The 70,792-nt window shown below is 43.4% G+C and overlaps 5 protein-coding genes across 6 annotated transcripts in view; 1 reads left to right on the forward strand and 4 right to left on the reverse strand.

Moving 5' to 3' along the window:
- Positions 1-16,800: 16,800 nt before the first annotated feature.
- On the reverse strand, positions 16,801-33,742 carry asmt (acetylserotonin O-methyltransferase). Its single transcript, XM_070976142.1, has 8 exons — positions 33,410-33,742; positions 31,639-31,813; positions 31,248-31,377; positions 30,337-30,405; positions 27,164-27,282; positions 20,499-20,639; positions 18,232-18,354; positions 16,801-17,096 (listed from the first exon to the last, which is right to left on the reverse strand). The coding sequence occupies exons 1-8, from the start codon at positions 33,503-33,505 to the stop codon at positions 16,870-16,872; spliced, it is 1,080 nt and encodes a 359-aa protein (XP_070832243.1). The 5' UTR covers positions 33,506-33,742; the 3' UTR covers positions 16,801-16,869.
- Positions 33,743-36,448: 2,706 nt separating this feature from the next.
- akap17a (A kinase (PRKA) anchor protein 17A) lies at positions 36,449-43,017 on the reverse strand. Its single transcript, XM_070976493.1, has 7 exons — positions 42,861-43,017; positions 41,651-41,998; positions 41,322-41,540; positions 40,579-40,791; positions 38,712-38,860; positions 38,039-38,279; positions 36,449-37,828 (listed from the first exon to the last, which is right to left on the reverse strand). The coding sequence occupies exons 2-7, from the start codon at positions 41,975-41,977 to the stop codon at positions 36,926-36,928; spliced, it is 2,052 nt and encodes a 683-aa protein (XP_070832594.1). The 5' UTR covers positions 41,978-41,998; positions 42,861-43,017; the 3' UTR covers positions 36,449-36,925.
- A 2,136-nt stretch (positions 43,018-45,153) lies between these two features.
- Positions 45,154-50,428, reverse strand: sowahca (sosondowah ankyrin repeat domain family Ca). Its single transcript, XM_070976628.1, has 4 exons — positions 49,861-50,428; positions 49,073-49,461; positions 48,041-48,430; positions 45,154-47,349 (listed from the first exon to the last, which is right to left on the reverse strand). Exons 1-4 carry the CDS (start codon positions 50,213-50,215, stop codon positions 46,891-46,893), a joined length of 1,593 nt encoding a protein of 530 aa, XP_070832729.1. The 5' UTR covers positions 50,216-50,428; the 3' UTR covers positions 45,154-46,890.
- Positions 50,429-51,163: 735 nt separating this feature from the next.
- Positions 51,164-59,063, forward strand: septin10 (septin 10). Its single transcript, XM_070976359.1, has 10 exons — positions 51,164-51,304; positions 52,560-52,674; positions 53,199-53,394; positions 53,572-53,758; positions 55,941-56,102; positions 56,187-56,283; positions 56,716-56,884; positions 56,981-57,113; positions 57,234-57,412; positions 57,797-59,063. The coding sequence occupies exons 1-10, from the start codon at positions 51,275-51,277 to the stop codon at positions 57,810-57,812; spliced, it is 1,284 nt and encodes a 427-aa protein (XP_070832460.1). The 5' UTR covers positions 51,164-51,274; the 3' UTR covers positions 57,813-59,063.
- A 3,693-nt stretch (positions 59,064-62,756) lies between these two features.
- The window catches only part of LOC139340574 (E3 ubiquitin-protein ligase SH3RF3-like), an 88,581-nt gene continuing 80,545 nt past the window's right edge, over positions 62,757-70,792 (reverse strand). Inside the window, exons 9-10 of one of the 2 annotated variants that reach the window (XM_070976484.1) lie at positions 66,856-67,226; positions 62,757-66,732 (exon numbers count right to left, since the gene is read on the reverse strand). In XM_070976484.1, the coding sequence (XP_070832585.1) occupies positions 66,564-66,732; positions 66,856-67,226 (540 nt within the window). In that variant the 3' untranslated portion in view covers positions 62,757-66,563. Of the gene's footprint in view, positions 66,733-66,855; positions 67,230-70,792 lie in introns of both variants that reach the window. The other variant, XM_070976483.1, reaches the window with a different exon arrangement.

Consider the following 70,792-nt stretch of genomic DNA (forward strand, 5'->3'; position numbering starts at 1 on the left):
TACCAGGTCGAGAGATGTGACAAAAAACTAAACGAACGTTGCTGAACATGCAGAGTCTGTCCTCTGCACCACCGGAGACCGTGTAAGGCCTTGGCTACATAACATAATATAAACTGTGAACAACCCTCCAGGCTATGTGAGAGCAATCTGACCAAGAAGGAGGGTGACGGAGTGCTGCATCAGCTGCCATCAGCAGCCAACAAGTGCTCAGCATATATGGAACTCCTTCGAGACTGTTGGAAAAGGATTCCAGGTGATGACCTCATGAACCTGGTTAAGATTATGTCAGTAGTGTGCAAAGCTGTTATCTAGGAAAAAGGTGGCTACTTGGTGGTGCTTATGGGGTGTCGCTCCAGGACGGATGTATCTAAGGTTGGCAAGAGTGATGGAGCCAATCAATTGTTCTGTGCAATCCAGTTGTTAAAGGACTCAGTGTGTAGGATTTAGTGGCATCTACTGGTGAGATTGCAGACTGCAACAAACTGAATACCCCTTGCCTAACTCTCATGTAGGAGACTCTATGGTGGCTGCTAAAAATGGGAAAGGCGCTCTTAAGCCAGAGTTTAGTTTGTCCATTCTGGCCTATTGCTGCGTGGCAGAGGACCCACTCCCTCTGTAGAAATAAAGAGCTCATGTTAAGGTAAAAAAAACACAGCAATTCTTATTTTCAGGTGATTATGCACTAATAAAAACATCTTTATGAATATTATATTCCATTGCTGCCAATAGATCCTCCTAAATCTTACTCACTGGACCTTTAAAGGGGTGATTAACTTAATTTAGCATAAATTACACCCAAAAACACCTTGAGAGCTCACTAATTAACGTGATGACTCTGGCTTATTTAATTAGTACATAAACACAAATGATAAAACAACAATTTGTGACTTTAGAGGGAGTTACGAGTAACCTGGCAAACATGACATGACACTGCACAACACATACAACTGCCTTTTAGATGCAAAGCTAATGAAAAACGACATTAAAAAAAAAAGTGTTTTTCCAGATGAGGATTTGACTGGGATTTAAACATTGTCCATTAACATAAATTTGCTGTTTTGCAGAGTCGGTGTGCAGGCATTGCTCGTTTCACCACTATTAAGATTTTCCGCATCGGAAATCGGGAGGTAATTCTCTAAGAAGGCGAGGTTTTTCCAGCACGTGATTATTCAACATGCTTCTCAGTGGCATAGAAATACATTAAAAATAAGACATTAAGAAAACATTAAAATTCCATTTAAAAGACTATAAAAACAAAAGCAAGCAGATAAACAGCGACAGAGTCATCATCAATCTAGCTCTTCAGGCTAAACAGGAACTCCTGTCAAATGAATTTGTGAAAGCGAAGCACAGAGTCCTTGCTCCCCCTCTGCTCCATGTTCGCATGCCATGATCAAATTGTTCAGCCTGCATCCTCCAACCCTGAAGTCGACAATGCTCTTGTAATGATCTGATAATGTTTGAATAATATTTGAGGACATGGGCTGTTCTGTCAGGCACAGATGGAAAATGGCAATTCTGCATTTGCACCATGTCCTCAGCAACAGCTTCTGAAATGTTCCGTCTCACTCACTGATTAAACTTCACATTTGTCATGGTTTATTTGGCCTCTCCGTTGATGTGCTGTATCAGCCGTTGAGCACAGGAACAAAGAGCTGGATTGGACGGCTGATACCCGGGAGGATTTCCGGCGCATGAGGGAGAAGGCTGTGTTGTTGGTTTGATCTAAACCTTCTATCCACATCCTGAACTAAACTACACCTTTTTATTTAAACTTTGGCCATCCTTTTCATGTGAGTCAACACATGCACATGCTTCAAAACAGAGTCCAATATTTTATCATTTATTATTATTTTCTGCAGCTCTTTGCCGGAAATTCTAACTTCTACTTTTTAAATTTTTTCGCCACTCTGACATCTGAACTCGCTCATCTTGCACCACGGTATCAATGCAGGAGGTCATTATCGAACACTTGATGGACATCATGATTTTCATGAGCTGACACCTGTGCTCAGAATAGAACAGCAGTAATGTGGTTTCACTGTGGTAATCACAACAACACTGACAGAAACCTCTGCACAACAAAATCTAAATCTAATGTCATCAGAGCAATTTTCTGTCATTAAACTCCACCTAAGTTGCACTGGATATGCATCAGTGTCACATCACATCCTCTAACTGATTGATTAAGATGAACATACCAGCAAACAATGAAAAGAAGAACAAGAAATGCAAAGAAGCAGCATGCAAAATACTGATTTTCATGTGCTAGAGTGTGTCACATTGTGTCTCGCATCCCTCTGACCTAAATTGTTATCATTCCTGAGTCTTGACAAATTAAAATCACGTTCAACAAGTGAATGTCCTTCTCACAAAGGCCACCGCTCACCGCATTACGGCAAAAAAAACGAAAAGAAAAGCCGCTCCCTTTCACTCTGCTGCTGCAGTGTGCTATCCGCCTCATTGTTTTCTCTCCACATCCCATTGTTGACAGATCCCTCTCTTTGCTTTCTTGAAGCTGCTGTGATGATGAGCCGCACCGCCTCCCCCCGTGTGCTTTTTCTGGAGTGTCTGGGATGAATGTGTTTTCACAAGATGAGGGTAAAAAATAAACTCTTTCATAGAAATAAAATCCTTCACCTTGTTTTGTGTATTTATATGTGTATTTTTAATATTATGTGAGTATATTATACAACATGCTCTGTTGGCTTTCCTATGATTACCACAAACAGCGTGCTACTGTTGGACTCTGTGTGTTTTTGTGCGTATACATTCTCCATTCGGAATTTAATGTCTAGGGTGTTGGTAGTTATTCACATCCTTAATACAGTTGCACAGCAGTTTAACCTTAAATGGTACCTTGTTACTGTTTGTATGTGTGTATAGGGGTGTGTAAAATACTGGGTTGTCTTCATCAGATTTTACATTGCAAATTTAAAGGTTTATGATGCAGAATTTTAATAAAAATCATCACTTACCACTAGTAGAGGTGTGTGACCCTTCCATCTGCCTCTATTTGCATCTTATTTTGCTGTGTTTGGGACGTTTCTGGGCTGCAACCTTTGGCCAGTGGGTGTGTAGCCCCCCAGCCATTCGTTTGATCAGGACTTTATAAAAAGATATTGACCAGGGCAGCATGCATCCAAGAGGAAGCTATGAAAATGACAGACGGAGTGGTGAAAAATGCAAATATTGTGAGACAAAACGCCAAGTGGACAAAGCTTCTGCCAAAACAGGAGTGAGTGTGGAGTTGGCGAGCACTGAATGTTGTTTGTGTTTGCAAGCAGTAAGTGCTGTCTGTCTACAAACCATTACAAAGACACATATTAGCATGACGCAATACAATAAAATTATAGTAACAGTGGGTGGCTAACTAACTTGGGGTATTGGATTCTTTTTCCAATCAGAAGTGTCAGTTTTTAAAACACATGTAACCCGAACATACATGATTAACTCGTTATATGGAAGCCAAGAGGGGCCATGGCAGCAGATTTTTTTTTCTGATCCCATTATCTTGAAATGTCAAGTTAATTATCTCCAAAAACAAAAAGCTTTTTATATATATAGATAGATAACAAGATAATTTTCTCCTTATTTCAACAAAACAAATAGATATCAAGATGTTTTATCATGTCAGCGTGCTAATGTAGCATCTGATCTGGTGATAATTTCAGAACCAGAGGATCCCATTATTCATCACTGCATGAGAATATACATTAACAAAGGCAGCTAATGCTTCGTTTTATTCTGGTAGAGAGAACATTCAAGTGAGTCAAGGCGAGCCAAGTTACTCGAGGAATGCAGTCAGTGATCCTGTGGATTATGAACTTCATTGATCAGTATATCATGCAGGTATTTTGTGGCTGCCGAATTGCTCCAGATCTTATACAAAAACAGGGTGGTATTAGGGTTTCCTGTAACTCAAACACCCAATATTTTCTAGAAAAGAACATATTGTTCCGACCTCTGCAGAATTGTTCAAGCATACGCAGCTTAGAGGTTTGCATTTCAATGTCTGCATTTATTTGAACAGCGGTGCAGTAGTGGAGTTTGTGTCATTCTGAGGTGGGCAAGAACTTTACAGGTAAAACTGAACCTATAAATTGATATGTACACTTTTTTGGATGAAGTTGAAAGATACTTCTTAATATTAATTGGACATTTATAACTATATTCATATCTGTTTTTTGGCCTTGCCATATACTGTAAACGAAGATGGTTTAGCACTGAATAGTGATTGATAGAGAATCTGGGGCTCATCAATTCTAATATTTTATTTTAATTTATTATATCACAGGATGCAATGACATGTCTGAGGGGTTGGCAGGGCGTTTGATAATTCCTTTTTCATCAGGGTCGACAGAAGTACACAAACACAAAAGGTTTGAGCTGAATAAGATTGATTTCATACATTATTGTGTTCTGGAGCGTGTCGCCCAAATGCAACGCAAGCACAACCTGCAGTCTGAGTTTTGTGGCTAACTGTAGATCAGTAAAGCTCTAGCTGAATATGTGCATATCCTGGAGGTACTGAGGAGAATCATATGCATAGGTATTTTTATGACACTTTGTCACCTCTTCATTCAGACTGGAATGCAATAGAAAATGTATATACTATGATCATGGAAATAGCTCTATATCGCCCCCATGAGGAGGTTTGTCACCTCCAACCTTGCGTAGGAGTGCAGGTTCAGTGTGTTCACTGGCGCTTGTGTTGCCATGTGTCAGTAGACACACTGCAACACACTGTCACTGCAACATTGGAAAATATGCTCACAGGAGATTATAATCAGAAGTACTGAGACAATGAAATGCATTTTAACATCTATCTAGAAGTCCAAGCAGCGGGGAAGTGCAGAGTAATGTATAGATGGAAAGAGGTTATGCATAAATCGACAGGAAGGTGTAGATATATATACACTAAGATATGCAGTATGAACAGTTACAGTAGGCAGTGTAGGTGAAGGGTAATAGTAAGACATTACAGAATAAACAGGTGGAGGTCTATAGTGTAAAAACCCCATATGTACAGTACAGACAGCAAAGATATGTATTGTACATTTTCTCTGAGAGCACTCATAGTGGGTTTAAAACGTCAAATGAATCTTTATGTCTGTATTTTTCCATATTAAATTTGATTTGCATGTCTCTCTTTTTGCCTCGATGACTGTTGCTTTGCTCATATCTTTATTCCTACCTGTTGGTTCTTCACATGTTGACACTGTCCCTTTAAATCTCCCATCTGTTCTATTATTATTAAATGCTTTAGTTTGTGCTGAATCCTGTTAACGTCTCCTGCTGCAATGACCCAATTTCTCCACGGAGATCAGTGAATTTTCATCTAATGTTTGATGTCCTTGTGTACATCCTGCTATATTCATTCCTTTGCACGTCTGTGACAGAGAGCGCTTGGTGAATTTGTGGGATGCGAAATGTCTTTCGACAACCCTGAACTGAGTCTTGCATGGGGAGGCTGAGTTGCCCCGGTTTCATAACCAAGTAATGACAAACTCACCAGAGCGCCTGCAACGCATGACTCATAAAGATATGATTTTTGAAATGCTAATGAGGTGAAGATTATACAGAGTGGAAGAGCAAGATAGAGCACGGAAGAGTGAGATAGAGACAGTAAGACAGAGGGAGAGATTCTCCGTATCGCTGGGTCTTGCCGAAGCTGACATTCACGGTTTCCTGCTGAATGTATAAGATAGTTTTTAAATAATCTCTCTTTACCAGCTTTAGTATTTCATGACTTTGCGATGAGTCAGAGAGGCAAAGAGAGAAAGAGAGAGAGTCAGAGTTTAGGCGGTAAAGCCTGCAGCACTGTGAGAATGCTCTTCTTACTTTTTTCTCCATCTCTCCCTCTCTCACTTCATCATTTAGCGCAGTGAAACAGGACTAAACAAGGTTAAAGAGAAGGTCAAACGCACATGCACACAGTTAATCTTCCACCTGTCATTCCAGCCACATGAGACAGGGCTCCTCCAAGAAAGACTCAATTATCTTTGTTTGTAGAAAATACTGTGTGCATCACTGGCTGATATCCACTTGCATGTGGACGGAGGAGCTTTCACTTAAAATGCTTTGCCGGGGTGAAATCGGGGTGACGCTATCTGATTGAAGCCAGATCAACAATGCTGTCTTGCCCCTCAGTACATGTGCAGAAGGATTTATTTTGGTAAGTGTGCCATCGTTCCTATCTCACTCATCTTTTTCCCATTATTCATCCCACTGTGCCTCTGTTTCTTCCCCATCTCTCCTGTTTTTGTGTACCCCTGCTTTCACTCTTGCTCTCATATAATTTCCCTCCTTCTTCTCTCTCATCATCCTCCTGCACATCCATCCTCCTTCTCTGTCTTCTTTGCCCGCCGCTTCACCACATCTCCACCCTCCCGTCTTCTCATCCCTTTTCTCTCCATACCACTCTGCCTCTGTCTTTCCCATCTTCCGGCACGTTGAGCTTGTGAAGGTCATTTTAGTGTTAGAGACAGGGGGAGGGGATGATGCAGCTATATGTAACTGCTGCTCTGGATAACTGCGGGAGGACGGATGGATGGATGATAAGAGCGGGAACGTGAAAGCAGAGAAAAGGAAAAGACAGAGGGTGGGGGAGACTGAATTTCCTGCGACCTTTGTCTGCATCCTGATGAGGACACACACTGCTAGTGTTTGCATGCCTGCTGCCCACGTAAAACCCTGAATTTCTGTGTGCACCAATGCGTGCTGCCGCCATTTGTTTTCATTAGTAGTCCATCACGATGGTCACCCCTTCAAATGACTTCAGTGTCCAATGACAGTGTCATTATTTGCATTTTGCAGTTAGCATGAAAAACTGTGTCCTTATAACCCCAAGCTGACCGTTTGCTAACCCTCAGAGACCATGGCTCAGAAATTTCTCTTCATACTTAAGATGGAGCTCTATTACAAGTAATTGTCAGTACACAGAAAGTTTGGAGTGTGCTGTCTTGTCTTTCAACATTTCAAAAAACAAGAGTAAAATGTAAAAGTGTAATGAATGGCTATAGTGTCTGCTCTAACATGCTGCAAGCATTAGCATATCTGGCTACTAGCCTAACTCATGTTGCTACATCCAAGACCAAGGAGTACATGATTAGCTAAAGGGTGACAGGTTACATTGGAAAATGTCCCATTCAGCACTGGTACATCCACTTTGTAGCCCACTTTTCCTTCACTGCATGGCATTGAGCCTGAGCGCTAATATGTCAGCCTGACTAATGTTAGCAACTTCTCCGCATTGGATTTGGGGAAGTCCGCACTTACAAGCCAAATTCCAGCGTTTGCCAAACCCATCAGTTAGTCTTAATCCTCAAATCCTATTATTATTTCTTGTGAAGAGAAATACTGTTTAAAATAGAACCAAATAAATCAGAAATCTGACCTCTGTTGCCTATCCAAGTAGGCCAGGATATGTTATTCTATATTACTCATACAGGGATTATGGTAGAATAAAATCACAGTCTAATCTTATTGTGGTAATATGATTTACTAGCTCTATCCTCTAGCTCCAAGAAGTGTGTCTATTACATAAATCATCAAGTGATGAGGATGCTGATATTTTTCCTGGTATATGTAGCTTTAGCTTCAGTCTTGTTGCCAAAAAATTACATATCTAATGCTTTTTTACAGAGTTCTCCATGAGCCATAGATAGTGTTTTCACCCAACTAACAGACTTAATGCTAACTATCTAGCTAGCAAAAGTCGTTAAAATGCAGTTGTAGTTTTGATTTCAATCACTGGTTTCAGGTTAGCAATGAGAGGCCTGATTCTGTCTACCTGTGCTGTGTGAATCAGACTCACAGTGTCAAAAACTACTATAAATGTGGGTGGTAAATCCACTTGTATTATCACTACAGACACCTTAGAAAGCCTAATAGCAACACTATGGAGGGCAGAGCTTAGCAAAGAGCAATTTTTTTTTGGTAGTGTTAGCCTCAAGAACCAGGGAGGAAATACTAAGTGCTAAAAGCTTTGTCTTTTGCCCTTGACAATAAGCATGGGCATGCTTTATGCCATATAACCCTAAATTTCCTCTTTCTGACCCTGTTATGGTTAAAATATGAAGCTACTGCAGGGGTACAATATGTGGTAGAGAACCACACATTTAAAGGGAATGCAAAATATAGCCATCAGGTCAAAGGAGGCCAACAGGCTGTTGCAGGAAGTAACATTCAGACTTTCATTTAGGCTTGCATGAGACTGCTCTATGAATAAATTTTCAGTATCATAGCATGTTGACAGGCGCTTGTGAGATTGCACGCAAGAAAGGTTTTTCACTCTCAGATGAACAGTAGCAAAAAGCCCACAGTGTTGTTTGGGTTTTGCCAAAAATGTCAGGCCGCCTGCTGTGTCATTGTCAAACATACAGCTTGCTGCTATCTCCCCTTTTGCCCACAGCCAGTAAGAGCTCTGCTGTTACTGGGTTTAAACTGGCTCGCTATTTTGCAAAACCTGAACCATTCCTCGCCTTCATGGAAAGCGTGTGGGGAGAGAAGGAGTTGAAAGAGCGTTGTAAAAGAGCCGAGCCTATAACCTCAATCCCCGCTGCTCAAACTGACACACTGAATCAGCGCGAGTGGAGGCGGCTAATAATCCGTGGAATTAAACGAAAGGGAGTCATTTCCCTTGCTGATGTTCTGACTTGAAAGTGCAATACATATTAGTGGCCCGCTGTAGTGAGATAACATGTCGAAGAGTAGGTGCATGTTTTTGCATGTGGGATTAGGTTTACAGATATACCTATGTCTTATGAATATTACTTAGCTTCCCCGTCAAACAGGCAGTGTGCTGTGCCTGTTCTGATTCCCTCGGGGACAGGAACTGGGGCGACCCTGGCATTTACACACTAATGAAAACAATCATGGGAAATATGTTAATCTGCCCTGCTGTGGTTGGCTGAGACAAACTGTGCTCTTTCAAAAAGGCCAGATGCTCCTGTGAGTAATCACCTATGGCAACTGAATCCATTTAACCATAACCATTATGGCTCTGTGTCTGACCCATGCATGTGATGCACTTTGCACACTCTGCAGCATTAGAGTGATTGATATCTGTCTTTTTTGCCATTGGGTCACAGAGCTGAGATTATCCATTAGAGTCTCCAAAACAGCATTTTTTTTTAATCACCTGGGTAACATTTACAGGTAACAGCCACATGGGAAATGTATCAGAGGTCACGAAGCTTGTGAGGACATCATTATCAAGTGGTAATGATTTTGTTCAACGGTGCAAAATGCTGAAAATGATCAGTTATACTCGGTGGACTAATCCTGGTAAACCAGAACAAATGGTAAAATGAGCTGAACTCTTCTACAGAGCAGTGTATCCAGCATGGCGGCTGGAACTGGGCTGATAATGGCTGCAGGGGAAGGAATTACTCAGGCTGGTACAGACGTAATGTGACAAATCATAGAAGAATATATAGCAAGGTGCAAGAATGCATGCAGCGTCAATGCCATGCTTATGAACATGAGAATAATATGTTTATGCTCTTAAAATCTTGTGCAGCCTGTAGAAAATGAAGATGATTCCTTCAAGAATGCAAATGTATAAAAGCAGCTAATGATGCAGCACTTAATAAAAAGGCAAAGTGAATGATACAATACTGGATGGAATGTGCTCCTGTTTTTGCTTTTTAAGTTAAAATGTTAAATGAAATCAAAATGCAATACAAGAAAACAAACGAATGCCAACAAGCGAATAAATCTGTGGACATTAGGTCGACTTCTTTACGCAGTGAAGGCAGCTATCAGATTTGGGATGACGAGATCCTTTGCTTGTACAATATGTCTGCATGATAGCAAGTTTGGCCTGCTGTATTTGCTCTGTCCAAGACAATAAATGTCTCAGGTCAATTCTGTGAGGTGTTAGATTTAAAGACAAAAATCAAGTTGTTCCATTCAGTTCTAAACAACAAGACTTTAATGGTCCAAAACCAACCAACCAACCAAAGGTCAACGGGTCTCCACCCTGAAATAGAATTTATTTGTGTGTTCATGTAAGCACAGAAGAGCATTTGGTTTATGTAAATTGTCCTTACAAGATGCAATTAGATCTTAAGCTGGCAATTATTGTAATGAGGTTGGACAATTAACTAATGACAGACTCAGAGTATGAGACCTGAACAGAGCAGAAGATTTGGTTGTAGAGAGTGGAAGCAGGAAAAGTCTACCATTATAATCTGACATCAAGTGCAGCGTGTGACCCTTACAGCGGCTGACTCCTTCTATACAATGCTATGAATTAGCATTAGCGTATAAGTGTGCTGGAAAGAAAGAATCAGGACCTCAGTGTGGAGTGGAACATCAAAAGACAAACACTTGTGATTTATTTGTTTGAACTGAAAACCTCCATACAAGATCTACTCCTGACAAGCAGAGGAATATAATAGTTCATCTGCTTGTCATGGGATTTTTAAACCACCTCTGCTGTGCGTGGGAAGATAATAACGCTCTAAGTGGAACCTGTGATGAACTCTTACTGTTGTTTTACTCTTTCTGATGGAAATCACCCGGGATCCACTTCAAAGACTCCCTGCAGCCCTTTTTTTGGCAATCACACACGGCAGGGTTGACATTTACACCTACTACAGTTAATTAATAGTCAATCTGAAAATAAACATGTAAATTGCAGCTCATGACATTTCAACTGTCACCTTGTTTGCGGAGGTCCTAAAGTTATAAAAACAAAATGTTCTGTTGTCCTCTTGTCATTTCAGAAGTCATTTCAACAAATTTAGATGCCACCTTCTGTGCCAGTGACACGTGTCATGCCTTCCGCTTTCATTCTCGACTCAATGATGGGAAAAGGCGCTTGAATAAAAAACATTTGGCTGGGTGTGTGTGTGTGTTCCTCAGCTTGGCCAAGAGGAGCAAATGACGTCAAAACCAGGATGTGGATGTATTTCTGTCCCTTTTTTTCTCGGGTGGATGGGGGGTTTGGGGGTCGGGGGGCATGTGGGTGGTTGACATGTTGCCAGGAGCAGATGAGACAACCCTGTGTCTGAAATATGTCTGCCAGTCTTTGTGTGTATGCGTGTGTGTGTGTGTGTATGCGTGTGTGTGTGCATGTGTGTGAGACGGACTGTATTTAGTCATGCTAAGGGGCAGGACAAAGATACAAAAAACAGAAGCAACAATAAGTGACAGAGAGGAGGAAGGGCAAAATTGGAGGGATTAGTCATTATCAAGTGGAGAAGTGTAACATGCACACATGCACACACACACACATACATGAACTACCCAGCAGAGCTTCATCACCTCTCCGAAGGTCTCCACGAACATACATTCTCTGTTTCTCTGTATTTGTAACTCATGAAAATCTATCACCACCTTTGTGTGTGTGTGTGCATGCGTGTGTGTGCGGGCGTAGCCTACAGGGCAGACATCTTTGTCCTCAATTCAATACTGCTGTCACCGGCCCATGAATTATGGAAGTGTTTGGAAGTGACAAAGCACAGCTTACAGCCAAGAGACACTTTTATTGAGTTGTGAGACGAGATGGGCGCGTACGTGTGCGTGCACGCGTGTGTGTCTCTGTGTGTGTGCGTGCTTGTGTTTTGATCCCGTGGCCATGGCTCTGATGAAAAGACAGATCAGCTCTCTCTCTCTGCTCATACCCACTTCTCCTCCCCGCGTGTCTGTTGAGGTAACACTGCCATCACAACCTCTCCTGCTTCACCCTTTTCCTCACATGTGCCGCAACAGAGCAAATAGCAGTTTGAATGAGGTTTCCTCAATGACAGCAGGTGTCTTTGTCTCTATCGCAGCCACATTGCAGCCCAGTTTATTCTCCTCCAAACTGGTTTCATACTGTGTGTGTTTTTCTCTGCCAAGCAGACAGTATAGAGTCTGTACGGCGCATATCTGGGTCTTGGTTCTCGTTCAAGACCGTGTGACTCAAATACTAAATAAATAGGTCATGTCACATAAGGTAAGCTGCAGATGGCATTTTTGAGGCAGTTTGTTCCTTTTCTACAGCACGACTGTGCCGCATCAGGTTAGCAACACAGCTGGATGAAATTCACAGAAGAAACTCTGCAAACCTGACTTGGAAACAAATTCTGTGTAGATTATATTCCTCCATTATTAAAAAAAAAAAAAAAAAAAAATGCATGACACGTGCAGCACATGAAAAGGTTAATTTAAAGGTTTCAGTCAGTGTTACCTTGAGGTGAGGAAACGCTGCAGATGTTCTGTGTTAGGCATTCTTTCGCACACACAAACTGCATTGTCAATAATTGGGAACTGAGCCAGAGGTGATCAAATTAATTAACTTTTCATGGGGCCATTTTAACCTCGACGCTAAGTGCTGTGAATTACCATTAAGGAATCTGCAGGTTAAATACTAATTGGTCAAGTGGTTTGTTCAACACAACATACACTGTGCATTGTTTTTAATTCTGAAAAATAGATGAGAGATTAATTTAGAGATTTTGAGAGCATAAGATGCAAGAACTGTATCACAGATTAATTGCTTTAGATACTCCCTGTTAAGGAAAAATGGTTTTTACATATTCATTAATAAAACATGAGCGCAAATAAAATCCCAAAGCGGAAGACGGCTCATCCCTGTCGTGTATTTCAGCGACTCTTCTTACTTCGTTGAGTTTTTCCAGGAGATGTGAAGCTCTGCTCCGACTGCTGCTCCAAAAAGGAAAACAGGTCTTAACTTTCAGTTTTGTGTGAAAACTTTGGAATGAAAACATAACTACATCACAAAGAGAGCCAGGAGCCCTAATAAGCACCGCGCACACACAGACACACACACACAGTCTCTGGGCATAAACTGAGTGTGTTCCCTGAAATACCCTGAAGTTGTTATCTTAAAGTGGCATCCTGGAGCTTGAGGGTGGAAGGGTGCGTGACTTGCGGAGCAGATTTAGAGTGTCCCCAAAGAGTGTAGTGCACACACGCACACACACACATAAGTGAATAGACACACACACACACACACACACACACACACACACACACACACACACACACACACACACACACACACACACACACACACACACACACACACACACACACACACACACACACACACACACACAGGTGAACGCACATGACTTCCTAAATGCCAGTTCCACGCTCACACAGCATAAAACACACACTGGCATACACACATGGCCGTAAGTCATAATTTTTTACTGACTGTGCCATAATTAAAAGATTCTCAGGAGACTTCTTGTTTTTATCTTTCTTAACTTTTCATCTGTTTCCTGGAGCAGTATGTGTTTCCATATGTGATGGTAAACGTGCAGGAATCAATCACACAAAGCTGTTTTTTTTATTTATTATATGGAATATTTTGCATGGTTGCCTTTATTAGACGGTTGACTGGATGCATGGTTTTTCAGCTGGAATCAAACCTGGGACGCTGTGGCTGCATGACATGCATCATAAAACCACTATGTAACCAGGACACCCCCCATTTTTGCTTTATTTTGGGAGTCTGTGTTTTCTCTGGTCACACTCGCGTCACGTGTCCAGCGCAGGGAGAGCTGAAGAGCCTGCTCGTCCTCAGCTCACCTATCTACCCTCCTCTCCATCACAGCTCCCTATTTTTACAGCTCTAACTTTCCAGAACCATCCGTAAGACCCACTCAGGTTGAACCTGAGGCCGACACAATAATAGCCTCATGAGATGGAGCAGTAAATGGAACCGAAAAGCAGAGAGGAGAAATATATATGCACCTTTCTCTGTTGAAGTGGAAAACATTGACCTGAGTCTAAATCATTGACGAAAAGCGAGGGAAAAGTACTCGAAGAGATACTCTCACAGAATTACAGCTGATTTTCTGCGGCAGCGGGAGAAAGAAAAAAAATCAGTGAAGTCTGTTTAAATGCAGACTGCAACCAAACTGTTGTTCATCCTGACTGAACAGCAGTTCCCCCTCACTGAATAGCTCTAAATGATACTCCCTGCTGTAATTCTTCACACACCTTTTTGAATTGTTTTTCACTTTCGTGTCCTCAGCTGCCTTTTTTCTGCAAATCAAGAAAACTTTTTTTTTATTCTCTCACTATGAATGATCAGAAAACTTGAACAGCCTTGATTTCCGGTGGTTCCCTTTGCTGAAAGATACAAAGCAGTACTACACTTTCATCCAGAGAAAGTTAACTTTTCTCTCACCTTTTTCATTAAAAACATAGAAAATCTTCATTCTTATCTCCTGCGGTTTTAGTATGAAGGGAGGATTAGTAATCAGGTTCATCAGGTTAGAGGTTTATAGATTGCAGACTTGGTTTAATTGAAATATTTAAAGGGAGTGCTAAGAGGAGTGAAGCTTATTTTTCCCTTTGTGTTTGCTATTTTAACCGAAATAAGGTTTTATCCTGAAGAGCAGATACATTTCTCAAGCGCATCAACACCGACCGGCAGACAGCACTAGTTAACCGCCATGACATTGGTAATATACTGCACCGTGTCACTGGGTATGATCGCTGTCTCTGCACAGGTCAAGCTGTCTCCAGCCTCAGCACTTCATTTCCCTTCATTAGGCCGCCTCGCTGTAAAGTCGTCCACAAGGATTTGACATCAATTCTAATTTGTTGCACTTTGAAGTCTGATTAATTCACAATTACCGAAGAAGAAAAGGAAGAGACGAGGACCAGCGAGAATGAGTGGGTGTGTAGGAAAGCGACAGTCTTCTGGTGCTGCCGTCTTCTGAATGCACAGCAGGGTTAAGACAATATTGCTGTCTAAAGGCTGATTATGATCGCTTTGAGCCAAAGAGTCAGACAGCTGATATTTTGTGCAGTCATCTTTTGGCAGGCCCATTTTTATGCCTAAATAGATGACAATTACTATTAATGTAGCTGAATGTAAATCAGACTCAATTTACTTTCTCACTGACAACCAGTGTGGCGTTGATCAGTTCAGTGTTGGAGGATAATGACAATGAGAGTTTCAATGAAAGGCAGACATGAGCGTTTTGAATACTTCCTGTGAAGGGTGAGAGAGGAGAGGGGTCGAGCCATTTGTTGAGTCACGTCCATCATTATAAAGAACGCGGGACATAGACATCTTTACCAGGCTGTTAAGAGCAGGAAGGAGCGAGGGTTTCAGACACGGGGCTTAGGATTTAGTGATGAGAACAGATATTCAAGGAAGTTCATCTTCTTAGAAATGAGACTGGAAGCTTACACTGCACACTGTCTCTAATAGGGGTTGACCCTCACAGGTTATGGCTAATCATTTACAGCGGAATCAGACTCCGCTGGGCTTAGTTTCTTACTTGATTGTCTAGATTTGGAACAGGCTTGGGTACAAAATCACTGTGGAAAATATGCATTTTATTGTTAGCAGCAGGTCTTACAGGGTGTTTATATGGAACCCTGATTCCAAAAAAAGTTGGACATACACTCAATTTGAACAGTACAAAGACAACATAATGTAATATTTAATGTTTCACCCCATCAGCTTCATTGATTTTTGTAAATTTATGCTTATTCTGAATTTGATGCAGTAACACATGTCAAACAAGTTGGGACAGGAGCAACAAAAGACCATAAAAGTTGCTCCAAAACCACCTGTTTGGACATTTTCAAACAGATATAATCTTAGATGCCACAACAAACATAATGTGAACACAGTCTTTAGGTATTTGCATCATGCACAAGCCTCTCCAATCAGTCCCTGCTGTCCACAGACAGGCTGTACTGCTCTGCGCTCTGTCCATCCAGAGACAGAGGAACCAACAAATATCATTCTGAACTACACAAAAACAAACATTTTCTTTTCATATGTTCGCTTGCTCCGCATTGCTTTTTGTTTTTCTCAGATCTTGATGTCAGGAAGCTTCGACAGAGCGTGGTCTGTGAGTTAAAACACGCACATAAACAAAACAAAGCATTAGTTCAGAAAGGAGGAACTGCGTGGCTCTTGTTTTTTGGGTTTTTTGCTGGCTGGTCTTCCTCCGGCCTGCTTTATCCTCCACTCGTTCTCCCCACACCTGACCTGCATCAGCCTCGTTAGCCCTGCCCTGGTCTGGTCTGAGCTCCTCCGTTCATCTCGCCACCTGCTCCTCATCCCCTCATTAGTTTGTATTTTAATCTGTGGTTCTTTTGTTTGCAGTATTATGAGATTTTTTTCATTCCACATTCACAAATGTTATGCTACACTATGTGCATGTACAAGTTCACTATATATGAAGACCAGGTTCAGGTCCATCCAAAGCTGACTTCAGTTAGTTTTATACGATAGTATGTAAAATATATGCTGGAGACCTCCACCTCCACTCAGGAAACGTAACTATTATGAAGTATTTTTAGTACGTCTTCAAACCAAACTCATTCATGTCTCTGCCTATTCAACACTAACAGAATTGTGTTGTTGCTGGTTTAACATTTCTACATCAATCCAATGATTTGTGAAGGCGGTGGACGAGAAGATGATTTGGGACAGAAGCCTGCAAGTTTAACAATGTAGATAGTGGATTAGACTGTGATCCACAATTATGGTTTTATTTAATTTTCCCGTGATTCTGGCAATAAACAACTGACTTCTGGCTCTCAGAGCAGACGAGAAGTGAAATGAGTTATTTAGAGTGGTTTGGCACTTCTTCCTGTTTCTGTTACGATGCCATGACTAACAAAAAGCCGACTGAGCAGCTCTTCTTCTGTTAACCTTAGGTTTCCATTACAAACAGATGAATTGAGGAGCCATAAAAATGGGCCTGTTTTGAATATTTGAGCAATCAATGGATTTAAAGAAAAGTCAAATCTGGAACACCGATGTGTGAAATATTTTTTATTTGAAGACACAAGGTGAAATTTAAAAAGAAGTACAGAAATATTCGTGGTAGTTCTCAGTTTTCAGTCCCAGTGCACGAGTACCTTTATCTACTGGTCTCCTGCTGCTTTGCGTCCCAGCACAGCATCGTAGATCTTTCCAGTGAGGCGGTGCTGGTTGTTGGTGAAGCCGGCTGCAGCCAGCAGGGCGGCGTACTGAGCAGCTGTCCTCTCTCTGCCCTCTGTCTGTACAAGCATGTTCAGGGAGTAGAGCTGCACCGTCAGTGGGCCAGAGCCGTCCTCATAGAGCAATGCCTCCACCAGCAGCACAGCGCCTCCTGCAGGACGGCCCAAAGGGTCAGCTTTGTTTGTTTGTTTGCTTCCTTCTTTCCTCTTCTGATTTAGCGAGTGTGCTGGCAAAACCTAGCTAGCTAGTTACAGCGTTAACTGCAGTAAGTCTGTTCACAGTGTCACAGTTAACTCATGAATTGAATGTTGGATAACCACAGTATGTATCAAAACAACATGGCAAATGATCATCAACTAAATGATCTATTCTGTTTTGTGGAAAGTTGGATCATATTGTGTCTGAAGCTATGCTTTCGTCCAAATGCATCACAAAGTTTTACCGAAAAAGCATCGATGTGAAACTCTTTAATTAAGATAAACTGTAGGTGGCGCCACTTCTTCTTTCAGCAGCCATTAAAACCACAGCAGAAGAAGGGGTCGATAAGATGATGTAACTAAAGGCTGCAAAACTCAGTTTGAGTATGCACAGTATGTAAACGGCAGGTTATTTTTTATTCCCAACTAGTTGCCAACTATTAAACATCCATATTTTAGGCTATCATTCACTTAGTTATTGTGAAAAATGAATGCACTCGATAAACAGAACTGATAAAGATCCTTACAGACCGTGCTCATGGCGACATCTTGACTTCTCAGACACCGGTGTAACTAATACCACTGTTAATTGCTGCACTACATTGGCCGAATGGCTGGAAAGAGACATCGTTAATGTTGTGAGTAAGACCTGTGCTTTAACTGTGACAACAGGTCAAAATGTCTGCCTTTGGAAAGGCGGCTCCGCTGAGAAGCGGCGTCATAATACGGCAGGTTGTGTCCTCTGTCCATAAAAACTAGACCTTCCTACTGACTTTATTTCTTTGTTTTTCTGCGCGCACACACACACACACACACACACACACACACACACACACACACACACACACACAGGCAAAAACACATGAGAGGGTTTTCTGCCTCCTGATAGCGCTGGCTGCTTTCATGTGTGTGTGTGTGTGTGTGCGCGCGCGCTTGTCTTTGATCAAAGTCAGAAGGACAGATTTTTCTGGGATCAGCTGCATTGTGGGATACAATCTGCCATCTCATTTCAAGCAGGGGAAAAAAGTACTCATCCCCGTCACACACACACACGCACACGCACACACGCACACACGCACACACACAGACCTGGTTTGCAGGCTTTGTAGACTCTTCTGAGTAGCTCTACGCAGCGTTCGTCTGTCCAGTCGTGGAGGATTCTGGCGAGGATGTAGAGGTCAACCTCTGGCAGGGGGTCTTTGAAGAAGTCCCCTAAAGAAACACACACACACAAACACACACGCACACTCAACACAGTCTAAATTTAACTCCTATGTCACTGCTATGTTTGATTTAATTACGTAATTGTTGACAAACCTCCCAGTAATAAGACAATGGTTCTATAAGTGGTTTCCGTACTCACATGTAATTAATACACAGGAGTGATGTCCTTTGTAATCATATCATGTCAAACGTATATGACCTAACAGCATATTTCCAACCGCTGCCCACCATGGGAAGGGTCACCTTCACGAGACTTGACTCCCACCACAACACTCCTGGTGTTCATTAACCCCGTATAAACAGTGGCAGAATGAGTGTATGTAAGTTAATGTGATTTTTTTTCCACGTTTCAGCTCCCGTTGTGTCCGGCACCATCACGGCTGGGAGACAGCAGGAGAGGCAGGGAATGATTTTGACTCTGGGTTTTCAAGATCACAGGCTGCTGAGAACTTTTTTCTTCCACATTCGCCGCTGCGCTGGGACAGCCCGCACAACAAAGCGTGAGAAATAAATTGACAGATTTGCGCATACTGCTCTCAGTCCAGCTGCAGCAGCTCAGCAGGAGCATGAAGGCAGCATCAGCAGTGTCTTATTCCGCTTTTCAGATCGTTGTTGCACCTGATTGTTTATTAACTGAATACTGTTGACATATCGAACTGAACTGCGGGCGACCTACATACACCCTGTTATTTCTTATTCTGAATATGGAGTTTGGTTTTCAAAAACAATGTTGGGATATTCTGAACTGACTCAAATTCTTTGGCATCACATCATAACTGAAAGAAAAGATCTTCAAAAGATGTTTTCTGTTCTTTCTTCACGCTTTTAGAAGGAAACAAGATTGATTGTGGCAGACAGACTGAAACAACACCCAAACCGTATGTTAAATTATTTACTCGCAGAATTTAAATGGGATTCGAACATGACAGATCCTGAGACACACAACACCTTTTATCACAGTGAGAAATCATAAACTTACAAATCCTACAGGTCTTTTACCTGCTGCTGACCTTCTGTTATTGCGTTGGAAATATTGTGTAATGCATGGCAGCAGTGTTTGGCCCCATTTCCACCTGGTGCTAACATTCAATACATATCTGAAGGTCTTCTCTGGATAAGAAAAAACATTGCTGAAAATGCACAAAGGACGCATCACTGTCTGTGATCAGCCAGACCACGTCCAGAGACTCACATTGTATGGCACTCAGGAATAAGCTATATAAGCTTTGGCGATACAGTCAAAACTTATTTACAGAACAATTCACTCTTGGTTTTGGTCCTTTCATGCAATTTGTTGACAAAAGAATAATGTCATCACCATCTCTGGAGTGAAGGCCCAAAAGACTGCACCGTCTCACGTTGCCTGAAATCCCACAATGCTTTGTGAGGCGATTTGTTCATGTTCTGCAGAAAACTATCGTTGAGTTGAAGTTGAAAAGTGCCATAACTCTGCATACGTCTTGCCATTTTAGGCAATCCTGGCAAAACCTTGCAGACAACTAGCAAAAAGCTCAAAGCAAAAATAAGTAGAGCCCATTCAGCCGTATTGCTTCCCTCCACCTGATGTTGTCCCACTTCTGTTGACAAGCCCACCAGCTGTTTATGTCACGATGTCACAATGTGGGCAGAATTCAGAGCAGAAGAACACTTATTACGCCAGGGGTAAAAGTACGAGTCCAGATACAGACTGCCTGTTACTACCAAAGCTAAATGGGGTTATGGATAAACACAGGCACACGTTCGATATTACTTAATCCTTTGAGGATTCACTCTATTTTCTTTTTAATGTCCATTTTGACATGGTTCCACTTTATAAAGCTTATTCCAAACTTTTTCCTGGGAAGATAAAGTTATTCTATTTTTGTATGATGATGATGAAGTGTGTGCATGCCTTCACGTTTCTGACTTCGACTGTTTTCTGGGACAAGTTTCAGGCTAAAGACGAGTTAATTGGGGACGGTTTGTCTCTTGATTTATATCCCGAATTGAAAGGAGATCATTTTTGGGTTGGGGTTGGGGTTAGGGTAAGTCTCCAGGACATTCATTTCCTGTGTGTGTGTGTGTGTGTGTGTGTGTGTGTGTGTGTGTGATTATAAATGTCAAGTGATCTTGCCAAGTTGTCATGACGTTACCTTCGTGGAAGCTTATCCTCTGGTCAGCCTCCGTGACAAAGTGTTCCCTCGACATATGCACCACCTTGGGGAGGTCAAAGATCGTAACGGTGCATTCTGGGTAGGCTGACGTGCACTGCTTGGCTAATGCTCCGCTGCAGCCTGGAGAGAGAAAGTGAATTACATTTAGTTACAGCGTAATGAATGCACACAACTTTCATTAACAAGGTAGCGCGTCTCACACACACACACACACACACACACACACACACACACACACACACACACACACACACACACACACACACACACACAATGCAGAGCGACACAAGTGGAACAGATGCTTTCAGGTATACACCCATTATGTATTTGCATGATTTGTATTCAGTTGTATGTGGCAGCTTTGGGAATATGGTTCATCTAACATTCATGCCAATAAAGCAAACTGAAGCGAACTGAATTTAGAGTGACTAAGAGGGAGGGAGAGAGAGAGATAGATAGATAGAGAGAGAGAGAGAGAGAGAGACTTTGTACAGAGCAGCAGAAACAGGGCTGAGCTTGCTGTCTAGGAATCCTACTGAGGAATCTAATCTAAGGAAGCGCAAACACAAGCACACACAATGTGATTGTTATCTGGCTGCAGCTGATTTCACATGCTTTTTTTATATGAACCTTTCCTGTTTTTAGCCATGCTAGCAGCATGGCTCCGGTGATGGCAATGCTGGTCCGTTGATTGGTCAATTGCTCCACTACTTTGGTCCCGACTGAAATACCTCGACACATATTGGAGGGATTGCCGTGAAAAGGGAATAAATTTTCACTGCCTTTGGTGATCCCCTGGCTTTTTGTCCAGTGCCACCATGATGAACCATTGACTGAAATAACTCAACAACTATTGGTTTGATTGCAGCGTGGTTGCAGGGTGGACATTCATGACCCCCGCAGGATGAACTTGTGAGCCTTATCAGTATGCATATGTTAGCATGCTGATGTCAGCATTTAGATCGGCTTCACAGAGCTGCTTGCATGCCCTGCTCACTGTCCTCATAGAGAAATGTAACTCATTGTAGGACACAGGTCAGACCTGATGATTAAAGTGGAAAATAAGGAAATTAAATACGAGCACACACATACACGCACAAACACACAGGGGCGGAAACAAGGATTTAATGTGAAAATATGAATATGTCAACTTGATGCTCTGGCAGCATTATTATCAGGGTTCATGCTTCATCAAGCAATCTGAATATAAAACAGAGAGTGAGACAGACGGTGTGTGAGACGGAGAGAGAGAAAGAGATAGATGAAGAATGTGCAAATGGGATAGAGTGATGGAAAGGCAGTCGGGTGGAATACAGGATCAAAGGATCTCACTTTGACAAACCCAAAAAGCCAGCCACACATAGGTTTGTGTGCGTGTGTGTGTGTGTGTGTGTGTGTGTGTGTGTGTGTGTGTGTACGTGTGTGTGTGTGTGTTTGTGTATACAGGGCAAACTGTCAAGCTCAGTGCTGCCTTCCTCCTAACATGACCTGCTGCCTCTGTATCAGTCTGTATTCTCTCTTGCAATGCGTTATCTTTTTACACACACACATGCACGCACACATGCACGCACACACACATGCACGCACACACACATACACACACACACAGGTACTCTTTGGCTCTCACATCAAACAGGGGTCAGCAGAGGAGAAAAATCAAAGTACAGCAAGGGGGAGCAAAACCAAACACAACACGCCATACAAGACCCCGAGCTATCCTGGCTGCTTCACTTTGTTAATGACGTCCTTTGATGGGCCTTTACAGTGTGTTATGTTTGTTGTATACTATTGTTGTGTTTGTTTACTTTATCTGCACGTTATCTGACATGCATTTATTTGTGCATATGTGTGAGCATTAAACGTCGAGCCAAATGCAGCACTGCTAGTCAGTAGCTTTACTTGTATATTGGTATGTCGTGGCTTGGATGAACCTCTGCTTGTGTCAGGCTCTCCATCTGCAATGTGTCAGCAACTGGACACTGTTGACTGCATGCAACTTTTTCAGCAGTGTGCAGGAAGCAGTGAAGGGGAACTCCACTTATCTTAGACACTGAGATCAGTTTATTTACAATGGGGAGTATTCCTCAGCCTGTGAAAACAGTTGTATAATGTACTTCTGTGGCTCTCGAGGAGCTTTGTCAGTGCTCAGAAGATAAAATCAGCGTTATCTCAGCTCGGGCTTGAGATTTTGAATTTTAACAGTTTGCGTTACAAAGTGGGGAGATGGCGTTTGAAAGATGTGGGCGTTTAGCACAGGGAGGGTCTAATGAAAAATGCAAATAAGCTGCTTTGTGGGAAGTGTAGTCAGGGTGTGTGTACATAATGGCTCTATGTTTAGTTTGGCTTGTGTGTCTATACATTGAGAGCAACAGTGAGTGCAGCTTGAGCGATACTGGGGACTAAACTCTAAACCTCTTCCTCATGCTGTGTATATTTCTTTTTCGGCCCCACACAAGTTCCCATGTTTATTTAAGAGCGATCGCTCAAATACACCTTTAGAGCAGTAACTGCTTCAAACGTTGGACAATGTTTTAAAACTAGACAGCAAATAAAGCCTCATCCTAGTTTTCTGATGCTTTTAAGCAACGTGTTTACATCAGTGATCAAGGCAGATTGATAGACTACAAGTTACTTCGAAGGTCAAGATTTCACCTGCAAAACAAATGCTAACGATTGCTACATTGCTAATGACTGCTAACAGCTGCCATAGATTAAACGGTCCGATGAACCCTGCGAACGTCAAAACATTAAAGTTCTGTGTTAACATGTTAAGTGGTTAACATTTTAGCAAACAGACTCTTCTATCATCCTTACTTTCTGTGCTTTAAATGCACATAAGTACATGTGTGTTGTATGTGTTTACATGCATCTAGTTGATTTTATTTCGTATCTTTTTATTGTCTATCTGTTCTGTTTTTTTACCTCTCCTTTTTATTCTTGCTGTTGCTCCAGGTAAATTTCCCCAGCGTAGGAGTCTTATCTTATCTTATCTATCTTATTTTCCGAGTGCATTTTACCAATGCTTGTTTACTCTTACTGTGACAAAAGTTTGAGTGCCTCCTCCCTCATTGCGGTATGAAGAAGAAGAAGAATTTCCTTTATTCGTCACATTTTACACACAACATCCATCCATCTATACCGCCTATCCCTTTCGGGGTTGCGGGGGGCTGGAGCCTATCCCAGCTACAATGGGCGAGAGGCGGGGTACACCCTGAACGGGTCGCCAGCCGATTGCAGGGCCACATGTAAGGACAAACAAACATTCACACTCACACCTACGGACAATTTAGAGTCATCAATTAACCTAATGAGCATGTTTTTGGTCTGTGGAAGGAAGCCGGAGTACCCGGAGAGAACCCACGCATGCACGGGAAGAACATGCAAACTTCACACAGAAAGGCCCCGCCTGACCCGGGGATCGAACCGGCAACCTTCTTGCTGTGGGGCACGCGCACTACCTGCTGCTCCACCGTGCAGCCCTACACACAACATGCATATTTGAAATTCCATCCCGCTATTTGACCCATCCATGGTCAGTCCTTCCTGGAGCGGAGCGGGGGCTGCCAGTCGACCGGCGCCCGGGGACCAGTTCCCTTTCGTCACCATTGGTCAGGTGGTGATCTTCTTGCATGTTTTTAGTGGGGGTATTTTTAGGGAGGATACCCCAGGTGAACACGGGGAGAACATGCAAACTCCACACAGAAAGGCCCCTTATTTTTCCTCAAGCAGCAGGCACCAAAGGCATGGTGGAGGACACGCCCAGCACCCACAGTGAGACTCGAACCGGGGACCTTCTAGCTGTGAGGCGACAGTGTTACCACCGAGCCACCGTGCCACATCATGGTGTTTTCCGATGTAAATTTTTTTCCCCATAACTGACTTTGTTACATGTAGCAGCATGAAGCAGATGGCTATTTACATAAAAACATTACACTTCAGAACCATGAATATAATTTCCTTAGAGCTGCAGTAACCTTTAAGTTGATTATTCATTTTTAAACAAAACATACAGCTGAAGTGTGTGTTAAATGTCACATTAAAATAAATCAAGGCGGAGGTCTTCACACAGAGCGCCAGTATAGAACAAAGCAGCTTCGTCGTATAAACGATGGAGACTTTGGATGCGGACTGTGATACCTGATTTGGATTTTAAGTCAGCTAGTTGGCAGAAAGTGAGACGGACGGACAGACAGAGCACCTGAGCAGCAGGTGTGTGCAGACACAACAGATGCTGTGTGAGAGACAAAGTCTTAAAGGGACACTGCAGTCGCTCCCTTCACGCGCCTGCTGTCCACACACAGTTTTTGGTGATGCACCTTAATGCATAAACATGAACACGCAACCCCATGCCGAGAGAGGAAAGACAGGAAGGCTGTCCTTGGTGTGTGCGCGTGTGTTTTGTGTGCTTTTCAGTGGCTTCACAGCTCCCCTGTGTGGTCAGCTGAGGTGTCACACACAGGAGGCGGCCACCCAAGGGTTTCAGCCAGTGTTTGTACACTGAGCCGCTTGCTGCTTCTTCACCAGGCTGAACCCAACGGTTTTAGGTTTTAAATGGCTAAAACAGAGAAAAATAAAGACTCTTCTTTTTCTTGATAATCGTGGAGGCTCTTTTACTCATTTTGTTGTTAAACTAAGAGGCATTCAGTCTGGGTTAGTACCTCTAACCTGATTTATCCAAGTGGGCATCCTGAGAAAATACATACGGGGTTTTCAGGGATAGCGCATTGGATCATGAGTATAATCTTGAATGTGGACAGACACACTAAACATTTATTCTTGGAAATGGCATTATTTTTAAATTCTCCATTACTGCTCTATTATTATCCATCATCTACTATTTCTGATTGAGGAGTAACGTTCAGCTCTCAGTTCAGCTAAAAAGACAGGAGGAGAAATGAAAAAGAACCGGCAACATCGACACGACAAAAGCTTTTTTTCCTGTTATTATTCATATCATTATGTTTTCGGCAGGAGGTGGAAACTCTTGTGACAGCAGAAGATTCATTTTTCCTTTTTTTATTATTTTTCTCTCCATCCTTTGTTTTTGAGCCTGCTCTGTTCTCGGCTCGTTTCTCTGCCTTTCGTTGGAGGTCCCGGCCTCACATCGCAGAGTTCATGTTGCGTTTGTTCAGTCTTATTTTTGCTCACTTTTTCTTTTATTCCTGCGCCCGTCGCTCTCTGCGTAAACCATTTCGCAAGAAACCCGCTGTACAAAAGCAGTTTATGAATAAATCTGATTTGACAAAGAAGATTACACAGCAGAGAAGGAAGCCCCCTTTTTATACCGTAATGGGGGCCTATCCAAAGCAACATCCGGCTTCAAATTCGAGCATTTCGCATCCAGCTTCTTCTGTTGAGCAATAGAAAGAAGCTAAATTAGTCTGCAGCTAATTGAAGCTACATGTTTTCATGCATGCTTTAGAAAAAATAATGACAATAAAACCATTTAGAATCCATATCGTACACCAAATGAGTGCAGATTTTTGACGGAAAGCTGTTTTCAGACTGACTGAAAACTGCAGCTCTGCAACAACTGTTAAATTTCCTGACTGTCTAGGTTGTCAGACAACAAAATCAGGTATTCCAGCCATTACCTGGAAAGAAGTCGGGTGGAATAGACTGTTGTGACAGACATGGCTGGATACTTCACTTGGTCTCAGCAGGTTAAACCTCTGCTCAGCAGCCTCTCTGTGAACACTTCTTTTGTTTTCAGCGCAGAGGAGCACACAGCTCAATAGGTTTTTATTGGAAACTCTCTAAGTCTATCCACCCAGAGCATTTTTAATGTGAAAGGAAGCCACAAATGGAGAGAAAGAGATGCGTTTTTAAGTTGATCCGCATTAGCGGGGACATGGTCAGGGGTTAAAACAACACAAAAGCCAAAGCGGTCAAGTGTTTTTTCCTGCAACTTATTTCTTATTATGCTGGACGAGACCCTGAAATAGCATTTAAAAAAGTCATGGCATTAACAGAACTCCCCTGAAACCCAGACATCTTAACTGCTTTAGGTGCATTAACAGCTTTTCATACAGGAGCAGGTGACCCGCAACACTCACACTGAGGGAGTGGTGGCGGATGTTTCGTATTCATCTAATCTAGCATCAGCCCCATGTGTTTGCACTCTGTATTCGTTGTTTGTGCGGCTCTGAAGGGAAAAAAAGACATGATTTTAACATCATGAAGATGTTTTTCTGTTGGATACACAATGATGTCAGCACTGAAGGGAAACTCCAGGTGGAGGTGACTTTGACTTGTGTGTTAAGAAGGCTGACTGATTTACTAAGAGTCATTAACTCAGTGAGGCTGGGGGGGGGGGTATAATAAAGGTCACAGTTGACTGTGTGTGTTGTGTGTTTCTGTGCTCACTCACACACACACACACACACACATTGTACTGTATAAATATGTGTGTGCGGCTGAGCCAGCTGTCTCACTTAACACATGACACCAACAATTTTAAATGTTAATGATTGTGAACCCATGACCTTATGGAAATTAGATATGGTGACTTGATAAACACACACACACACACACACACACACACACACACACACACACACACACACACACACACACACACACACACACACACACACACACACACACACACACACACACACACACACACACACACACACACTTACCTCCAACGTCACATATGACCTTGAAAGGCGAAAGATCGAAGGCTGTGATCACGTCTTTACCACAGATGTTCCAAATGGAGTTCATTAACTGCATAAACTTCACCATTTCTTCATCAGACCTGCAAACACACACACACACACACACACACACACACAGAGAGAGAGACAAAGACAAAAGAGTCTGTAAGTCAGCAGTCAGGACTGCCTCTCTTTCATTTAAGTCTTGTTGTATGGAGGCAAGACCATCTTTGTCATTTTTTGTATGCTGTCACTGATGGGGCTACTTTCTTTATGGCCACAATAAATAGACAAACACACACACACATGCACACACACACATACAGTGCCTCTCCTCTTCTACAAAGTTCTTCCCCGTGGCGACACAGTGTGTGTGTGTGTGTGTGTGTGTGTGTGTGTGTGTGTGTGTGTGTGTGTGTGAGAATGAGAGAGAGACATGGTGCAGCAGAAAAGAAGAGCCTGTGGTGACTGCTGCTGCTCTGAGGAATCTCCACCTCATCACCCAGCACTCTGCCATGGAGCCACACACACACAGACACACACACAGACACACACACACACACACACACACACACACACACACACACACACACACACACACACACACACACACACACACAGAGCATCCTCTGTTCCGTAACACTAGAATTTTATTTATCCAAACTTGCGATCAGCCATCCGATACGTGAGCCAACTTCGGACGACGCTGTGACCTCCGGAGGAACTTTGAAAGTGACTCATTGTCGCGGCTCCAGCCTCTGATTACATCGGATGTGAAAAGACGAAATGACTGTGAGGCCAAACAGCAGCACTGTCAGCTTTAATTTGAGAACATTTTGGACAAAAGTTATTGAATGCCCCCCAACGATAACATCTGCAGCGCTCTTTGTCCCCGACTGAGTACAACTATGTGCACACTAGCCCATCTCCAGTCACACTGAGGAAAAGATGCTTAGCCTGGTTATCGCTCGTCCTTGTAAAGACAGCATCGTGACCTCATCATGGTTTTGATCTGTATCTGTCTGCTCTCCGCACACACACACGTCTCACACTCCTCAACATCCCCGCAGGTCTCTGTCATATCTGTACACTGTCAGAGTTCTGGTTCGTGGCTGCCTGATCGCTGTTGTGTGTTTTACTGCTGTCTGGTTGCTTTACCAGCAATATAAGACAGACAAAGAATGGTCCACCTTGATTAGTGTCCTCCACCAAAATGGAGACAGCCGCATCAATTTTCAGTGTAATATCGCATTTAATATCATTAGCTATGTTGCATTTGTCGGTCAATTCAGCATCAAACTGCTCACTCTGAGATGGAGAAAAATGCATTTAAGATGAATCACCGCCTCGATTTGGATAAAAAAGTACTTCTCGCTCTGCACTGTTTTGAAATCTCAAAACCCTGCGCTCTCTTGCCATTGTCCCCCCCCGCCCACAAATCTTTTCCGCTTTCTCGACTATGAGAATTCAAGCTGCGGACAGGACTTGGCTGTAAATTATTCAGGTGCAGTACACGGCTGGTTAAATGGCGATGAGTAAACAGGAGCCTGAGTCATCCAGCCAGCTTTGAATCATCCTGCTCCTTCGACAGCCCTCCAAGAATGCAGTGAATGACTTCAGCGGTTGTTTCCTCTCGCTAATTTACCCACAGCATTCACAGGGGAAATCAGCAGGGACAAACAACTGCTACTCCACATTAAATCAATTATGCGCAGGTGTTGAAATTTTTTCTTGTCGGGTATTTTCATTTTCAACCAATTAAAGCTGAATTGCAAATTCATCCGCACAAAGGCGTATTAAGCTGTGTGTGCAAGGTTCATATGTTGAATATTCCCATTTTGCATACATCTTTTTTTAACGAGGCGGTTTCTGTGAGATCTTCAGCTGCTTCTTAAAAGTGTGAGAACAAAAAGGGCAAATACAGAGATGATGCAACTTATGCACAAGTCCCAACAACCACCTACATATAAACCAAAAACTGCAGGACGTCTACAAATGAACAAGATAACAAAATGCACTGAATAATTTCAGATTTCATAATTTCTTTCTTCCTCTGTTGAAGCAAACACTGAAAAATCGCAAATTCATACATCTGCACATGTGGCGCTACACTTAATTTGATTTATTCAGATGTGAAATAATAATGGGAAAGTGCATTTTAACATCTGTTTCATCTCGCATTTGTGCGCATCAGATCCCCTTCCATCAAAGTGGTTTTGCAAATCACGCCATAATGGGGACAAGATGGAGGATGTTTCAGTAATTTTATTCCACTGTGTTTCCGTTTTAGCGGTCTCTGTTCCTTCGGGACTGGCAGTGTTTTAGAGTACAGGTCCTCAGGCAGGCCGATCAAAATCTATTAGCGAACAAAGTGTTAAACTTTTAGCGTGTGACCCTTGAAAACTGCTGACCAGCAGATCAGTGAAGCGTTAAAACTGTGGGCGCTAGATACTATAAACACACGAGACCTCAAGGACAATGGCAGATATATTCTGTCTCTGTGCTCCGAGCTTCCACACATCACTGCCCACATCCTCACGCACACACACACGCACAGACACACACGCACGCACGCATGCACGCACACCGAATAAATCCCATGAGTCTGTTTTTTAGGAGGAAGAGAGAAGAGAGTGACAGACAGGCTTAAGATGGAGAGACAGGGACAGAATGTAAATGAGTAAGAATGTGTGTTTGTGTTTGTGTGTGTGTGTGTGTGTGTGTGTGTGTGTGTGTGTGTGCCCATGTATTCCTCACATTGTGGGGACATATATCTGATTCCACAGTCACATTATGAGAACTTGCCGTCCTTTCTGGGACAAAAATGCAGGTCCCCATAATGAAAATCATTTGGGTTAAGGTAAGTTTAAGTTTAAGTTTAGGTTAAGGTTTAGGGTTTGGCAAGTTGTGGCTATGGTTATGGTAAGTCTCAAGGAAATGAATGTAAGTTTATGTAATGTCCTCAAAAGTGACAAAAACCTAAAATGTGTATGCGTTTGTATGTGTGGACATAAATCTACCTAACAAATCATTGATTTTAGGGTGAAGAATTAGGTTTAGGATAGTACTGGGGGAAGCATTCGTATGTGTGTGTGTGTGTGTGTGTGTGTGTGTGTGTGTGTGTGTGTGTGTGTGTGTGTGTGTGTGTTTCTTACCTGTAGAGAGCTTGAAACAGGTCTTTTGAATTGACTCCAAAAGCCTTTTCATACTGGTTTCTTCCCTCTCTAGAACAAAACAAAGACAGAAATATAGGAATAAGACGACCACATTATATGTGTACTGAGTATGTGACGTATTTGATGAAGGGAGGCTCTGGGTATTGATTGTCTCACTGCTTAAATTCTGCTTCAGCTTCATCTCACAGTTGAAGCAGATGAAATCAATAAGCTCCAGTGCGTTGACATGAATTCACAATCGCCTCCTGCCTATTTTAGGTTAATTCACATGTTTCTGTTGCACACTCCCACACAAGCGAATGAGTCATTTAGATCAAGATGCCTTTATCCTCGAGGAATCATCTCTACTTGTATGTGTTTTCAGTGTTTCTCACAGATGGACTTGACTTGTCAGCCACAGTGAATCTGCCTGAGAGCTGCTGGCTGTCTTCCCTCAGACATTATAATGAGACTAAAATCCATCTTGAGACGCTGTTCAAACAGAAACGGAGGATGGGAAACCACATCCTCAGGCTGCAAAGCAAAACCGTAGTTCTCACAGCCCCTCGCTGCCCACCTGTGTATGCTCGCCTAATTGAATAACATCCTACTTGTGCATCATTTACATTTTCTTACCCTTGATCTATGTGTTTCAAAGCAGTTTGCATTTTGCTGGACTTTACAATTAATAAAAAAAGTTGACAATGAATTTTCTGTTGATTGCTAATTGGTTAGCAGTTCAGAAAGAAAAGGTAATGGTGCCATGATACACAGTGAACATGAAAAAAAATGTCATTTGTCGCAGCTTGCCATGGATGGTGACCCCGAACATGAATGTGGCATAAACTCTTTCAACTGTGAAATTGTGTGCAAACGGCAGGCAGGGACGTGACTGCGCTCAGTGTGCTGACCTGACAGCGTCGGTCAGGTAGTGCCAGCACAGGTAGATGGTCCTGGAGCTGTACTGGATGGACTGGTAGAGGGATGAAGGACTGGAGCGGGTCAGGTAGACACTGGCCTGCTCTGTGTTACTGTAAAGCACTGAACATGGGTGGTGGGAAAGGTGGAGGAGGAGATGAATGAAGGAGGTGCAGGACAGAAAGACAGGATAGAGACAAGGAGAGACGTGCGTGAAGGTGGTGCAGCTGTGGTAAAGTAATGAATGCAACAAATCATTATAACTTCAGCAAAGTTAACTCCTCCAATTTACTACTCAACTTATTTAAAGGCTCAGGTTGTTGGACTGTTAATGAATTACTGTATTATTTAGATGTATGTGTGTGTGTGTGTGTCTGTGCTGACCTCGTCCATTGTCCTGGTGTGCATTGAGGAGCTGCAGCCCGGTGCAGGCTGCCAGCAGTCTCTGTGTACCATCCAGACTGGCTCCAACCGCGTGACTGATCTCCTCTGCAGACAGGGGGCGCTCTGCACCCAGCAACACATCAAACACACCGAGCTCGCAGGAGGAGAAGACCACCTGAGACAAAGAGGACGGAGAGGAAAACAGAGGCAGAGTGGAATATAATGCAGTGGTCTGTCTGCAGTACTCCGTCACTGGTTCATCTCTTAATTCATCTCTTAGAGCGCATTGATTCAATTATCAGAGCCAGTTAGTTATATCAGTTGTCTCATATAGACCTTTGGATTTAATCAGGACAATCATTTCGACGATGCTTCAGACTTATTGCAACAGACAGACAAAACGTCTCCATGTGCCCATTGTAGATTTGTTTGGCGCTTCATGCTTCAGCGTCACACTCTGCTGAGTGGGTGATCACAATAAAGGCTTAACAAGACTTTTGTTTTTAACAGTTATTCAAACTGCCACGTTAGCTGGACCGATAAAGTGTAGTTGAAGCAGTTTGTTGATGCGCTTGTGGATCTGATATTCTGCAAATCTTACATTATTTTCATCCCTTTCAGTTCCCCTTCACACTTTCTGCTATATCACATTCTTTCAGATCCTAATTGTCCCATCTGTCTCCTTCAGTGATGCAAGAAGTATTCAGATGCTTTCCTTAAGTGAAAGTATTTAAGTATTATTAACAAAATGTACTTAAAGTATCAAGAGTAAAAGTACTCATCTTGCAGAAAAATGATCCTGGGGAGTCATTTACTTTTATATATGATATATTGAAATAATATTACTGGTGCATTTCATTGGCTGAGCTGATTTAAACTACTTTATATCCTGTTTTGTAGTTTTATAGTAGTGTGTAGCTGTAGTTGTCCTTGCATCTCTAAAACAGTCAACTTTTCATGAGAAAACTGCCTGAAAATGTATTTTCCAGCTAATCCAAGGATGTTTTTTTTTTAATATCTTTTTTATCTTTAGATGTAGGGGAATTTTCTCAACCCATAAAGCAAAACTTAATCCTTCAGTTTATCAGAATAATTCAAATTCAGAATCACCAAATTTTGAGGTGCATGCTTTTAACTGGACAGGGAGGGTATGGCAACTTGTAGTCTGAAAAGTAACTAAAGCTGTCAGACAATTGTAGTGGAGTAAAAATCATTCCATTAAAGCTTCATCATCCACTCATCCAATATATTAGCGTGTAGTTCAGGTGATAATCACGTGTGTCCTGTGAATGATGCCAGTATTTTATGTTTCTGTTTACAGACTTCAGGCTGCGATTAACGTTTAATTGAACTATTCACTATTCACTTTGATTCTTTTTATTAATCATTTAACGTGCAGGATGCACATCACAATATGTCAAAAATACTTTTTTTGTACAGTCAAGTCTGAAAACCCAAAGACATGAAGTAGCAAATATCACAAGAGAAAAACTGGAACTTTACAGTTTTGCTTGAAGAATGACTTCAATGAACTGATTAAGAGTTTATAATTTACCCTCTGCTGATGCACTAATTAGTTAATTGACTTATCTTTTCAGCTCTTTAGAAACTTTATCAATGTGGCTTTAATATGTTTGATGCTCTTAAAATATCAGCTATCACAAATGCTATTAACTCAGCTCACCCTCAAGCTGAGGTGTCAGTAACTTTAAACTGAGTAAAGGTGCATCCCTGTGAAGGTGAGTGTGCACGCACGACATGTGAATGTTACCTTGGAGACGAGGAATCCTTCCATGTACTCCAGTATCTTTCTGGGGTACATGTCTGCAGCAGGCGTCCCCTCGGATGAACCTGGATGTTCAGACATGGCTTGTTTGGACAGGACTCCCCAAAAAAGACTGAGTGATGAGCTCCTTCAGACTCTTCTACGTGCAAAGTGAGCTTCTCTGCTACTTTGTTCTGCTCTGGAGACACTTCAACAGGTGTGCATGCATGACAATGAAGACAAAACCAGAGTAAAGCTAGAAAAAGTGCCCACCCAGCAGCAGCAGCAGCAGCAGCAGCAGCAGTGAGAGCAGCAGTGGGCTAAGCTGATTACAGCCAGATAACCCAGATTAGAGCAGGGGCTCAGTCTGCTCTGGACAAAGAAACAACTCTGTGGCAACACACTGCTGCCTTGTTCATTATCTTTCACACTCCAACACACTCGGATGGAGACTTTCACCCGGCGCATTCTCACACCAGACGGGCTTCCCACAGTTTTCATGACCCCAAAATGTGATCGACAGCGAACCTTTGAGGAGGAAACTGTGCTGCGTGAAAGATGTGCTCCCTTTCTCTCCTCCATATGGCCTGATTGCACTTACGCTGAGACTAATGGCAGCATCAGACCTAATGACACAGGCTGTCACATCACGCGCCTTGATGAGGTTACACACACTAATCAGTCTGACGATTAATTATTCATCTGCAGTTCATGAAAGCAGAGGTGTGTGGACAGGATGTGGCAGCTGGAATTAGGTATATTGTCACCTTGATCCTTCATACGAGGTTTTGACTGATTATACAGAAATACAAATCAGCTGCTAAATCAAGCAGCCGTCTCTAAGGAAGGCTTTTTAGAAAGTGACGGACAAGAAGCACACGTACAAATTTAAACTTGTTGATCACGGTGGAGCACAAGACTTCGGGCTGCATGGCACATCGTTAACAACAGAAAACAACGTTCTCAAAAGGTTTTCAGCTGGGATGTTTTATTTTAACCGTGTGTATGCAACACGTGCTCAAGTGGATCCCGAGCAAACAGTACACAGAACGAAAGGGCTTTGCCATGATGAGTAAAAATGTTGATGAGCAGCGTGAACAAAGCTACCTGACTTAAATGACGTCTCCAGAGCCGACATACTGCTACAAGAGCGGCCCTCATGGCCAGGGTTCAAAATTAACTTTTTGGTGTGTCAGCGGCCGGTACACTGAAATAAATCCACTGGCTGAAATGTCTTTCAACCTGCCTGCTGCGTAACATACGATGAACAGTGACAGTGTTTCCTCCTGACAGGATTTGCGTTATTTCCTTTTAATCGTTTTAAGAATTTTGATTAATTTTTAACAATGCTGAGGTTTGGACTATAAAACGAGCACATTGAAAGTCTCGCTTCAGGCTCTGGGAAATTATGATGGTATTTCACTATTTTTTAGAATTTTTACCAAACAATTAATCAATTAACATAGAATTTAATCAGCAGATTAATCCATAATAAAACTATTAATTCCATTCTTCTCTCAGTGAAGTGTTCAGCGTGCCACTGGCTGCAACACAAGCCCAAAGCATGTGACCGAAAAACACTTTTCTGTCTACTTGTAGCCTTCTCTTCTGCTTTGTGGGCATCAATTATTTGAATTTTCAGAGTGCTCGGCAGCTGCTTAGAGGAGCCAACGGCTGCTGATTGTTGGCGCAAGTTTGGAGGACTCAGTATTTATGAAGCTTTGCAATTTGCATCACCTGGACTTTCATAACGATGACTGAGAACAAGCCATAGCCCAAACAAGCTTGTCAAGGTCTGAGACCTTGGTAAAAGTTATGAGATCTCAAAAATAATGCACTAACCACACTTAAAACATTTAAATGAATGTTTCATCTCAAATAAGTCCACTTTCTACTACTTGACCGTTCACAGTAACAGAAACTTTCAACAGGGGTGTCCAAACTTCTGCAAGCCACTTTAATTTTAATTTTTTTAACAAGTTAAATTTGCATTCACAGCCTAGCTGCACCTGTGTTATTGGTTGAGCCTCCCCCTGTAATTGTGGGTAACCTGTGCGTGCGATGTACACTTGCCGGTTTGTTGTGGGACACGAGTCTCTCGCAGTGTGAGATGGAAGTACCAGCGTGTCGCCACGTCACAGAAGAGTGTCTGCTTTCAGGGGTGGCTGCACATCCACAAGCACATCTACTGAAGGTCGTGTGTTGCGTTCACTGTCACAGAGGAAAATTAAAGGCCCTGCACATGTAACATGACAACAGCTTCCTCGTGTATGAAACGCTACTTAAGCAAGGTCAGTCATCTTGTGCTGCAAGTTTTGAATGCCAATGGCCGCTGACTTCACTTATTTTATTCGCTAACAAAGATGTTTTACTCGCATTTGATGAGTGGCGGTGCTAATTTTGGACCCTGGTCTGTACAATTAGTAGTAAGGCTAAAGAAATGCATGCAGCATTACACTGAACATGAAAGCAGGACTTACACCCTCACATCCCATTGTTACTTGTTACTGTGCTGGTTTGACTGGGACCTCAGAAGCTGGTTTCCTAAGCAACGATGATGGAACAAAAACTCTAAAATCCATCACTTGTATTCAAGACTCACATCAGAACAAGCTAAGAGGGGCCGCACTGCTTGCTCAGTCAGGTCAAATACGTCATCATGCGATCATTACGACTGTCACAAAACTCACACACTGGACAAATCACGTCTTCCAAACATGAAGAAATTCAAATAAAACTAAAAGGAATCAGTCTTTGCCTGCTAAAACTGTGCGATCCATGCGGCGCTGCTCGGCTGAGCCGGACAACAAATCTGTTGAAGAATTCACTGTTTCTCTGAGCTGCTTATCGGCAACACAGCCAACACTGAAGAAGTATTCCAAGAAACATCTCACGCCGTCTGCAGGGCAGCCTAAACGCAGAGGTGTGCTTCTGACAGTCGCTGGAAGTTTCACATTTGTAACGGAGAAGCAGCTTTTTCTGTTCGTCCGCTGAGGCAGCTGTGACTTCTTGCCGATTTAAATGTCAGTGCAGGATTTTTAAAAATTTTCTGTAAACAGACTACGAGTGTGGACGAACGCGCTGGTGCCACATCAAAGAAACAAACACGTTACGCTCCCTAAAGCTCACTGGAGCTCATGCACAAAGACGACTTTCTTGCAGAAAACGAAGGTCATGAAGAGATTTCTGGGTTCACAGTACATTTAGACGGGTGTCTCAGTCTACAAATACAGTACAATATTAGCTTTTGATTTATCAGCCTGTGACTGTTCTCTACTACCAATACAACATCACTCATTTTAATACCCTATTGTTTATTTTTATTATGGAAATGGGTTTTGGTGCACTTCAGTCCAAATGTTGATGTAACTCACATGCCTTGCACATACTTGTGCAGGGTACGCTTGTTTCGGCTGATTCTGTGGAGTTGACTTTAACTTCTATCTATATTCTGAATCCCGTTGAACTTTAGGTGCGGCCCTGGAGGGTAAATCAATCGATAAACTGATCGTATTGATGAGATCAGCGTCGTCTGGAGTGACTCCTGTCTCGACTGTCGCTGTGTCTCCGGTATCTTCGACTGCAATGGCTGTGACTCCTCCTGTCTCTGCTTTTATTGCTGCTCCTGGAGCTGCCTCTGCTGTATCTGCGGTGGCTGTTCCTGCGGCTCCTCCCTCGGCTGTAACTCCTCCCGCTGCTGCTCCGGCTCCTGTCCTGGCTGGAGCTCGTGCTCCTGCTGCAGTGGCTGTGCCTCCTGCTGCCGTGGTGACTGCAGCTTCTCCTATGGCGACTGGAGCTCCTCCTACGGTGGCTGGAGCTCCTTCTCCTCCTGCTGTAGCTGTGGGAGCGCCTCCTCCTCCCCCGGCTGTAAGAGCTCCTCTCTCTGCGGGAGCGGTCCCTCGCTCCCTCCCTGCTGTGCCTGTGCCTCACCCCCTCTTCCCTCCTTCCCTCCCGGTCTTTCTTCCTGTCCTCCCCTCCCCTCCTCTCCTCTCCTGCCCTGTTTTTCCCCAAAACGTGGGAGCTCGCATTAGATTTGGACACCTGTTTCTCTTTCCTTTCCATTGTTTTGACTCCGTTCATCCGGCCCAGGACCCCCAACAACACATCAACACCACCGGCATCAGAGGCCTCCTCACTCGTAACATGTCCAGCCTGACCCTGCATGCCTGGAGGTCTTGCGGTTTTGCTGCTGCTCTTCTTCAACAGGTTGCAAAGCAGTTTCTCCCTGAGCTCCTTCTCTCTGCGCTGGAGCTCCAGCGCACGCTCCTTCTCCAACTCCACCCTCCGGAGCTCCTCTTCCTGCTTGCGCCGGCAAGCCTCCAGATGCTGCAGACGAGCTAGTTCCTCCTTCTGTCGAGACTGCTCCTGCCTTTCCCGTTCCTCCCGCTCTGCCCTCTCCTTCTCCTGCTGCTGCTGTTTCAGGGCCTGGGGAGGAGGAGGAAGTGAAGACAAGACAAACGACAAAAGACAAAAAAAATAAATAAAAAGCCAAATTTAGTTTAGACAGTCAGGGTGAGACACTCTTCTTCCCTTTTGGGGTATTACAAAGTTTCAAATTTGTAGATATTTACCTCTGTATTGTGTGTGTACCCTTTCAGAGGTGTATTGTGCAGCATCTCTGTGTACATGTCCTACCTTGGCTCTGGCCAGCAGCTCAGCAATGAGCCGAATTGATTCCAGGTTGCGCTGAGCCAGCAGCAGCCTCCTCTCCTCCATGGCGATCTTCATCTGCAGCTTCTTTTGCTCCTCTTCCTGCTGTCGCCTCACCCTCTTCAGGTTCCTCCTCTCCTCCCTCTCCCGCAACTTCTGCTCGCGCTTTCGCAGTCTCTCTTCCTTACGCCTCTCCTTCTCCTCCTCTTCCTGCTCCTTCTGTTTCCTGAACAAAAGGCAAATTGTCCTCCATGAATATTTGTCATTGATGGCTAACTCTTTGCTGTTAACAGGCCTGTGGAGCGATGCACTGCCAATGGCGTGATGGATGGAGCTGAACATTGCTCGTTTTAAGGAGAATGCATAACCTAAGCACCATCCTTTGCAGAGCCACTGTGTTATCGTGAAACTCTACCCTGCAAACATTTATTCGCAGATTTCATCAGACTTCTAAAATGGGTGAGTTGGGGATGGACATACTGTAAATGTAAAAGTGGGTGAACATCCTGGACAGGACAAACATTCATATGGAGGTCAGACAACATGGGAGCATCACTGAATTTTCCAACCTGAAAGCTGATGTTGTACTTTAGTCTCATCAATATTATGTTCATCTCTTTTCTTTTTTTCAAGACCAAGCTTTTGTACTCCATCGTACCTCTCCTCCTCCTTGCGCCGCTCCTCCTCTTCCTTCTCCCGTCGTTTCTGCTCCTCTCTCTGTCTCTCCAGCTCCTGTAACTTCAGCCTCTCCAGGCTCCTCCTCTTCAGAGCGGACTCACTCAGGTGCTTGCTGGTGTCAAAGGTCACCTGAGGAAAGCACATGTGCACAAGTGTGTGGCTTATAAAATTGGTATTCACAGGGCTAAGCAATAATCTCTTCTTCAAAGACTGTTCCAAAGTTTGAGCATCTGTGATGTTTTATTAGTTTTAGTTTTTCTGACAGAGCAGAACATTCCTTTTAGTGAAGAAAACACAACAGACAACGTTTATTACAAGAGCTTAATATTGACACTATAGTCCAAAGTATACAGTCATAGTGTAATGATAATTTGCCAGTAAATTACCACAGCACCTTACTTAAAACTGACCAAGTAGGCTTATGAGTGTCATCATTTTCATAAATACTCACACTATAAAAGTCCATCTCTCTGTGCATTCATGGAATTTACCAACAGAACCCACCTCCAATATCTTCCTTTGTTCCTCATTTCTTTTATGCAGACCCCCCTTTGCTTCTTCTACCCTGATTTAATTTTCACACTGAAGCTTTATTCTGGGGATTAAGAGACCTGGCTCTCCCTACCCTCATTACCTTGCAAATAATGATGACACAGCTTTAAATCTCATTCCACTAAAAGGTCTTCAAGCTGCTCTGTGACTCTGAACGACACAGTCTAATTGCTAAAATCTGCCTGTCTGCAGCATCACTGCAGCAGCTGAAATTCACCGGTGGCCTCACACACAAAGCAGAGGCATGTGGACCTCTGATATGCTCTTAACGGTCAGCGGCGGTTGGGGCATGTCTCTGCAGGTATTGCTGACAAAATGACATAACACAGTCGGGGTGGGCAGCGTACTATTTTCAACACCATCACCGGTGTGATATTCTGCCACAACATGTGTGTGTAAGTGTTGGGCAGTCGCGTCCAGCCAAACTACATTTCTCCAAGCATTTTTGAAGTGCAAACACAGCAGAGCTTTCTGCTGCAGGCTGAAACAAAACTGCAAGGATCAGTAAGTGATCCTGGAATTCATTCTTTTTCTGTCGTGGTTTAAGTTGAGCTGTTCAATTTTTAGGTAACGGTTTGTCCTGCAAATGTGCCCGAGACTAGACTGAGTAAATTTAATGTAGAGTAACTGGAAGCTTCGCTACTTTCCAAGTAGCTTGACTAAAACTGGTGTCTGTCACTGTCGTATGTAAATGTCCTTGATAGACATGCCCCCTGGTACACTGACTGTTGTACTTATATAATATACTTTGGGTTGTCTGCCAAATAAATGCTGTTGAGATGTCTAATCCTTCCCCTTGTCTAACACTGAGGATGAATTTCATTACATTTCAGAATTAACCAACATTATGGGCTACGTTACTCCTTCCAAAACACATGGAGGCTATACCTAATTTTCATTCCTACTTGGTAGAATCATTTGCATTATAGGAGTTACATTAGGTTAAGCTGCTTCCTCTTCCTAGGCCTGCGAGGCTAGGCACTGAATTTTACTTGTGTTCAGCAAAGACTAAAGAAAACCAAACCAAAACTGAACCTGTGTTCGCTATTTACCTTATTGGGAAGAAGTCTCTTTATACATCTTAATCATGAGTTAACCTCAAGACTTCTCAACACCCTGCCTCTTACAGTTTGCACTGATCAGTTTTTCTGCCTGCAATCACCCAAATGTGCAACAAAATGTTTCAAAAGTTCAGTTGAATAATTGGGAATATAAATAATCATCCCTCACTTGTTCTTGCCCTACCAATTAACATAGATAGTGCAGTATTTTACAACCGTGACAGCCTGCGGTACCTTGATGTTGCAGGCCACTGCCTTTCCATCGTCTCCTTTCAGCATCAGCTTCATGCTGCGCAGAGTGTCCATTGCCTTGGTGAAGCCGCAGTACTCCTGGTACTGGACATAAGCCTCAAAGTTCAGATGACCCCCAAAACTGAATGTGCTGAAGTTCTTGTCCAGCATCTCCTCCCGGTACGGGTCCAGCATGGGGATGTCAACATTTCGCACCTACAATCAAAAAGGTTGCACATTGATAAAATCCAATCTGTTATTTTTTGGCTCAGTTTCTTAATATCAATGGTGTGACAATAAGAAGTGTATGACAGTCTTTAACTAGAGTGTGTGTGTAAGTGTTCTCAGTCAAATACATCAGATGTGCATGCAAAGGTATTACTTAAATGTAAAGCATAAGCTACCTCTTTACATCTGACAGTGAAATGAAGTTTATTAACTCATACATATTACAAAACTCAATCCATGCAGAATTCCATAGCACTGACATTGCACCCTCCTCATTATGTCACATACAGAAAGAGTCTCCCACCCATTGTAATTGCAAAATGTGCACAGATATACTACAATACCACCAGCCTTGTCTAGGCTAAATAAACAGGCCCAAAATTTAAGAATAGGTCTTCAGTAACATCCTGCATGCTGCGTTGTGTTTGCAGCGATGGCTTCATGCAATAGTTGTGTCTTACTGCCTAGTGGGACATTACCTAATTTCAAACCAACAAATTACATAACGCGAGTGTCACCTTGCCAAATGTCTGGAAGACGGCAACGAGGGCCTCTTCAGAGGGTCGGTCTGGGAACTGGCTGTCCTTCTGACTGAACCAGCGACAAGGAAGTCCCTCCAGGTGGATGGTGTCAGGCCTCTCACCCGGCAGAGTCTCATTCATGTCCTTGGCATCGCGGAAGAAGGAATCCCAGTCATGACGTGTAGGGAAGTCCACCTTATTCTCTACTGCACGAACCTGAGGAGAGAGGGAGAGGGGATGATATACATAACACAGACGGAGCAATCAGCAACATAACCAGCAAGTTTCACCATGGCCTTTGCGGTTCACTATAATGTCAGCCTTGCCTTCAGTACATCAGTAAATCCACTAAGTTTGATGCTCTTCCCATCCAGACGGCTCAGCAGGTTCTTGACCAGCGTCTTGTTTTCCACCTCGCCCTCAAAGCGGATGAAGTCCATGGTGCTCTTGGAGATTCGCAGGGCTGAAAACTGCTCTGGAGCAACCATGGCCTTTACCCTCTCCATTACCTCCCAGTTGGAGATGCTCTTGCCTGGCAGTTTGAGCTGGGGCAGAGCCACACTGATGGTCATTTTGGCAATGGGCTTGAGGTACAGGTTGTACTCAGAGGAGAGACACACTGCCTCCGCTGTATCATGGACAATGGTGGTCATGGCTGCAGACCGGAGGGGAAGCTGCAGAAAGTTTAGAGAGACAGTGAAGACAATTATCACATTTTATCTGATCTTGAAGTAAAGAATAGTGGTTTACACACCAAAACAACCGAAACTCGATTCAGCAGTTTAATTTGATGCATTATTTATGTGCAAACAAACAAGGTCTCATAGAAAATGGATTTTAAAAACAGACAGCTTAATTGTCCCCTTCAAGAAATTACGTTTTCATATCCACCAGAAAGCTGCGTTGTTGTTACTTCCGTTTATCCAGATAATAACCTCCTCTGAAGGTAGATGCACCATTTATCACCACTTTTCGTTTTATCGCTCATCAATCATCAAAGCTTCAAACCGGCTAGCTTTAGCTCGACCTCACTAATATTAAGGTTGCTAGCTATTAAGTTACACTAGCATTACATTATGAATGTTGGTTGTACAACCTAACGACTCACTTCATGCTAAAGAAAAGTGTGTTGTTGTCTGTCTATGTTAACACATTGTGAATTAACGTTACGAAACTTTTGTTGCATGCTAACGTGTAAAGGCTGTAAACTGTAGCCTACGTTACTAGCTTAAAGCTAGCTGTAAAGTTTAGCTAGCGTTAGTCCCTGGAGGGAGACAAACTCGAGGGCTGTTCAATGAAATAAACAACTAAGTTAGCCAATGTTAACAATTAATAAACAATGTTGGACCAAACATTAGTTAATACGCGCCAAGGGTCTTGGCTAAGGACAACAGCTAACGTTAATGTAATTTCTAGTCAGCTATAGGCTAGTTAGCCTGAAGTGATATGTAACTGCCGCTTAGCTACTGAACAAGGTCCGAGTGATGTTACATAACGTTATGCTGAGATACCACAGTATTTGTCACCGTCACCTACCTAACATCAGTTAGCCCCCTGGAAAAAAATATCGACAACCGTACTGTTTTGATTTATGGACACCAAACTCAGCATGAAGAGAAAAATCATTTGGGAAAAAAAAAAAAACCCTAACTGCATGCCACTTCCGCATGCAGTGAACTTTGACCCTAAAAGAGCCAACGTGTGGCTGCAATGTGTTGGCGTTATTTCAGAACAGTGACACCATGTGGACAAGAGTATAGCAAACAGTCATTCCTCTTCGGTGCACGCGATTGACTTCAAAGTGCTGGAAGGTAACGAAGTGTATTTACTGAAGTACTGCGCTAAAGTACAGTTTTTAAGTACTTGTAAATTGCTTAAGTATTTCCATTTTGTGCTCCTATACTACTTCACTACATTTTGTAAGCAATCTTGTACTTTTTGCTCCACTACATTTATTGGATATCTTTTATTACATTTTGCTTTGCGGATTTAGATGAATAATACAAAATATCAACTATGATACTAATAAACTATGATATACCATTATAGGTTAAGCTGCTGAGCAATAAAGGTTAAATTAAAATTAGCTCCTCCTGCAACACTAAAGTGACGTGTACACATTAATGCATCGCTTCTTATAAAGCATATGCATAAGGAGTACTTTCGGTATTTTAAGTACATTTTGATGCTTCTTTTGTACTTACTTAAAAGTTTGATTGCAAGACTTTTACTTGTAATATTTCAGTATTTTTACCCTGCAGTATTGCTAGTTTTACTTCAGTAAAAGACCTGAATACTTATTTCATAGCTGGTTTTACAGTTACATGATTGGTTGAATAGAGATCACCTGTGTGTAATCAAGGGGTAACAACTGCTTGCAGTATAAATACACATGTATCTGCAAACAACAGTTTTGTATTTTATGTTTATATTTAATTTAGTTCACTGTATAGAAATCTGTTTTCACTTTTACATGTAAAGCTCTTGTCAATTAGCTTCAAAAAGCTCACACTAGACCTGCTTTGAGTCAGTGTTGTAAAACACTATAACATCTTTTATAGGGGCTGTATGTTATGGGACAACCAGGCATCCTGCTGACAGTGCACATTTGTTCATAGCCTGATGGCTATTTGGGACAGTGCACATTTGTTACAAGCGTGATGGCTGTTTGGCACTGTTGGTCACAAGTTGTGCTTTGTATGGATGTCACCATGGCTTTGGTAGCTGTTTGGGGAGAGAGTGAGAGATGGGGATAGATTGGACATGGATTAGTCCAACAGCGGAGGCCCCAGGCAAAAAAGTTGGCACAGTTTCCCTGAAAAGATGGCAGAGGAATTTACATAATAGGCATTACTCCCTTCACTTTGTATGTAGGTCAGTAGCTGCAGTCAGACTGTGTCTCTACTCCATCCCGATCTGCAGTCATCTAACAGATAGGCTGCCTGAGGCAAAAGACTCTGGAGTCTACCGGCCCCTGAAAAGGCTCATCCCCTCAGTGACCTCTTTAAATCTTGTTTGACTCGTAGATGAGACCAAAATCAGAGATCAGGAAAACATCAAAAGAGCAAACTCCGAGTCAGGAGAATTTCCATTTACGCATTTGTGATTGTAATGACCGTGCAGATGTAATCCTGTTTTTATGTGGCTGATTTGTTCTGGTAAACATGACGTGGAGCTCAAACTTATTACATTTTGCCTCTTATCCTCATTGACATGCTGGTTTAACAGGTTAACATGCCTAACAGAAAAAATAACAACAGCTTGTCCTCTGTCACTTCTTATAATGTGTAATATAAAGATGACATGTGGAAAAAAAATTGCACTTTAAATGTGAATTTGCATCAAATTTTACGTTTTACAATTACATCCCGACCCAAACTAGTAGACTTGTCCAGATCACTCAGAAATTCATTCATCTTGTGAGGATGTTTCATCTTTCTAACAATGGAAGCACACACACACACACACACACACACACACACACACACACACACACACACACACACACACACACACACACACACACACACACACACACACACACACACACACACACACACACAGCAGGTGCAGAACGAGGACCGGTTGTGAGTGTACTGGGTGCAGCGTTATACGGGCAGCTTGTGGACAGGAAGTGGTGGATATACTGTAAATGCTGGACCAAAGCTGGCAGAGGGGGTCATCAGATCATCAATTATTCAGCACCAGCAGACAAGGACAATCAGCTGGTGTCAGCACGACGAGCAAAAAAAATATCCCGCTTCATTCGGAGCTTTGGTCCATTCTGGTTGAGTATTCATGAACGTATGGCATCTCTGAGCATCGTGCGTGGAAGGGAGCACCGACTTATGCTAAACATTATTGCTTTATTTCACACTGAAGGATGAGACGTGAAGAGAGAGGCAACAGCGGCTCAGAAACAGTGTATTCACATCAGGACTTCACAGTGGACGATGACTTACAGACATGAAAATGAACAGTGCACAGCATTTACTTTCCCCCCCGACTCATGCACGTGAAAAAGTGATGTCAAAGTAGGTTTGTACAAGACATTTCTACATCGAAAGAGTCCACCATTACAATTACATGAAGGCCTAGGATTTGAGTACAAATGCTACAAAGTACAAAGGGAACATTCATGAGGTCTACGATGCGTCATCGATGCAATAATCAGTTAATAACAAGGTTCACATATTTGGGAAAAGAGTCAAAAAGTCAATGTGCTCCTCGGGTAAACGTACAGCATACTCTGGTCCGGACTCTTCACGTGGTGACGCTGACATGATTCAAGAACAAATGACTGTGTACATGCAATGGTAGAACAATACAAGAGGCCAATATAGGCAGTTTATTAAGAATAAGATCTGGTCCAGAGTGATCAGGTGGATGTGAATCAGTTTGTTTGATTGCATATGCTGCAGAGCTGATCAGTGCTACACTGTTCACCGATGGAAAGACCTCAACCCGCGTAACTGTCGACTAAATCCGATCAGGACACGAGTTGATCCTGCAGGACACAAAGACGCAATGTAACGCTGAGCGAACCGGACTCAGAGGGTCTGAGGTACGTTAGAGTCAGTAGAAAAACCCACATAAGCAACGTCGGCTCTCCCTGTGCTTCCAACCAGTTTACGCCTCGAACTAAAGCCACAGCAGCCTGGAAGTACCGCATCCCTCCATCCGTGCTCTGGAAAGAACTTTTTCTCAACTCTTAGATCAACAGAAGTGAAAGGTATTATTTGATCCAGTGCATTACATCTCCCTCTTACATCGCCTCTAAGTCTGACCTGGGACCAGTAACAGCTTGGTTTTAGTTGGAACAGTTTCCTCCCATCATCACAAACTCTCCTCAAAGTGACAAGTGCAAACATGACAGCTGTACGCGGCTGTTCGGACATTACAGGAAATCTGTGGTGACGATAGTCTGAATACTAAAATCTGCTACTTCAAAATAAAAAAAAAGATTCGTTCACATGACAGAAATTTACTAGGAAACGAGTCAGCACCATCCGATCAAAGGAGGTCGAAATATAGAAAATTAGTTCTCTGAATATATTACTTCACTCTGCAAAGAAAAACAAGATCTTGGAAAACTGTGTGGAATCAAACCTAAGTGTTATTCTCACATCTCTCCCCAAAACTAAAGCGGAAACCTGATACAATCCTGCCTGTTGCTTTTGCATCTGTGTAAACATTATTCCAGTGTGACTAAAAATGTACTGTCCTAAAACAGAGCCTGAAAGCATGATGGGAAAAAAAATAAATTCTTTTAACTCGGCGACTTTGCAAATGAAATGTTACAGGAAGCGCGGCCTGCCCTCAGTGTTTAACAGAAGCAGAATCACTGCAACAGGAACAAAAATAAGTTAGATTTGTATTCATTTAAAATCCGGCGATAATAAAACTTTAAAATCGGCTTGACGTTATATATTAGAATTGTGCACTCTGAGTTTGGTCATAAAAACGTCTGACCTGTCAGCTTATGAAGGTGAGTAAACCGTATTTTGTAGATCGAAACATGTCAGACTGGTTCAGATCTCTATCGCTGGTTCAGAGTCGTGTAGCTTCATCCGAACAGGTTGGACAGAGGTCGCGTTCGGAGAGGGCTGCTGGGGACCTCCTCTCCTCTTCCCACCTCCCCCGGGTCCCTGAAGGAGGCGCTGTGGATGATCTGGGCGCGGTGGCGTCCTCGATGCAGCCGGGCGTTCAGGCGGCTCAGGGATGACTTCCTCTGCATCCCCCCCTTGGTCCTCCCGGCGGCCTCCTCTGCCGCCTCGGCGGGCGGGTTCAGGAGCCGCAGCGGGTTCAGGTTGCCAGGGAGGACTCTGGGAAACCTCCAGCCGCGGCCTCCGCTGCTGCCGCCGTTCGTGTTTTCGTTGTCTGACTCGGCTCCAGGGGAGAGGACCACCCCCTCCTCCTGCAGGTTAGCAGCCAGTGGGGGGGACAGGTACTGGATGGCTCGCCTCCCGCTGTAGTCTCGAGCCTCAGGGTCCGCCTCCCAGTCTGACAGCAGCACGCGAACCACCTGCAGCACACGAAACACCGAAATCAGGTGACCTGTCGACTTATTCTCTTGATCAGTCCACAGTCATTCTGTCCTTATAGGTGCGTTTTGGTTTGGATTGTGTGTGTGATACCGTCACATTATTTATTGCTGGATGTGCCATTTAGAGCATATTTATTATAAGATATGTCATTAAATTCTATTTTCAGGTTGCCTTTTTAATATCTGGCCATGTACAGTGGATGAAGGTTTGGTTTTTAGGCTCATTTACATGTTTTCCTGTGTTGTTCCATCAGCACTACGCCTGTTCAAAACTATGATTTTTGCATAAAAATTCCACTGATTTCCCTTCCTGGTAATGATTTGTGTTTGCGTTCCCCTGCTAGCATCTCTTTAACTTACTCTGTTCAAAAGGCATCAGTCTTCACTTCAAATGTAAGTAAAAGGTTTGATCTTTGGCCACATTTGTTGGTTTCACCCTGTTGATTTATACGTCTGTCTGTCCATCCCTCTCTGGAAGAAAAGCTTTTCTATAAACAAAGTTATGACTAGAAATAACACACACAATTTTTTCAATTCATTTTGTGCAATAAAAAAAAGTCAGCTCATTATTTTTCTCACTCTGGACCTTTAATGACTCTAGCTGGAGCGTAAACAATTATCTGCTGCTTCACTGAGCAGGTGGAACACCTGACACCACACCTCCACCCACCTGTGTGTGTCCGTGCATGGCTGCCAGGTGTAGCGGCGTGTATCCGGCGCTCGACCTCACGTTTACATTCACAGGTACGGTGTTCTCCTTGGCGAAAGCCAGCAGCTGGGAGATCAGCTCAGCGTTGCCCTGCTTCGCTGCCCAGTGGAGGCAGGTAAAGCCGGTCACAAAGTCTCTCTTGGCCACGAGGCAAGGCTCCACAGAGAGCAGGGGCTGCAGGCTTTCCCACAGGCCATCCGAGGCGCACAGCATCCACTCGTGTTCCAGCGGGTCCAGGGTCACCGAGGCGCAGTCCTCATCTGTGGCTGAGGAGAGGAGCGACGTGGAATCCCCATCGCTGCGCACCGAGTCCCGGAGGCGTGAACCACGGTTGATCAGAGACCTCCGAACCTGCAAAGGGCAGAACATGAGAATGAAAGAGGTCTTTTTTACTGGATTAACAAACACAGGCTGGATGTCAGAGTACTGAGCATCACTGCCGGTCACAATAAAGCATCAAACTGTATTAAGACGTTTTTGACAAAAAAAAAAAAAAACGGTTTTGTCGGCTGCTGTCTGGTGATGATCAAAAGGAGGTCATCGTCATGAGGGGCCGGCCTGCCTAATAGTTAAGGCAAGCTAGATTACATCACTGTCAGATCTCTCAGTTACATAAGACAGATGGTGTGGACTCACACTTCATGAATATTGCATTTCTAGTCACACCCCAAATGGCGTTTTCAGTCAGCCGTCAAAGGCTGCGCTGCACCTGTGTGCCGTTCATGTTTTGGAGCACACCCAAACGTGAGGCAACTGCTGTGACATCCCTGGTTGAGGCGAGGCCAAAGGTGTGACGCGGTGTAAAGTTTTAAGCGATCGAAAGCAGTGCAGCAGCATTTTTTTGTTCCGTCTGAATCAGTGATTTTTACAGGGTGAAGCTACTTTCTCACATGCTTCGATTGTTACTCACTTGTTTTGACTGCCGTGCTTTGCAAAGCTGCCATACAAATAAAATGATGATTTTTTTCATGCCTGAGAAACACAGTATCCTACCTGAGGAGAGCTACTCATCATCAGCTCGATGAAGTTCCTGCGACTCCCTTTGGGTGTGTTGATATCTCCCACGGGGTCCAGCCCTTCCAAGGCGCTGTCCTCAGACAGGCAGCTGATCAGCATGGCCCGCTGGGACCCTTTGGACACCCTGCGCGCCCCTCTCACCTGCTGGTTGTGGGACCCTGCAGGGTGAGCCTGGTCCAGATCGGGCAGCCCAATCACAGGGGCCGACTCGCGCCTCCTCCTCTCCCTCAGCTTCACCTCTCCTCCTCCACCCGAGGTAGGAGTCGATGTGTTGGTCTTATTATTCTGGGAGGGGGCTGCAGGTTGCTCATTGGCATTTGACTGCTTGTCATTGTCCAGGCTGGCAGCCAATGAGCTGGATCGTCCTGTGGAAACATTGGACATGTTTTCTGACATTTTCTGTCAAGGCGTAATCTTAACCTGAGCTGACTCCCATTGTAATCCCCACAGGTATGCACTAGGTTAGCCTTGTTATCCTCTCTGTGTTATCATTATCCAGGATTATTGTAAACTTTTTGTGATTTTTGGCAGGAAACAGGTCAAAATCAACGGTATTGATCATGGGATTTTGCCTACAGTGCAGTAGATGTTGGCCCTCTACCCAGAGGGCCATTGTGACCCAAAACAATATAAGAAAATCTGTAAATAATTAGACAAAACGTTACTGATTATGCAAATATATATACATCATAGGTTAATGTGCATACATCAGTGTAAAATATTCAAACAAATAATAAAATGAACTCAAAGTGCGCTTCCCTCACCTGTCTGCTCTCCGTCGTCAGGGTTGCCGTTCACACAGTTGTTGTCGTCCAGTGTCTCCTGGATGTTACCGTTGCACTCCGCGTGATCGTGGCCGTCTGTGTCCGCACGCATCACCGACTCCGCGCCGCCTTCAGCATTTAAACACACAAATTTCACGCCGTCTTCCACTTTCACGAAACCCACGCTGTCCACGATGCTTTTCAGCGCCTCGCGATCCACGCCTTCCTTCGACTGGTCATTCCTCCCCTGAATTGATAGGAAATGATCGATCAGCTCCATCTGTTGGACCCTCCCTCCTCTCTCCATCAGGAACTCCTGCACGGCTTGCTCCGTGCACTGGGACGCCATCATCATCCCGAACGGCACGAGCAGAGCGCAGAGACGGCTCAAATAAGTTACAAGAGAAGGTTTCAAAATGACTCCATGTTCACGTTGCTGTCATTTGCTGAGGTCGCTGACAACGGATGACAGCATCTTCTTCTCTGGTTTCCCCCTCTCCTCCATGGGGAGTATCGCGCTCTGGCAGATAGGGGTCGCACGTACGTGAAGCAACCAAGCAAACGGCTCACCACGGCGAAAAATCATGCTGCATTCAAGTGCTCCTCGTAAACCCACCCTTCAAATGACGAGTACGATCTACCATGTCGTAAAAGTCATCTGATTTTTCAGAAAGTCACTTTTATTTTAAGTATCTACTGGGGTCTAATGGCGCGAGAAAAAAAAGTGGAAATATACTACTGGCCTGTATAGGATGACTAACTGATTCAGATCTGTAAAATATAACAAAAACCCTGCTGATAGTGTATTTTGACTCGACATTCCATGGTAATCTTATTGGTCAACAAGACTAACAAAGATAGCTAGCCAGTGTACTTTTCAAAATATGGGCAAAATCATTGCAGTGCCTTTTGAATTCTCTAAGATTAAAATTTATATGTGAAACCAAGAATGAACATTACAGTGGAGAAGCTGTTGGATGTGGATGTTGTGCTGAATCAGCTTTTCCATTTTTCTGACACTGCGCAAGATGCCATGGAAGCGACTGGGAAAATTAACTTGCGCTGTACCATTATACAGAGAATGGGGGGAGCAAATGTATAACCACAATAAATTAACATTGTTTGACAACAATTTCTTACAACTGTAGTGTATTTCTTTTTGAAAAATGTTGAATATCTAAAGTTTCGTGGCGGACTGTCCTGAGTTATTGTATTTTGGTTTTAAATCATATTTAAAAACGCTAGATTTCACCTCATTCCTTTCTTGTTTTTGAGTAGTCTCGTCTGTCCAGTTGTCGACGGTAGACACCGTGAGGCGGTCCCGAGCAAGGTTCTAAAAAAAGAAGTTGGTGTTCACTCAGTTTTGTTGTATTATTTCTGAATCGATCTGAAGTATTAACATCTGGTTAAAACTATGGCGTCTTCGGATGTTGCTCGGCAGCCGGTTAGTATTTTCCTTCTTTCAGGTTCACAAATGACATTGTTCTTGTCAGTTGAGCAGGGAGTGTCCCTGGCTATCATTAAGTTAGCTACCGCTAGCCTGATCCAATAACTACTTTCTGTCTTTCAAGTTATTGAAAACACGCAGTTCAAACGTAACTCACAGCGTTGAACAGAAAAACAGACTTGCCATTTACACCGACATCCATCCAGATTATTTAGCGGGACTTTTCAATGAAACTTTTCAACTTTTCAACGGGCATTCCGAAGTTACATCTTCTACCAAAATACACGGCGGAGGACGCTAGCTAGCCAACACTACGCTAAGTTAGCCATTCAAAAGTGAAGAGTTTCTGAAAATAGTTGTGTGCTGCCTCGTTAAACACTCCTGTGCCGCAGTTTCTCGTAAAAAACGTAAAGTCTAAGACCGTGTTTTACCGGTATGTAAGTTACAGTGGTAGTTACGGAGTCTGATAAGCGCCACTAAATCTCTGCATTTTTGAATGGAATTTGGTTGGTTACTCCAAACAAGTCATTCGGTCAAAAATAAACACCTTCTCGAAACTTGCGTGAATTTCTAAGTTTTTCCCACATAGACAACGTCGTTTACAATAATCAAAACTTTGAGGTCTATCATGATGAATTCCACTAATTACAGTAAATTAACCACGTCAAAGCTGGGTCAGTGTTACTCCTCTGCGTAGCTGACGAGTGATTCTTGACAGCATGTTTTCAGCTTTGGCTATGTTTTTATATTAGCTGCAAAGAGCCACTTGTAAACGTAAAACCATAAAATTTGCACACCCGTTTTCTCTCTAAGAAATTAACTAGTGCATGCTGAAAAGAATAATGCATTAATCAGTAATTATGTATAAATATTATAGCTGCTTGGACCATGATGAGTGAGTGATTCCATTAGTTGATAGCAAGTGCATTATTGTGAGTTTGCTTGAAATGCACAGGACGTTTCTTAACGATATACAGCATATTTAAGTTGATATCTATATGTGATATGATGTGGTATGGATTGGTGAAGAAATAATCCCAGAATCTTTATTATTGTGCATCCCTACGACAAAGCATTAGCATATGAACCTGGAGGGGGATGGTTTGCAAGAGAACAATTTTTAATAGTGGTCTCGTGTGCTTTTGCTGCTGAAATAATCCCTCGTCCCTGAGGCATAATTTTTCTTATTTGAGGAGAAAATGGCTGCAGCATCGAGAGAATGATCGGCCTCTGTGTGTGATTTCTTCCTCAGGATAAAGGAGTCCGGCCCCTGTCCCTGGCTGGCCATGTGGGCTTTGACAGCCTCCCGGATCAGCTTGTCAACAAGTCCATCTGCCAGGGCTTCTGCTTCAATATTCTGTGCATCGGTACATTTTCATACACTCACACACATACAGCACATGCACAATACACACATCCTTACTGAACCACAGATACACACAGGATGCTACTGCTAAAATAAATTCTTCACTCATGTGGCATTGCATGCACACACACTCCTTGATTCACTGCTATTGCTGAGGTCTGTCTGATATTATAGCTCCTCTCCTCCTGCTCCTGCTACAGTGCCTTGTAATCCCAATGGCAGTGCTTAATACTCCTAATAACTGAGTATTTGTCTGAGTATTAGGAGCTGACGTAGGGATGATAGGAGCACTGTGATGAGAAGGATGCTGCTCTAAACTCTTGACCAGTGAATAAGTGTTTTGATGAATGTGTAATACTTTTTCTTCTTCAGCAGTTACCATCTCTGTGTCCTTTAGGAAAATTGCATTGAAAGCAGCTTGTTTTGGCGTCAGAGTGCCAGTCTCTGATGCTCCCTCCGCTAAACTGGATTTCAGCCGTGAAGTTCAATTTCTAAAAATTATGTTCCATCTCTTTCTGGCTCAAGGTGAAACCGGCATTGGAAAGTCTACCCTGATGGACACTCTCTTTAATACGAATTTTGAGAACTTCGAGTCATCCCACTTTGAGCCTCAGGTGAAGCTGCGGGCTCAAACATACGATCTCCAGGAGAGTAATGTTAGACTACGTCTCACTGTGGTCAACACCGTGGGCTTTGGAGACCAAATGAACAAACAGGAGAGGTGAGAGAAGGAGAGTTTGTGCGAGGGTTGTATTGAGCGTGAATATGAGTGACAGGCTCATATCGTTTGAGAGAGTGAATGTGATAAATAATCGATTTAAAACTCATGGTCACTGTGAACTGATCTGTGTTTACCTTTCATAGAACTCAAATTTCGACCTTTCTTTCTGTCCTGTAGCTATCAGCCGGTGGTGGACTACATCGACAGGCAGTTTGAGAGTTATCTGCAGGAGGAGCTTAAAATCAAGCGCTCTCTTCACAACTACCATGACTCACGAGTCCACGCCTGCCTTTACTTCATCTCCCCCTCAGGCCATTCCCTCAAATCCCTGGACCTGGTCACCATGAAGAAACTAGACAGCAAGGTAGGAGAAGGATTAATGTGTGCGTGTGTTGAAAGGTTGGACTCGTGCATTGATTTGTCAACACATCAGGTGGCTTTTCAACATTCCCTTAGATATGAGATTCAGGAAATACCATTGAATATTTAAAGGTGTATCCCAGACATCCCAAGCACTTCAGAAATGTTGTTTAACAAAGTAATTGTGTTAGATTGTGACATTTACCTTTTCTTTTGTGGAGCCACTTAATAGCTTAGTCATTAGCAGATACAGCTATCATGAAAAAACAAAAACCAACATCAATAAACCGAATGGCTTTAAGTGGAGGGTGGATGAGTGTGACTAAATGCTTACAAGAGACGTAATATAAGGCAGCCGGTCAGTACAGCAAACATACAAACACGTCTGATTGATAAATAGGAGAATAAGATGACATAAAACATCAAATGTATCATGACGGCTTCCCAAAGACGGTTGTCTTCAGTGTGGTGAAGATTGTATTAAACTTACAGGAGAAGATGCAAAGATGCGTTCAAGAGTTAAACGCCACAATGTGATTGACTTCATAGAGGTGATGGTGCGTTGACTAAAAATGTGACTGGCCTCTGCTGATATGTTAATATGGATTTATCAGTTCTTTCTGGCTGCTCCTTGGCAGCCCTGGCCTGCTTATTGTGCACAACAGACACTGAGGAAATGGAATGAACATTACATGATCACAAACTGATTTGTATGTGATAATGGGAAGTACGGTATTAGAGACTATGCTGTGGTCGTTTATAGACTCTCCCCCATGCTTTTTTATGCCTGACTGTGGGGAGTGGTTCTCTATCCAATTGGCTGAACCCCTCCCTTTGCTCTTGAAGTGGTCAGAAACTTTCCCATGCTCCCTGTGTGTAGCGACTTTGTGTTTTGTGTGTTTGTGCGATTTCGCTGCCCTGGAGTGTCAGTAACCCTGGATTTGCGTGTGAATGGACTAGAAAAAGCAGTGGAATGCGTAATCACCTCACGCGCGCACACTTGAGTTGTCCTTTTGTGTCACTGTACAGACAGACGCAGAAAGAGGCATTTGTTGAATCTGCAGCACTGACGGGAGAGACAGTCAGTCACTCAGACAGCTGTTGGAACAGATCTCCTAGCATTGTTTTGTTTTCTCTGCTGGGATCAGTGTGTGTGTGTGTGTGTGTGTGTGTGTGTGCATGCGCACGCATGGGTGTGTGGTCTGGCCCAGAAGCTTGCCTAGTGACAACAACTCGTTCCAAGCCTCTCTTTGGTGCGACGAGATGACGGACAGACAGGCAGGAGTGGAATGTGGGAAGACTTGGACCGCAGAGTTGGTTGCGGGGCCAGAAATAACATAAGTGAACCTGGTTTATATAACAGCAGCACAAAAGCAGTTTTGAAAAGTATTTGAGATAAAGTAATGAAAACAGAAAGTGTTGGAATCGTACTGTTGTTTGTACTTTGCTGGAGTCAGACTAGCGAATGCCTTTGCAGTGTCGCTTCATGGTATGTTGATCAGTGAGATTGGCTTGTTTTAGCTGAGGTGCTTCCTGTCTGTGGCATCTGGAGCAGCTCCACTCAGACTTCAGGGAAGTTACTGTTACCAATTTTGTCTTAATAAGCTCTTTAATATAAAGCTACATTCAAACTAAACACATTTAATTGCCACCACCCCACAGTGGCCATAGGCAAAGTTTGCTATATGTTCAATGATTGACTGTGAGTTAGCATAACAGTGGAAGCGATGATCTAGATAACAATTTCCCAAGTTGTAATAAGCTAAAATTTTAGTTAAACTTGCATTGAAGAAACTTTTGCCCTTTGTTACTCAGGAGCAATTTTTAAACTAGACTCAGTCACTTAAAGCCACGACCTATTGGATCTTAAGAACGATGACCTTTGTCTTCTTCAGTGGCAGAAGACTGATGTCACATGAGGCCGAGGTTCGAAGGAAAATATGTTAATATAATTAGATGTAATGTCCCAATGTTTTTATCATCCAGTTGTATTTTCTTCCCATGCCCCTCTCTCGTACTTTCAGTTCGTTATTTATGTTCTTACTTTATGAAAAACAGATGCGCATGTTTTTCCAGATCACATTAAAGCATTCATTTAACTGCAAAGTCTGCAGATCATACTATTTACATTGGATAACGATTGCTGAGGAAGAAGAGTCACGAACATGAATCCCGTCTTGCCGTAGGTGAACATCATCCCGGTCATCGCCAAAGCCGACACCATCAGCAAGAGCGAGCTGCACAAGTTCAAGATCAAAATCATGAGCGAGCTGGTCAGCAACGGCGTGCAGATCTACCAGTTCCCCCTGGACGACGAGACCGTAGCGAAGGTCAACACTACAATGAACGTAAGGAAACACACACACACTAGCACCACTAGAACTAGAGCACCACTGTAGATCCAGCTATGTTAAAATAATGTCTTCTCGTAGGGTCATTTGCCATTTGCTGTAGTTGGCAGCACAGAGGAAGTCTGCGTGGGCAATAAGATGGTGAAGGCTCGTCAGTATCCCTGGGGTGTAGTACAAGGTAAGATGGATCATTGTTGCTCCGCTGTGCTTGTACATCCAGAGACCTTGCTGTTAATTGCTGGAGCTCATTGATTGAATGCACATCTGTTTATCTTTTCTACATTTTCTCCCCCCCCTCACAAGAATTACAACGCATATAAGCGCTGTGGCAGAAAGAGCTCGATACACCTTAACTCAGCAGAGTCAGTGTTAGCTGCCATTCGAGCCACGGTTAAAACTACAAGAAATATCATTACTGTGGCTGTCGCCATCATTTTTTGATTTTTTTTCAGCGGAAAGGAAATTCAGAAATCGCCAGTCTGACTAAAATCATGATATGCCGCTATCGCAATTTCTGTCAGACTAATTGCAACATGAGTTTTTTGCTAATGATTGAACATCAGCTGGACGGCTAACCACTTTATTCGTCTGTTTATTTGTTGTGCGTCAGTGGAGAACGAGAACCACTGTGACTTTGTGAAGCTGAGGGAGATGCTGATCTGTGTAAACATGGAGGACCTGAGAGAGCAGACTCACACTCGCCACTACGAGCTGTACAGACGCTGCAAGCTGGAGGAGATGGGATTCAAAGACACAGGCCCGGAGTGCAAGCCCGTCAGGTGAGCTGCCAACTCAGGAACACCTGTGTGGACACGGCGCACAGCTGACGTGACTGACCGCCCTGTATGTATGTATGTGTGCGTGCGTGCGTGCAGCTTGCAGCAGACTTACGAGGCCAAGCGTCAGGAGTTCCTGGTGGAGCTGCAGAAGAGAGAGGACGAGATGAGGCAGATGTTTGTGCAGAGGGTGAAGGAGAAGGAGTCTGAGCTGAAGGAGGCTGAGAGAGAGGTGAGCAGACACGCAAACACAAACACGGCGCGCGCGTCAGCGTGGCAGCACCACATTACGAGGAGAGTCATTTGTTGCGTGCGTGTAGCTCAGCTCCGTCGCTCTCCGCCTGTCTTTCAGCTGCAAAGTCGCTTTGAACAGCTGAAGCGCCTCCACGCAGACGAGAAGGCAGCCCTGGAGGAAAAGAAGAGACTCCTGGACGAGGACCAGAGTTCCTTCAGCAAGAGACGAGCTGCCGCCCAGCTCCTGCAGGCCCAGAGCCTCACCGCCAACGGCAAGAAGGACAAGGACCGCAAGAAGTAAGAGGCCTGTCCAAAAGCTAATCATTTTGAGCCATTATCGACCGTCTATTGGCACTGAGCTCAGCACTCGAGAGATTTCTATAATACACAACACGTTGCCATCTGCTGGTTAGATTTATGTGGGGCAACAAATCTGCTAACCACATGTCGTCAGTGCATGTAAGATTTGTGAATGAGTGCACTGACTGACACTCACAGACAGTAAGCTGGGTTGTGCAAACTGTGCACATGTTCAACCTTGATAAGGATATTTTTGTAATTGTAAACATAAAGACAGAGGGAAAGGTCATTTTTGGTTTAAGTGGACATTTAAGTGACAAACTGTGTAGCAGAGACAGTTCGTGAAGTCTCTCCTCCTCACCTCCTCCTCCTCTCTTCCAGCTCCGGCTTCATGTGAAGAGGGATCCGAAGCACTCTCCACTATGACCAGTATAACCAGTGACATTCTGCCCACATCCTTCCCAGCCCCTTGTGGGCCAGTCTCAAACACTAATCAGGAAACCCCCACACAGACGAGCAGCGTGTGTGTGCGTGAGTTTTGTGCCAAAGTTTAACGACTGTACCCACGAGTCCTGTGTACACTTTCCTCAGTGCTATTTTTAATCTTCTTTGTGGGTTTTATACCTGTGTAGTTTTTAATATTTATCCTCTCATTTTTATATAAAACCTTTATCTTCCATCTTTTTTTTTAAACTTCTGCCCAGACTGAGGGGACACCTCAGCGCGTCCCCTCACACAGCCGCCTCATTAGATGCTGTACGTCGATCAAAGGTACAAACAGCACATTGAAAGGGACCTCAGCCGAGTCCAGTTGCTGTAGACTCAGCCCTCCTTGGATAAAACAACCGACAACCATCGCTTTATTATTTATTCAGCTAACAGCTGCTCTCCAGCGGCGCTGCTGCTGCTGCGGCGAGACGGAATATAGCGCAAACATTGCAGCTCTGTGCGATCCTGTGATGTTTAAATATCGCCGTCATGGACCCCACAGAGACCTGCGTGCAGCCAAATCCAGCAATGTGATAGAATCCACGTCTGAAAAAGGCTCATTTCTGAAGGTTGGTCGCCACCAAGCACGGCCACAGGGCATTAAATCCGTGATCCGTTTTCTGCGTTATCTGATTTGTTTTTGATGCTGTTTGAAAGAGAATGAGTTATTTATGAACTCTGAACTCCTCCTGTCCAATCACAGTTTGACAGTTTTCTATGAGGGCGTGGCTTGATTCTCGATTAGGTACATTTTACTGCATATATTTATATATATTGTGTTTTACTTGCTCCCTTATTTTTTGGACACAAACAGTGAAAGTCTGTCTGAGAGGAGTACTCTTATCATTTCTTTATAAACACTGGTGCTGGTTTCCAGTAAAGTGTGACTTCTAAACCAGCATTTACTCACAAACACTGCCGCTTTGTATTTCCACCAGTGCTTATGTGTGAGTGCCTTATCTGTGTGAAGCCTGCACACACACACACACACACGATCCATTTAACGTGTACATCCAGGGAAACACACCGACGCCTGATGGAGTAACACTTGTAAGACACGTCTGTACTACGCTTGTATTTAAGGAACAGTATAACAGTGTTATGTGGGAGCTTTTTTTTTCATTCTTTCTCAATAAATCTTTGTATTTTGTCATGATGGATTCTGTCTGTTTTCATCTCACAATATGGCACCTGATAATGAATTCCAGCTACTTTTTCCTTTATTTTAAAACAAAACTTCCAGTCTGTGTTTATTTCATGCAGGTTTAACACAATCAGAAGTTTGATATACCTGATAAAGTTTAGCTGACTAATATATAAAGCACCGATACTAGGAAATGACCGTTTAATACAGTCTTTGTCCATTGGTGAGATGGTGGCGTCAGTGGTGGAAGAAGCAGTCTTATGCTCTGCATTAGTAACATTACCAGAATATAAACATATAGAAGTACTGTTACAGAGTTCTGCTTGTTATTCAAGTAAAAATGTGTTATTAATAAAATGCACTAAAATATCAAAAATGGAAGTACTCAGAAGAGAATAATATAAATGTGATGATTAGCAAAACACTGAAACTACATTTAATTGAAAAAGCAAAAAGACAAATGTTGAAACAGAAATTTCAGTTTTGAAAATGATATCCTCATTTTGAATTTGATGCGAGCAACATGTTTCAGTAAACTTGGTACAGGTTCATGTTTTCTGCTCTGTTGCATCAGCTCTTCCTCTGACACTGTGTTTGGGAGCTGAGAACAAACTGCTGTCACTGTGAAAGTGGAAAGTTTTGTCATTTCTGCTCAGTGTACTATTTCAGCTGCTCAACAGTTCATCGCCTCCTTTGTGGTGTTTCTTAATGCGCCAAACTTTTTCACTGGGTGACAAGTCACGACTGCAGGCGGGCCACTTTATCTCCTGGACTCTTTGACTCTGCAGCCACGCTGCTGGAATACGTGCAGAATGTGGTTTGGTGTTGTCTTGCTGAAATAAGCAAGAGCTTCCCTAAAACAAGACGACATACATCATTCAGCATTAATGGAGGTGACCCATGCCATGTGCACTAATGCACCCCCACACCATCACAGGTGCTTTTCAGCTGTGCGCTCATGAGCCGGATGGTCCCTCCTCTTGAGCCTAGAGGACGCGGCATCCATGATTTCCACAAAGAATTTCAAATGTTGACTCGTCAGACCACAGGACAGTTTTCCACGTCCCCTCAGTCCAGCTGAAATGAGCTCAGGGAAGGCGGCAGCTTTCTGGATCTGGTTCATATACAGTTTGTCTTTGCATGGTAGAGTTTCAGCTTCATTTGTGGATGCTGTGATGACCTGTGCTCACAGACGACGGGTTTTGGAAGAGTTCTGAGCCCATGAAGTGATGTCCACTGCAGAATCTCGTCTGTTTTTCATTTTTAAAAACTCCGGCCAAAGTGGAGATTGATGAAAATCTATCCATGAAATTTAACCGGGTTCATGTAAACAATAACATTTTTGAAAACGATGTTGTGTGCACGATGTTATTTTTGAAAACGAAGGGGCCAAAATATTCGTTTTCCAACATTCCCTGCTCCGTGTAAACGTAGCCTAAAAATGATCGTTTGCGTGTAAACGAGAGGCCAAACCGCATGAAAACATATGCGTGTTCCCTAAGCGTAAATGTGGCCTCAGTCTATCCGGGAGCCTCTTTTATACCCAGTCCTGTTACTCACCTGTTGCCAGTTAACCTAATTAACTGAGATGCTTCACCAGCTGTTTTCTTTTAGCCCTTCATGACTTTTCCAGTCTTTGTTGCCACCGTTCCAACTTTTTTGCTGGCAGCAAATTCTAAATGAAGACATCATTTTCAAAAACAATGAAATTTCTCTGTTTCAACATTTGATATGTTCACTTGGTGCTATTTTCAGTTAAATATGGGGTAAATCATCACATTCTGTTTCTATTTACATTTTACACAGTGTCCCAACTTTATGGGAAACAAGGTTTTAAGTTAAATCTCAGACGATAAAAACATGGAGGAGTACTGTTACAATTTCAAGTCCTGCTTTCAAAATTTTCTTCAAGTACAAATTTAGAATTATCAGTAAAATGCACTTAAAATATCAAAATAAAAGTACTCATACAAGAGAACATGATAAAATTATTATATTAAGATGTAAGCAGTGGTTTAATGCAGCCGGTCAAAGTGGAGCTATTTTAACTACTTTATATACTATTAGGAATTGTCCTGATAACAATATATCATTTAATATATTCACCAGATGTCTTTTAATGTAAAATCCTACAAAAAAGTACACTATTTCTCACTGAAATGTAGTGGATTTAAATAGAAAGTAGCATAAAATGGAAATACTCAAGTAGCTCAAAATAGTACTTTCTGTATTTAGTTACTTAAACTACTAGTTACTAAATTTCAAATGCAGTGAAACACTGTCCAAACTGTGTCACAATAAGCAGACGAACAAAACTTTTGACTTCATGTTTAGGATGAGGTCAAATGTCAAAGGACATGTCTGGTTGGTCACCTGGTGTTGAAACAAAGGGAAGGAACAGCAGCTGTGATGCATGCTGGGAAAATCTATGAAGGGACAGCAGGAACAGTGTTTGAGTGCTGTGTTGGACGGTGTGCTGTCCTTCAGACTGCAGTGCATCACTTCAGGGTTTTTGTCCTTTGTCTGTGTCCAGTAGGTGCCATGCAGCTAATAACTACACTGAAGGAGAAAAATGACATCTGTAAAGGCATTTTCAGATTATTAACACCTTCCCTGCTCACCGTTTGACGATATCTGAACACACACACACACACACACACACACAAAGGGACCGCCCTGCACCGCCTGCTAGAGGTCTTCTCCCCTGCAGTGTCTTACCCTCCGGCTCCGCTGCCCTTCATGTGACTTCGAGCTGGCACACAGACAGGAAGACAGACAGGTCTGGAGTAAAGCAGAGGAATGCTGATCGATTCCCCGCGGGGGCCTGCAGCACCTCGCTGGGAAGACGCCGCCCCTGAGGAGACCCATTTCAGCGAGGCAAACTGTGGAGAAAGTGCGTGCACGTGTACGTGCGCTGACACCTTTCGCTCCTCTCGCACTTTTCCCGCCGGAGGTGAACACTATCTCTGCACTGCAGAAATCTGAAAAATCAAAATTTGCTGCCTGCCTCCGGCTCGCCTTAAATATAGCAGTTTGAATTTGTGCGTTCGTGTCGAGCTTTTCTGTGTGAGCTTACATCCCAGATAGCTGTCATACCCCCTGCGCTCGCACACACACGCAGACATTCACACACGCGTACCCTTGTCACCTTTCGCTAGTCACTCTAAATGCAAATGGAGGTGATCATTGGAGACAGGCCCGGCTGCTGGAGAGATGAGGTTGTCATTTAAGGGGAGTGCCGGCGACGCTCTGAAATTACCAATTACACACCTCGTCCATGCCAGTGTTGGCTTGAGAACACAGGAGAGACGGAGGGAGAGAAAGGAGGAGGATGAGGAGAAAGAGAAGGAGGTGAGGGAGGGCATGAGGAGAGGATGGATGGAATGTTGAAAAGGCAGGAAGAGCAGCCTTAAGCATCCTTCACTAGCATGATAAAGCCGGTAATACTGTCAGACAACTGTACCTGGAGTGTTGCTCATAAGGCTTCCTAAGCTCATAATGAGCACACTGTGAGTGCAGATAATTAGAATTAGAGCAGGATATAATATGATTCTGAGGACGAATCCTCCAAAGGGCAACTGTAAAACCCTAATGGGCCGTACAGGTAATGTGTTTGTTAAGCATGAGGGTACACAAGTGTTTCCTTTCCCTCTCTGTGTTCTCCATCACGAAGCCGCAAAAAGACACGTGCAAAGCTGTTTTAAAACAAAGGCATTTATTGCGAAAAATGCACTTGACATGAAAAAACAATCAAAATCAGCCACGGGTCATCAGTACAAGACGATGTATAATGATCACATGGTAGAGAGCGCTGGGCACGGCCAGTGCAGAGCATGACTTCAATGGCACAAAAGGCCTATAAATATTCTGCACAATATAGAATTATATATATACTTTCTTTTTTTTGTTTTGTTTCTCTCGCTGTACCGCTGTATTCAACCCCTCAGCCCTGATGAGGCGTTCAGGCTGCACCACACATTTTCATAAAGTTCCTTTTTTTTTTCTGTAAAGAGCTACATACAGAGGCCCCCTCCCCTCACACACACAGTATCCATAGGAACAAATATGGCCGACATCTAATTCAAGATGGCAGGGTGAGCGCTCAGGCTTCCTGGAGGGACAAACACTAATTTGATATCGAGTCCATTGAAAAAACGGATGTGCAACGGTGCGTTTTATGTTGTGTTCATGTCCAATAAGAAATGACCACTGCCGCTGACGGCTTCTTCACATTTTTCAAGCCGTCACCGTGAGCTCCAAAGTGGTATTTACAACCAGGAAGCTGAGACCAAAGACGAGCTTACGTCACGGGAACAAAACGAAACACAAACGGCATGAAAACACTGGTTCGAGATATCTGATATAAAGTGACCACCGTGCAGTGGTTTCATTCCTGATGTTGTAAACTCTCCTCCTCCTCATAGCATCGACCTCGTGCACAAAAGAGTAACTGCTGACATCGATTGATCTCAGACGTGAATGAGGACTTGTGCTTAAGTTGGACTCAGTAGAAATTAGAGTCCTCCAGCTCAGCCGGGCGCACATAAAGAAAGAGGCAGGAGACGGGTTGGTTTGCCTCGTGTAAATACTTTAGAGTGTGTGTGTGTGTGTGTGTCCTGGCATTTGTAGGCACTAGGGTTTGACTGACAGGTTTTCAAGGCCAATGCAGACATTTTTGGAGTGAAGCTTCCAATGACTCATATCTTCTGCCGAAATCTGACATTTAATTTTGACCATTTTAACAGCGAATAAGCTGGCACTCCGACTTGGCTGATCTAAAACACGGTGACGCATCATAGTCTAGTGCACTTGAGTGGAATAGGTTTGAATAAATGCACAAAATTGGCCAATAAAGAAAGGAATTATGTAAAGAATCAGAGAGATCCTGACTGAAAAGCGATATTTGTCAGTCGAGCCTTAGTCTTGTAATGTGTGTTTGAGATGTGGTTTACGGTCTCCAGCTGAGCTGTGACCTGCTGGAGGAGAAAAAAAACAAAAAATCTTAATCTGGTGTTTTTGCTTTCATCTGTTGCTCCAGATGCACAGGATTACCCATAATGCACTGGCAGCAGCCTGAAGATGATTGCAGAGCACGCTGCTCTCAGTAATGACTGTGTATGTTTCTCTAACATGTTCATTGTTCACGTTTCGTCACAGTTTAAGAGATCGGGTGGGGAAAAAACAAACACTCCACGTCCAGACTTCTCGTGTTTTTGTCTCATCAGTGACAGGTCGACATGGAAAAATTAAAATTAACAAAAATTGCATGCTTTAATCTGTGAGAGTAAACTCGTGGCAGGGAGCTGCATTTCTGTGTCGGATTCTTTGTGTTGTGCTTGTTTTCTGCACGTCTGTGGAGAGCTTTCTGCAAAGTCTCACATGTGAGTGTTTATGCCACAGTCATGTCATACGGGAATAAGAAGCGACAGAAGTTTCTAAACTGTCGTGGCGCTGCAGCGTTTTGTTGACTCTGAGACGCTTTTCACCGCCGTGCTGCAGAAAAAAACAAAGAAATCCAAAGCTGTGCCGCTTTTCAGGAGCAGAATTTCTATCTGGAATTCTGTATTTGTTGTCTTTCCCATATGACGTGAATGCAGCTCAGCGAGACATGTGCTTGGCCTATGGCAGACTCTCACCTGGCTGTGACCCAATTAGACAATTGTGCGCTCGGCCAATGGGTGTGCCTCACCTGTGTGCACGTGGCCAGTCGTTGTTTGTGCTTCATTCTGGCTCAAACAGGTGAGGAAAACCATTCACGCCCTTCAATATTCACTGATACACAGTCAGCATTTAAAACCTGCTGATCTCACACACACACACACACACACACACACACACACACACACACACTGAGCGGGTCAAGCTCTGAGTTTCGCTGTGCTTCTATGTCCAGAAACAGGGGAACGAAGGTAGATGGTTGTGACTGGATGTAAACTAGACAAGCCTGGATCCACACTGAGGACGCAGAGATCCACGAAGCAGACTGACTACACACTCACTGAAGCCGTACAAAAATACTTGTTAAAGGTCGACGATATCAGAGGAGAACTTGTTGTCAAAGGTTGGCAGTTGTGTGATGACAAACTCGGGTCCCTGCCTTCTGACTTTCCCCGTTTTGCCCTCCATCGTTCACTCTTCCACGAGCATCGAATCTGCACACATTTGGTTTGGCGATATTGCTGCAGTCAGACAAAAACTCTCAACAGCATCTCAAGAAAAGGCTGAGGGAGAGGGATTATTTTTAGCTGTCTTTGTGACACTCTTGTATTTGGACCAACCGCATTAGAAACTCCAGGTTCGTTTGGGATTTTTTGTAATTTAAACTGAAAAGGCTGGATCAGGATTTTCTTATCGTGTGACAAGGAGCGTGTAAAATACAGTACGTGTGGGCATATTGGCGGGTTGTATCAAATATTAGCAAGTGCATTCTTTCTCTCTATAATCCCACAGAGAAGATCCAAAAACTTTATCAGTACAAATCAATTATTTTAAGAGTTTCTTCCTACATTCAGCAAGCCAGTTTATGCAGTTAAACCCAGCTGTGGGGCGTCTATAAAGGAATTTAAAGTCAAAAAATGGGTGTATAAATCTATGTAAGATCTAAATAGAAAAATGAATTGCCTAATCCATGTTTTACTTTTTTGTACCATTTTGTTTTTAAATTAAGATTTCTGTGACAGATCACAGCATGACTAGTTTGGGACAACACAAACATCTATTTCAACATATATATATATAAAAGAAACACAATAATGCTACATGCATTGTTATTAACATATATTGTGTTGATAAGAAACACATGAGCTTGTTGTCACAAACTAGACACGGAGATGTGCTTACAATGATCCTGGAGTGTAGGCTCACACACTTCCCTCACCACCTGCCCATAAATCTTCACTTTTCAGCCAAAGAAAGCACCCGAATTCAAGTTCTGAGGTCTCAGTGGAAAGCAGAGCTAATGCTTTTTGTGCTAGTGTTTGCTGGTGGATGATGCCAAGGAGGAGAACTGGGAGGCAGAGTTTGTCTTTCTGTGCTCTTTGAGTCTGTGTGGTTTCAGTAGTCAACATCACGGGGTCCGGACAGCGAGTCTGGTGAAGCCCCTCTGACCCCGACGCTGTCCCCGGACGACTGGCGGGAAACTCTGCCCTGCTTCCTGTGCGGTTGGTCGAAGCCGAGGCTAGCTTTCCTGTGTGTGTGTTTGTGCTGGGTGTGTGGATTAACTGGACCGACACGGGTGTCTGAGGACGGCTACTATCAATGATGCATTCAGTAGCTTCTGATTTGCTTATTTTCAGACCTAAAATTCCAGTGCAACAAAAAGTCTCCATTGAATCCAAACTTTTTCCGAGTTTTAGCAGCTTCTTAAAGCCGAGCTTCATTTTTAATCCAAAAAGCAGGAATTCTGGGAAACCAATGTCGGTCCATCCTTCGTGTGTGTATGTATGTGTGTGTGTGTGTGTGTTTTGTGACTCAGAAACAGGAACAGTGTGTGTTCTTTTGTCCACTCTTTCCAGCTCAGAAGCTCTCGACGAAGCTGCTTGGAAACAGGCCGGTCTGTCCCGTCCTCTGCAGGGTGCCTTTGTACCAGCCGTCGTCCCTCTTCTTATGGACAAACACCACGTCCCCCTCCCGCAGCTCGATCTCCGCCTCGCTCTGGGGCGGGTAGGGCACCACCACACGATACCTGCCGCACACAGAGACAGGTGTAACACACATGAAGCTGTGGGCGAGGGTGGGTGTGCATACATGATGTGTTAATCTGTCTTTATTTATGTGTTTTCCTGTGTGGATGAGTGTGTGTGCCCACCTCTCTCTGGACAGGGGTTTGGGTTCAGGCCGGAGGACCATCAGAGCGTTGCCGGCGCGTGTTGCAGGGGGCGACCTGGGGAAATTGGTGTCCAGGGAGCCCGACTTCCTGTGCAGAGGCTCCAGTCCTATGGCCCCCGCCATGTCGCTCTCGATCGGACAGGAGCCGGCTCGCCCCTGCGAGGCCATCGGGCAGGAACCTGAGCGGGCGTGGTGGTGATGGTGGTGAGGATGGTGGGCGAGGTCGGTGGCCACGGCGCCTTGGCCGGCCAATGAGGGGTCGTGGGTGGGCGGGGAGGAGGGAGGGGAGCGAGGTTTCTTCTTGGCCGCCGCCCCCGACAAGAGCTTCAATAAACCTCCTGCTTTCCTCTCCTTCTAAGGATGGACGAAGCGAGGGAAGAGGATAAGGGAGATGAAAGAGAAGGGGATGGAGGCGCAGTGAGAGAGAGGGAGGAACAAGACAACAAACAAACAGAAATGCTGGTGAGATATAGAGGAATGTCAGTTTCATGGGACCAATCTGGAAAAGTGACAAGATTGTAATGAAAACGGTGTCTGAATATCTGCCACCGCGGAGAACAAATCCACTCCCTACACATTCATCAAAAAACACGGTGATGAAGCAAACAGAAAAATATCTTCCCATTGACTCCGTACGACAGGTGGAATGAAACTGGCGACGAAAGCACAACTATTTCATCGAGAGCAGACAGTAAAGCAAGGTGAGCTGTTCGTCTTTCAATATTCATATGGACACATGGCTTGCTAGAGGACAGAGACATGAAACATCTTTTTCATGCTGCAGCTTTGGTGGAAGGACACTGAGGACGTGTCCCCTGTATTTTTTTTGCAAATGGAAATATTTGAGAAGTACTCATGATCACTTCCTTCCCCAGAGGTAGATGAGAAGTTCGACAGTACCGCTGTCACGTCCGTACAGGAGATGATCAGCTTAGCTTAGCATGAAGACTTTGTGGTTGTAGAGGAGGAAGTTCCATGCTGTGACGCCCTCGCGACAAACAGTAACAAACAGTACTTCTGCGCAGCATCTGGCAAACTCAGTGTGATCACAAGACTCTGGGAAGTCAATGCTCCCAACTGCTGTTCACCAAGAAACAATTACAGCAGGTAACTTCCCTTTCACATTTCTGTTTGAGCACGCATTAAACAGAGGAGATACGGAGTGTTAATTAGTGAGCTTAAGAGGTGCAGGGAGGTGGATTTTTTAGCTTTGGACAGAGCCAGGCGAGCTGTTTACACCTGCTTCTACTATTCATGCTCCCAACTGGATGCCCAGATCTTCTCATCTAACTCACTGCAAGAAAGTAAACAAGTGTGACAATTTGCATCTTTTAGATTAAAACATTTTCCCTCACATCTCGTGGGAGAACCATCACATCAAAATTAAAAAAAGGCGGTCTATCCTTCGCTCCTTCTCTCTCTCTGTTCACTCGTGGCTCACAAAGAAGAAAATGAGCAGACAGGTAGCCAAGCAAAGCGGTTAACGAACAAACGATGCTTCAAGCTGAATGCATGCTCGTCCACTGTGCTGGCCTGTGGTAGAATAAACTTTATTGATCACAGAGAGTGAGAGTTAATGGCACCTGTCAAGGCATATTCACGTTTTTCCATTCATGCTTGATTATGGAGGGGCTGCACAATACAGTCCATTCACTCACACTCTGTGTGATACCAGGAGGGCAGAACAGCGCTGTGTCTTTTTCTCTCAGTCAAGGCAGCGCGGATCAATGCTGAGCATGCCTGAGTGTGATTACATTTTTTTGGGTGGATGCATGAATACTCCATTATCAGCTCCGTCTTCTCCTCAGCCATCTGTTTCCTTTATATGTGGGCAGTTGGATCAGGCATCAGATTTTTTTACATTTGTTTTTCATCACTGTCTTTGCGACACTGTGATGGACAGTTGTCATGAAAACAGCAGAGAGTTGTAAATATAGAAGAGAGAGGAAGGTGCTTCTGAAAAAGAGCAGCTGTAAATAAACACAAAGCACCATAGAGGAGAGAAACCAGAACATAATGAGAGCTGTTGACCACACCAGCCTCCTTCATTACTGAACCAGGGAAAACTAATTAAACTCTCTGCTTCCAAGAGAGGTGTTAAAAAACACTAATTAAAAGCTAAAAATGATAACTTAGTGACATCCAAACTACAGAAAACATACCAAATATGACCATTTCTCAGCAGCACTTTGGAAAGCACCTGCAACCACGCCGCATGTCGACACATCTCGCCTCTTAAAGCGACGCTATGCAAGAATTGGAATTCACTGGCGCCTCTACAGATTCAGAGAGTTTACACGGCCGTCGTAAAAATGAATCTCACCTGTTTATGTTAATATACAAAAATGAGACACACGACATGCAAAAAAAGATCTGAAAGCTCAATAATAACCACTTTCAGTCAAACAAATCACATCCATACATATGGATTAGGTGCCACATTGCCAAATCACAGCGCGTTTTCCATTCCATGATGTGGGTAATTACAATAAACATCTTTCTACTTGTTTACCATCAGGAGCCTCCAGACCAAAGCTCATTTTCATGGATTTACTGTTCTCAGCTTCCGGGGTTTTCTCATCACTTCTTTCTGCGTATGTGAGCTCTCAGCTTTCACCACTTCATCTTGTAAAGAGACAGTGAGTCACAGTTGCTCACCGTGAAAGCGCAAACTTTGTGACCTTGGAAGAAACCTCTCTGCTGATTTACTTGATCGTCAGTGGTTGATGACATTCAGTGTCTTCATGTGAGAGTACTTCAAGCCATCTCTTTTCATCTCCTTTGCTCCAGTTTGAAAGATTTCTCCAAATAAAATATATTAAACATGCAACAGTATACATCTGATGATACAGCCAATCACAATTCCTGTCCAGCCTTTGCAGATGGATCTGAAACACTGGCTCCAAGCAAACCTGCCTGTGCTTCATGACTGCTGTAAGAAGAGATGACCAAGTACACCTAATTTTGGTTCTGGGCTGCAACTATTATTTCATTTTTTGTTTCTTGATTAATCAAAGTGAAAGTTCTGAAAACTCATAACTTTGGAAAAACTCTTGTATTGTGTGACAAACACTGAAACCCCCCCAAAAATTTCAATTTACCACAATATAAAAGAGAGAGAGCAGCATATCCTCATGTTCCAGAGGCGTAAGACAGCAAATATTTACCATTTTTTCCTTGATTAATGACAAATGATTGGAATAACTGTTGATTTTTCTGTTGATCAGCTCTACTCTGGTTAAACACCAACAAAATTGTACACATTCCCAGTCCAGGCACTGTAAATGTAAGTAGAATTGTGAAGGTTTTCTGTGAATGAAACCCCCTTTGTGAATTTGAATTGTGCAAAATTCTTGGCAAATATAAAGCAAGTGACAAAATCCTCTTGCAATATCTGATGAAAATCAATTCTTTAAAAAGGAAAACAATAATGATTCATAGTTTTAATGACCAGTATTAATATAGAGGTGGGACAGCATAGAAAAAAAGTGCTTACAAAGCAGGAGAGGCTGCATAAACACTTTGACTCAGCAGATCCACGGTAGAAAAGAAAACCAGCACTCCAAACACCAGAGCTCCAGAGACAAGCATTTCCCTAAATACCAAGACCTCCCTATTTCTCGCATATTGTATGAATGTGGAGCCTTTTTATTTAACTTTTCCCAAAAATATAAATCAGCGTTACATAAATCTAATGATGCTCACTGTCTGGAGTCTCCACCGACTGAAATAAACACAGAAAATGTTCCCCTGCTTTGGCAGCGTTACATTTCCTGCCTGTTGTGCAAATAAAACTTGCTTGAATCTCAATTTGGCAGAGGGAGGAGAAGATGGAGAGGAAAATAAAGGTGGATAGAAGGGGAGAAAATTGTGGGGTATATAGAGGGAGATTCAGAGAGTCAAAGAGGTTGAGGGGA

This window comes from Chaetodon trifascialis, chromosome 12 (assembly GCF_039877785.1).
Source record: "Chaetodon trifascialis isolate fChaTrf1 chromosome 12, fChaTrf1.hap1, whole genome shotgun sequence".
In the NCBI taxonomy this organism is placed as follows: domain Eukaryota; kingdom Metazoa; phylum Chordata; class Actinopteri; order Chaetodontiformes; family Chaetodontidae; genus Chaetodon; species Chaetodon trifascialis.

What these genes read in the sequence shown, in the direction of transcription:
- asmt (XM_070976142.1), bottom strand. Translation starts at nt 33,505, where the DNA reads ATGTCTGAACATCCAGGTTCATCCGAGGGGACGCCTGCTGCAGACATG. An exon ending in ACACCAGGACAATGGACGAG is followed by an intron (nt 31,378 to 31,638) that starts GTCAGCACAGAC and finishes ACCCATGTTCAG; the next exon opens with TGCTTTACAGTAACACAGAG. An exon ending in TACCTGACCGACGCTGTCAG is followed by an intron (nt 30,406 to 31,247) that starts GTCAGCACACTG and finishes GTTTTGTTCTAG; the next exon opens with AGAGGGAAGAAACCAGTATG.
- akap17a (XM_070976493.1), bottom strand. Translation starts at nt 41,977, where the DNA reads ATGACCACCATTGTCCATGATACAGCGGAGGCAGTGTGTCTCTCCTCT. An exon ending in GATTTACTGATGTACTGAAG is followed by an intron (nt 41,541 to 41,650) that starts GCAAGGCTGACA and finishes CTCTCTCCTCAG; the next exon opens with GTTCGTGCAGTAGAGAATAA. An exon ending in CGGCGCAAGGAGGAGGAGAG is followed by an intron (nt 38,280 to 38,711) that starts GTACGATGGAGT and finishes CCTTTTGTTCAG; the next exon opens with GAAACAGAAGGAGCAGGAAG.
- sowahca (XM_070976628.1), bottom strand. Translation starts at nt 50,215, where the DNA reads ATGATGATGGCGTCCCAGTGCACGGAGCAAGCCGTGCAGGAGTTCCTG. An exon ending in TGATGAGTAGCTCTCCTCAG is followed by an intron (nt 48,431 to 49,072) that starts GTAGGATACTGT and finishes TGCCCTTTGCAG; the next exon opens with GTTCGGAGGTCTCTGATCAA. An exon ending in CCATGCACGGACACACACAG is followed by an intron (nt 47,350 to 48,040) that starts GTGGGTGGAGGT and finishes CGTGTGCTGCAG; the next exon opens with GTGGTTCGCGTGCTGCTGTC.
- septin10 (XM_070976359.1), top strand. Translation starts at nt 51,275, where the DNA reads ATGGCGTCTTCGGATGTTGCTCGGCAGCCG. An exon ending in CTTCAATATTCTGTGCATCG is followed by an intron (nt 52,675 to 53,198) that starts GTACATTTTCAT and finishes TTCTGGCTCAAG; the next exon opens with GTGAAACCGGCATTGGAAAG. An exon ending in CCGGAGTGCAAGCCCGTCAG is followed by an intron (nt 56,885 to 56,980) that starts GTGAGCTGCCAA and finishes GCGTGCGTGCAG; the next exon opens with CTTGCAGCAGACTTACGAGG.